The sequence below is a fragment of the Platalea leucorodia genome (assembly GCF_965183815.1).
Source record: "Platalea leucorodia genome assembly, chromosome: W".
Taxonomy (NCBI): Eukaryota; Metazoa; Chordata; class Aves; order Pelecaniformes; family Threskiornithidae; genus Platalea; species Platalea leucorodia.
The window spans coordinates 24,038,024-24,110,112 of NC_138859.1; the positions used below are offsets into that span (position 1 = coordinate 24,038,024).

At 43.8% G+C, this 72,089-nt stretch overlaps 1 protein-coding gene across 2 annotated transcripts; it reads right to left on the reverse strand.

The window, feature by feature from the left end:
- Positions 1–24,967: 24,967 nt before the first annotated feature.
- On the reverse strand, positions 24,968–45,932 carry LOC309601997 (AN1-type zinc finger protein 5-like). Of its 2 annotated transcripts, none has more exons than XM_082335269.1 (6): positions 45,801–45,932; positions 39,863–40,020; positions 39,381–39,492; positions 38,478–38,575; positions 26,911–27,036; positions 24,968–26,629 (listed from the first exon to the last, which is right to left on the reverse strand). In XM_082335269.1, exons 2-6 carry the CDS (start codon positions 40,011–40,013, stop codon positions 26,481–26,483), a joined length of 636 nt encoding a protein of 211 aa, XP_082191395.1. In that variant the 5' UTR covers positions 40,014–40,020; positions 45,801–45,932; the 3' UTR covers positions 24,968–26,480. The 2 variants fall into 2 exon arrangements, with proteins under 2 accessions (XP_082191395.1, XP_082191394.1); XM_082335268.1 differs by having other exon boundaries at positions 39,857–40,020.
- Between the last annotated feature and the right edge of the window lie 26,157 nt (positions 45,933–72,089).

Genomic DNA, 72,089 nt, shown 5'->3' on the forward strand with positions numbered 1-72,089 from the left:
CTTCATTACTGATCTGGATGCTGGGGCAGAGTGTACCCTCAGCAAGTTTGCTGATGACCCAAAACTGGGAGGAGTGGCTGATACACCAGAGGGTCGTGCTGCCATCCAGAGGGACCTCGGCAGGCTGGAGAAATGGGCTGACAGGAACCTGATGAAGTTCAACAAGGGGAAATGCCAAGTCCTGCACCTGGGGAGGAAGAACCCCATGCACCAATATATGCTGGGGGCCGCATGGCTGGAAAGGAGCTTTGCAGAAAAGGACCTGGGGGTCCTGCTGGGCACCAGGTTGAACATGAGCCAGCAATGTGCCCTTGCTGCAAAGAAGGCTAATGGTATCCTGGGCTGCATTAGGAAGATTGTTGCAAGCAGTTTGAGGGAGGTGATTCTTCCCCTCTACTGAGCATTGGTGAGGCCACGCCTGGAGCCCTGTGTCCAGTTCTGGGCTCCTCAGTACAAGAGAGGCATGGACGTACTGGAGAGAGTCCAGTGAAGGGCCACTAAGATGATTAAGGGACAGGAGGAGCATCTGTTATACAAGGAAAGGCTGAGCGAGCTGGGACTGTTTAGCCTAGAGAAGAGAAGGCTCGGGGGGATGTCATCAACTTATAGAAATATCTGAAGGGAGGGTGCAAAGAAAAAAGAGCCAGGCTCTTTTCAGTGGTGCCCAGTGGCAGGACAAGAGGCAATGGGCACAAACGGAAGCACGGGAGGTTCCATCTGAACATCAGGAAACACTTTATTACTGTGAGGGTGACTGAGCAGTGGAACAGATTGCCCAGGGAGGTTGTGGAGTCTCCCGCCTTGGAGATATTCAAAAGTCATCTGGACATGGTCCTGGGCAACCGGCTCTAGGTGGCCCTGCTTGAGCAGGGGGATAATACAAGATGATCTCCAGAGATTCCTTCCAACCTCAACCATTCCGTGATTCTATGAGTTTACCACCTTGGTGATTAATTGCACATCCATTTTTTTATTTCAGAAGCTGGCTAACAACAAAGTAGCCATCGTAGCCTTTGGCATTATGTGCTAGGAAAGTGTAGCCCCGAAACTTTGTGTCCGTAAACAACTGAATAAAACTCATGAGACATGTGTCCCCTTTAAACTCCCATTCTGCTTCAAGTTTCCATTCTGCCCTTTCTTCTTCATCCCAAGGGGCATCCGGAGCTAACTCCATGGCAAAAATGTAGTTCTGGATATGTGTCCTGGTTTCCTGCATACATTCCATGTCATAGATAATATAGCCCTGCCCTGCTTCTGCATTTTTGATCATGGGCATGAAACACTGGTGCTGGCTTACATTATGGACCTTTTTATAGCACGTTCCACACTTCCAGCCTTTACATTCGTGATGGTTTTCTACATAGGCCTTACACTTCTCAGCCAAACAATCAATTTGGTTTTTAATAGCCTGGGCCTTGTGCCTCTGTAAACATTCTCCAGACCTGCACAACAGCCTTCAGATGGGACACATTATCCTTCTCCCCAAGGTAACAGCACAGTCACGAGACAAGCAGAGCCGGCAATAATATTTACAGATATGGCCATGGTTATACAATGTATGACAAAGCTCACAAAAGTTTCTTGCCCCAAATACCTTCCTCACATCCTTAACCCCATAATAATGTTCATCATGTAAATGGAGGAAACAGATCTTGGGATATCTAAGACTGTCATTTGACTTAAAGATCCCCCAAGCCTTTTTCCCCTCAGATAGGAGGAGGATGCATATATTAACATGCAGCAGTTCCTCAAACAAGGGGATGTCACTCAGCATGACTTTCCTGTGCACAGACCACCCCAGTTTGTCATGTAGCTCTTTTGCTCTGCTTAACAGTTTCGCATCTGTCAGATCCTTCACTGCTGTATGCGCTGCGAGACTCCCAGCAAAACAGAGATTATTGTTGCTGTTATTTAGATCAATTAAATAGCAATGCTTTTTGTCTATAGTTTTGGAACGGGGGATATAGGCTGCAGGGTTCTGCATAGCCCACTCCCAATGACTTTTACAATAATGATAGCCAGTCTGATCAAAACACAGCTCTCTCTTACTTTGCAAGAGAGTACTGTCCCAGTCTAAACATTTCACAGCATTCATACTGTTTAAATTAATGGCGGGAGAATATAGAGAGTCATGCGTGCTGGCAGCTTCAAGATGGAGCTGAGCCTAATCACCAGGTTCAAACAGCCGACGTAAATGGTCAGATATTTGCTCTACACCCCAAATAAATGTTTCATAAGCTTCATGTAGTGGTACCTGATCTAAATCAACAAATCTGTATTCTTCTACGTACCACCTAGCTCCGAACCTCTGGATCGGCCAGTCCCACTGCCGAACATGCTCCATGGAAGCCACAGGGCGGTCTGCTGCCTCCTCTACCACCTCTGCTACATTTGAGGGTGGGGGTAAAGCTGGTCTTTCCAATGCCCCCTCAGGCGTTGGGAGTGCAGCAGGTGGCCCCCCTGAGAAACATCCTCATTGTGTTCGACAGCCTCTTGCTCTGCAGGGGGATGCAGTAACCGGGAAGTCCCTTCCAGGGTGCCATCGTCTACCCTAGCGGGAGACATGTTCACTGGCCCGCCACATTCAGAAAAACAGTTTGCATTTACGGGCCCTTGTGGTCCCCGTAACCCCTTTGCCAACAAGACATTTGCAGCAATGCAAAACTCGTTTAGCTTTCCTAATTAGCAGTCTTTGTTTTAACAGCTTTTTCTGTTTTGCTAGCCTGTAAGCCAAGGCCTCAAAACCAACAGCCCCACCAGCCTTTTTATCACCACCATCCGGCCTGCTACTTCTTTGTGCCTGAAAATGATCATGGTCTTTCAGCTCTGCAACACCCCATTGCTCGTACTGATCTGCTTGTTCTTTCTGCAGTAGCTGTGATCTCTAAGAGCATAGGGCTGTGGCCTGTGTCCCAAAGCCTGGATCTTGCTGCTTTTGCAGTAATCGTTGTCTAACAGGACTGTCTTGATTGCATGCTCGGTCTCCTGCCTCTTCTTTTCAGCATTGCCCTAAGGATCAGGAAACACATATAGCACCAGCCTGCACCCCATAATGGTCTTATGGGCAGCTGTAAGATCCACCACAACCATGGGCAAAGGGAGCTCCCCACCACCACCTGCCCTCTCTGTGTGGCACGCACTTACCTCGAAATCCAGTCTGAGATTCACAGGCCCATTGGCCACTTTTTCTGGTTTGCATGGTCTTTTTTTGGGAACCCCTTATGGTCTTTTTCTTATTTTCCCCACACACATGTTCTTCCAAAGTCGGCATGTGGTTCTGGTTTTCCATTTTTGCAGACAGTGCTGCCTGTATCTTGCAGCACCGTGCAAAGCCCAAAGTCTGCCCCAGTAATCCTGCATGGCCATGCTGTTGGGCTGGGCCTGGATGCAGGGGCCTCTCAGTCCTGCTCACAGGACTGGTCCCTTCTTTGCCTGTGACAGCGTTTGAGCAGGGGGCCCTTGAAAGGGTTAAAAACACAAGAGCAAGAAAGATGTTGTAAATACCTTAGCCACCTAATTAGATCAGAAGACACCCTGGCGTGATTTAAGGGTGCCTTACAGTTTGATGTGATTCAAGGAGTAGCTAGAAGAATAGTTATAAGATAAGGGGGGCTCCAGGATAATCCCATCCCAGACAACTGGGCCTTGGGAGAACAAATGCATGGAAGATAGGAAGTCACAATAGGATGACGACAGCCTTGAAGGACACCGTTTACGTGATCCTAGGACTGAGTTTGCGCAGAAGTAGAGGTCAATCAGTGAACACAGTGAAGAAGACTACGAGCCTTCATCTGAAGGCCCCCAAAGACCACCTGAAGACCAGCACGGGAGACAACTGCGCATGCGGATCGGACATTTGCATATGTTAATGAGTTCCAGGAAATCTCATGTTTATGTAAATGATTTCTCGGAAATCCTGTGAATATGTAGGATTTTATAGTATATAATCTCTGAAAGTTTACCAAATCGGTGGAGCACTCATGGTGGAGAATCCCCAGTGCTGCCCAGCGCTGCAATAAAGAATACCTGCTTAATAGTAACTTCGTTGCTATTGAGTTTCATTTCAGGGACTCTCTGAATACTCCGTTTCTCCCTTGGGGAGATTCGGACTGTGAGGAGAAGCATCCGTGAATTTTTGTATCAGTTTTGGCACCCCAGATGGGACCCTCTCTGCTCAGCTGCAGGACCCGTTGAGAACTGGATTCCCTAGGGTACCCCCGGAAAATTTCCGGAGGGACTCCTTGCCTCAATCGGATCGCTGCGGGAGCAGACAAGAACTGTCTTTGGAAAAAGGTATTCTTTCTTAAATTTGGTTTGGGACTAGTCATTTGTCAGAAACCCCTGTAAGCCGTGAGTGGTTCACGCTTGGTGGAGTATACCGGGCTGCTAGCGCCTTAAAGGTATACATCTGGGAGCGCTTCGGTGCTCATCTGGGAGCGCTTCGGTGCTCATTTGGAACGCTTGCATTTGGGTATATTGGATCTTGGCTTTGGAACTCGGTTATTTGATTTTGGGATTGTGTTTGGCATGTTATAAGGACAAGTAGTTGCTCTGTGTTTGCTTTTAGGATTTTTGTTCATTGTATTGGTAGGTGAGCGTTTTGTTGTCAAAAGTGTCAATACTGTCCTGAGCGTGTGTGAATGAGACGTACTTTGTATTGACATTTGAGTGTTTTGTCGTCAAAAGTGTGTATGCTGTCCTGTGTGTGTGTGAATGAGACGTACTCTTAGTACGAAGTGAGTGCGGAGTCCTGATCCGCGGTTTCGTTGTCCCGCGAGGGAAACGGCCGGAGACGGACGAAGCGAAAGAAAGAGGTTGTACGGATGTAAAACAGTAATTCTGTAACCCTCTAAGTGGTAAAGTGTGAACCGTGGAATTAACTATTAAGATACTGTGGGAATACAGGAGAGAACTGGGACCAATAAAATGGGAGGGTCACAGCAAAGTAAAGAGATATCAAAGAAAACTCCATTAGGTTGGATTTTATATCACTGGAAGGACATAGGGGGTCCTCCTGGAGGAAATGTGAATAAGAAAACTTTAATCAAGTATTGTAATCAGTGGTGGCCATTGTATAAACTAGAAGATGAAGAGAAGTGGCCTTTGAATGGGACTCTGAAGTATAATGCCTTGTTGCAACTCCTGTTGTTCTTAAGGAGGGAGGGAAAATGGGACGAAGCTATGTATGCGGATATGTTTTTCACCCTCCGAAATCACCCTGAGTGGCAGAAAGATTGCGGTTTTAATTTAGCTCCCCAAGATCCCATGGCGTTGGCTTTGGAAAAGGAAAATCAGAAAGAGTTAGGGAAGTTGAAGCGGTGTTGTTCAGCATGTAGTATTGGACAGAGGTGTTTGAAGGTGAGAGAGAAACCTAGAAAGGCGGAGGAAAGGATAGAGGACTATGTGGCACCCCCGGGTCCGGGACCAGCTTCAACTTCAACCTCTCCAGCACCTGGTGGGCACCAGGTTGAACATGAGCCAGCAATGTGCCCTTGCTGCAAAGAAGGCTAATGGTATCCTGGGCTGCATTAGGAAGATTGTTGCAAGCAGTTTGAGGGAGGTGATTCTTCCCCTCTACTGAGCATTGGTGAGGCCACGCCTGGAGCCCTGTGTCCAGTTCTGGGCTCCTCAGTACAAGAGAGGCATGGACGTACTGGAGAGAGTCCAGTGAAGGGCCACTAAGATGATTAAGGGACAGGAGGAGCATCTGTTATACAAGGAAAGGCTGAGCGAGCTGGGACTGTTTAGCCTAGAGAAGAGAAGGCTCGGGGGGATGTCATCAACTTATAGAAATATCTGAAGGGAGGGTGCAAAGAAAAAAGAGCCAGGCTCTTTTCAGTGGTGCCCAGTGGCAGGACAAGAGGCAATGGGCACAAACGGAAGCACGGGAGGTTCCATCTGAACATCAGGAAACACTTTATTACTGTGAGGGTGACTGAGCAGTGGAGCAGGTTTCCCAGGGAGGTTGTGGAGTCTCCTTCCCTGGAGATATTCAAAAGCCATCTGTACGTGGTCCTGGGTAACTGTGCAGGTCCCTTGACCTTACTTTGTTTTATGGCAAAAACAGCTTTCAGAAGAATCCGTATTTTTCTTTTCCCTTTGTCAAACACTTCCTCTGCTGCATTGGCCCACACAATGATGTCATCAATATATTGCAGGTGTTCAGGGGCTTCACCCTGTTCCAGTGCAGTCTATATCAGTCCATGGCAAATGGTAGGGCTGTGCTTCCACCCCTGGGGCAGTCAGTTCCACGTGTATTGGACACCCCTCCACGTGAAAACAAACTGTGGCCTGCACTCTGCTGTCAAAGGGATCAAGCAAAAATGCATTGGCAATATCATTTGTGGCATACCACTTGGCTGCCTATGACTCCAGTTCATACTAGAGTTCTAGCATGTCCAGTACGGCAGCAGTCAGTGGCAGCGTGACTTTGTTCAGGCCACGATATTCCACTGTTAGCCTCCACCCTCCGTCAGACTTTTGCACTGGCCATATGGAACTATTAAAGGGTGAGTGAGTCTTGCTGATCACTCCTTGGCTCTCCAGTCGTCAAATCAGCTCATGCATGGGAACCAGGGAGTCTGGGTTGGTGCAATATTTTTGCCGCTGCAATGTCATGGTAGCAATTGGCACCTGCTGTTCTTCAACCTGCAGCAATCCCACAACAGAAGGATCCTCTGAGAGATCAGGCAAGCTAGACAGCTGTTTAATCTTCTCTGTACTCAATGCAGCTATATCAAAAGCCCACCGGTACCCTTTTGGGTCCTTGAAATACCCTCTCCTGAGGTAGTCTATGCCAAGGATACAAGGGGCCTCTGGGCCAGTCAAATAGGTCATTTGCCACTCATTCCCAGTTAGGCTTACCTCGGCCTCCAACACAGACAACTGTTGGAATCCCCCTGTCACTCCAGAAATACAGATGGGTTCTGCCCCTTTGTAATCTGATGATAGGTATTAGAGTACACTGTGCATGGGTGTCCACTAAAGCCTTATACTCCTGTGGGTCTGATGTGCCAGTCCATCGAACCCACTCAGTCCAGTAAACCCATTTGTCCCTTTCCTCCCCCTGGCTGGAGGCAGGGCCCCTTTATTCCTGGTCAGAGTATTCATTACTTGATTCTCACAGCTGCATAACAGAAGTCCCTTCATTAGGGTCAGAAGTAAGATCAGCCTTTCTACTGTGTCCCCTCCCAACTTCTTGTGCACCCCCAGCCTACTCGCTGGTGGTGTGGTGTGAGAAGCAGAAAAAGCCCAGACTCTGTGTAAGCACTGCTCGGCAATAACTAAAACATCCTTGTGTAATCAACACTGTTTTGATCACAAATCCAAAACATAGCACCATACAAGCTACTATGAAGAAAATTAACTCTTTCCCAGCCAAACCCGGTACAGGAAGGAAGGAAAGAAGGAAGGAAAGAAGGAAGGAAGGAAGGAAGGCAGGCAGGCAGGCAGGAAGGCAGGCAGGAAGGAAGGAAGGAACATAAATGGGAAGGGAGGGAAGGGAGGGAAGGGAGCAACTCCTGTGAACCTTGTGAGAAACTTGAGCGTGCTTGCTGCTGCCAAGTAAGGACAAGTAAAGGGGAATCACAATGGTATGGGCCTGAGGAAGCTCTAGCAGCTTCTGAAACACATTGTCTGCTGCCCTTGACCCAGGGTACCCATACAGTTCACTACAGCTGCCCCCTATTTAAGAAGCATCAAGCAACCTTTTAGCTTCTTCTATGGACATATGATGTCATTGATGTCATTGCAGGGCCACACTCTCTCATCTTCGAGAAGTCGTGGAGATTGGGGGATGTCCCAGAGGACTGGAGGAAGGCAAATGTTACCCCTATCTACAAGAAGGGCTCAAGAGAGGATCCGGGTAATTATAGGCCCATCAGTCTTACTTCAATCCCCAGGAAAGTTATGGAACGGATCCTCCTGGGGGCCATCACGAGTCAAATGAAGCACGTGATTGGGAAAAGCCAACACGGCTTCACCAAGGGCAGATCATGCCTGACAAATCTGGTGGCCTTCTATGATAAAGTGACCTGCTCGGTTGATATGGGGCGAGCAGTCGACGTTGTCTACTTGGACTTCTCCAAGGCTTTCGATACAGTTCCTCACGGCCTCCTCCTGGAGAAACTGATGCGTTATGGCCTAGACAAATGGTCTGTGCAGTGGGTGAGGAATTGGCTGACGGGCTGCGCCCAAAGGGTGGTGGTAAATAGCTCTTTTTCAAACTGGCAACCCGTCACAAGTGGGGTCCCCCAGGGATCGATATTGAGCCCAACACTATTCAATATCTTCATAAGCGGTCTGGATAACGGGATCAAGGTTAGCCTGATGAAGTTGGCAGATGACACCAAACTGAGTGGGGAAGTAGACACTCTGGAAGGCAGAGCCACCCTGCAGGAAGACCTGGATAGGCTGGAAGAGTGGGCTAACAAGAACCTTATGAAGTTTAACAAGGACAAGTGTAAGGTCTTGCACCTGGGAAAACATAATCCAGGAGTGCAGCTCAGACTGGGATCCACCTGGCTGGAGAGCACCTCCGTGGAAAGGGACCTGGGGGTCCTGGTGGACAGGAAGCTCAATATGAGTGAACAGTGTGCTGCTGCGGCCAAGAAGGCCAATAGGATGCTGGGTTGCATCAACAAGGGCATCACCAGCAGAGATAAAGAAGTCATTATCCCTCTCTACTCAGCGCTTGTCAGGCCACACCTGGAATACCGTGTACAGTTCTGGTCCCTGTTATACAAAAAAGATGTGGACAGGCTGGAGGGGGTCCAGAGAAGGGCCACCAAGATGATCAAGGGTCTGGGAAGCCTGCCATATGAGGATAGGCTGAGAGAGCTGGGTTTGTTCAGCCTTGAGAAAAGAAGGCTTAGAGGTGATCTCATCACCATGTACAAGTACTTAAAGGGGAGCTACAAAGATGGAGACTCCCTTTTTACAAGGAGTCACATGGTGAGGACAAGGGGCAACAGGTACAAGTTACTCCCAGGGAGATTCCGATTGGACAAGAGAGGAAAATTTTTCACAATGAGAACAGTCAATCATTGGAATAATCTCCCCAGGGAAGTGGTTGACTCCGCTATGCTGAACATGTTTAAGACTCAGCTGGACGTGGTGCTGGGCCATCTCGTCTAGATTGTGCTCTTGCCTAGAAAGGTTGGACCAGATGATCCTTGAGGTCCCTTCCAACTTGGTATTCTATGATTCTATGATTCTATGATTCTATGACATGCCTATATAAAAGTCAGGCGTAGAGCACCACTCTCAGAGTGCTGCTCCCAGACGCAGAAGTTTGCAACAGAGGCAACCAACAGATGCAGCAGTTTGTGCAGAAGGGCACAAAACAAGGGGCATCAGCTGAATTCAAACCAGTGTAAACAGTCTCAGGTATGGTGGTGGCATGCCACAGGGCAGTTTCTCCAGCAGGTGTTGGAGCAGCTGCCCCTGCCAGGGCAGAGGCTTCAACTCAGACAGAGCTTCAGATGGTGGATGCAGCCCTCCAAGTCCCAGGCTACAGGGAGTGGGCCTCTCAATGATGCTGGGAGAGATGGCCTTCTTTCCCGTAGGAGGTACGCTGTCTTGGAGGAGCTATGTTGCCAAGTAGAGGAGTTATAGGAGGAAGTGAGTAGGCTGCGCAGCCTCAGAGAAGATGAAAGGGAGACACAATAGCTCTCTTCTTCAGAGACACAACAGCTTGAAAAGCCCCAGACCCCAACTGCAGTAGAGATGCAGGCAGTGTCTACCCCTAGTATAACAGTAAGTACAACATTAGGAGAAAAAGAAGATTGGAAGCTGGTGACTTTTGACACCAAGAGGAAAGTTCCTGCCCCACCTAAGAGCTTACAACAACAGAAGAGGTTAATCCCCTTCAAAGTTGAAGAGGAGTCAGATGTGTCTTCAAGCAAAGGGTCTGGGCCACCTGACCCTAAACCATGCAAGGCCACCAGGAAGAAGCAGCGAGTGATAGTAACGGGTGACTCCCTGCTGCAGGGGTGGATACTGTCCTGGTTTCAGCCAGGATAGAGTTAATTTTCTTCCTAGTAGCTGGCATAGTGACGTGTTTTGGCTTTAGGATGAGAATAATGTTGATAACACGCTGATGTTTTAGTTGTTGCTGAGTAGTGTTTATACTAGTCAAGGACTTTTCAGCTTCCCATGCTCTGCCAGGTGCACAAGAAGCTGGGAGGGGGCACAGCCAGGACAGCTGACCCAGACTGGCCAAAGGGCTATTCCATACCATATGACATCATGCACAGTATATAAACTGGGGGGGAGTTGGCCAGGGGGCAGGGATTGCTGCTCGGAAACATGCTGGGCATCAGTCAGCGAGTGGTGAGCAACTGTATAGTGTATCACTTGCTTTGTATATTATTATTGTATTATTATATTATTATTACTACTACTACTATTACTACTGTTCTATTTCATTTTACTTCAATTATTAAACTGTTCTTATCTCAACCCATGAGTTTTCTCACTTTCACCCTTGCAATTCTCTCCCCCATCCCACCGAGTGTGGGGGAGTGAGCGAGTGGCTTTGTGATGCTTAGTTGCTGGCTGGGGTTAAACCACGACAGGAGGACAGAGGCACCCATCTGCTGACCTGACCTAACCTCTAGAGAGGTTTGCTGCCTGCCAGGTGCCTGGATCCAGGATGTTGCAGAGAGACTGCTGAGGTTTGTCTGACCCTCTGACTAGTACCCTGTGCTGTTCTTCCACGTGGACACCAATGATGTTTCTGGGGGACGCTCAAAAGTGACTACAGAGCTCTGAGGGGTGGTAGTCAGGGTCATGGGGGCACAGGTGGTGTTCTCCTCAATTGTGCCAGTAAGGGAAAAGGGTGTGAGGAGGAGGGCACTGATAATACAGGTCAATAATTGGCTGCAGAACTGGTGATGGTGACAGGGTTTTGGTCATAGGACCCTAGGACCCTCTTTGCAGATCAGCATCTGCTTGGGAGAGATGGGATCCACCTCACTAACAAGGGCAAAGGTATTTTTGCCAGCAGGATGGCTGACCTGGTTAGGAGGGCTTTAAACTAGGAACGATGGGGCAAGGAGAGAGTTACCAGCAACCCTGTGAGGGAGTGATGGACAGGGCTGATGAGCAAAGGGCCTGGAGTGATATGAAAGGAAGGGATCACAAAATCAACAAAACACGGCTTAAGCAGGGTCACCTGTAGCAATTGCATGTAAACAAGGAAGTGCTTTTTCAGGGATCTGCTTGGTAGAGTCCCAAGGGATAAGGCCCTGGAGGGAAGAGGGGCCCAAGAAAGCTGGTTAATATTCAAGCATCACCTCCTCCAAGCTCAAGAGCGATCCATCCCAACGAGCAGGAAGTCAGGCAAAAATGCCAGGAGGCCTGCGTGGATGGACAAGGAGCTCCTGGCCAAACTCAAACACAAAAAGGAAGCATACAGAGGGTGGAAGCAAGGATGGGTAACCTGGAAGGAATACAGAGGCACTGTCTGAGCATGCAGGGATGGGGTTAGGAAAGCCAAAGCCCCAATGGAATTGAATCTGGCCAGGGATGTCAAAGGCAACAAGAAGGGCTTCTCTGAGTACACAGGTGAGAAAAGGAAGGCTAGGGAAAATGTGGGCCTGCTGCTGAGTGAGACATGGTGACATGGGACGTGGAAAAGGCTGAGGTACCGAATGCCGCCTTTGCCTCAGTCTTTACTAGGAATCCCAGGTCCCAGAGACCAGGGGGAAAGCCTGGAGCAAGGAAGACGTACCCTTGGTGGAAGAGGATCAGGTCAGGAAATACTTAAGCAAACTGGACATACATAAGTCCATGGGCCCTGATGGGATGCACCCAGGAGGGCTGAGGGAGCTGGCAGATGTCATTGCAAGGCCACTCTCAATAATGGCACAATCATGGCAACTGGGAGATGTGCCTGGGGAATGGAGAAAAGCAAATGTTGCTCCTACCTCCAAGAAGGAGGACCCAGGGAGCTACAGGCCGGTCAGCCTCACCTCAATCACTGGGAAGGTGATGGACAAGGTGACTGGGAGTAGTCAGCATGTCTTCACTAAGAGGAAGGCACAGTTAGCAGAAAAAAGTGGAAGCTACCCTGACTGCTTAGGATTTACAGTCAATAATGATATACTTGTGTCAGCTTTTTTAAAAAATAGCCCTCTATTTCTAGCCCAAAACAGCATACTAATACTTAAAAGCAGGCTGTACATATATTAACTTTCTTTCTCTAGTATTAATAAGCTCTGCAAAGATACATTCTTGGCATTAACTACTTCAGTTAGTTAAAAAATAACCCTCGCAGTAGCTTTTTAAACCATGTGAACTGCTTTAAGTAAATCAGAGATGGGTTTGCTTCAGATGGTGGTAAACTACTACCAGGAGGAGAGGAGGTATGAATGAAGAAAGTAAAAGCCAGATGAAGCAGCTACAGGAGTAACACATTATGGAATAAGGGTGTTTCTGGGTTTGTGTTGGATATTTGGGAATGGAAATGTTACAGTTCCAAGAGTAAGTAAATTCTTGCCTATTGTTGTTTTTATTGTTTGGCATGGGTGTGACAGAGTTGTTTCCTGTACTAAAGTGACAGCAATTAAAGATTTTTTAATAGACCGGCTGAGGACAAAGCACGATGGTGGGGGGATTTTAGCCTGCATAGAAACACTGGAATACATAGATATTTTGGGGTAGAGTTTGCTGCAAGCTAAAAATAGGAGTAGTTGCTTCTAGGCAACTGTATTCACCCACTAGCACGACATGATGGAAGTGCAGCTTGTTTAGCACCTGCTCAGTGACCAAGAAACGGGGTGTTGAACCTCACCCTTACCTTCCCTTACCTTGGGTGGAGAGAGACGCTGTCGTCACCCTGGAGCTTGGGGGAAAGCAGGGATGTGGTAGAGGCATCCTTGAAGGATCAGTGATATCTGGGCAATTCTGGAAGATGAGCCTTTTGAGGCTATCAGCTAGAGGTGACTGACATCTGAGAGCTATACTGAACTAAACACAGCTCAGCACTGCCTTTACCAGTGTAGGAGCCAGGAGGGCTGGGTCTGGGGCCTGGCGCTATCATTGCTGTGTCTTGTGATCAGAGGCAATTTAGGACAAAGCTGATGTGCTGCACTTGATGTTGTGCCTCTGTCCCTGGAAGCATAACTGCACAGTGAGTGGCTGCTCCTTCACCCATGCTCTATATGGTCTGCTGTACCGCTCTTTAAAATGCAGCTTTTTAACTTGGATCATTTGGACAAAACCAAATAAGGGAGCAATTGCATATGTTAGGATGGAGGAGGTGGAAAAATTAGGGCTGGAGAAGTAACAAGTACCTGGGGGTAGTAACCTAATAATACAGCTCAGCTAGAGTCAGGACAGCACAGCTGTGTCCTCACCCTTTCTGTGCTTCGGCTTTGTCTCTGTTCAACAGGGACAGCAACACATTCATAAAGGGCTCTAGGAAATAAAAAGGAAGAGGGATGTAAAAGTTCTAATGTTATTATTCACTGGTATAACCTTTGGCCTCCAGCAATAATTTGTGTATGAAAGTTAAATACCTCTATTTACTGAAGGTTGGTCCACACTGAGAGATGACTCTGTGCCGACATATGATTCACTCCCACCAAATGACAAACTGTTAAACACAACAACCTTTGCTTATGTTAAGTGCCTAATGCTGAGTTAATTAACATGTACCTCGAGGCCATTTCCTAACATAATATAATTTCCAAACTCTAGCTTAGAAAATCTTGCTGAGGAATCGGTGAACTATTCCCACTGTTGATTATTATTGTAAGAGACCGAGTTACTAATGTCAGCTAAAACCCTATCTTAAATCAAACATAAACCCATTACTGCTATTCTCACCAGCCTGCAGGTTGGGGGCTCAGACCTAGCTAGCAAACCTTGAAGCCATGATGGCAAATGTCAACCTTTGCATCACTGCTGGATGCTTGAAGTTACCAGCCAATTCATCTCAGCACCAAGACTGAAGCTGCGATTCCACAGCAGCCCATGCTAATATGTGTGTGATGGTCTCATCTCTTCTTCCTGTCCCTGCCTCTTCCTTGCACTAAATCCAGTACTCACTGAAATCTCCATGAGCTGTTGCAGTGACTAAACTGGCAGAAAAACATCCAAGTTTTTGTTCTTATGTGGTCAGAAAGTGAACTGCTAGCAGAAGTACATGAATCAATATGGATATTGTCCATCAGATGAGTCCATTACAGCAATCAAGGGAATCAATTCAGTCTCCCTCTAAAGCTGACTGAAAGGGATCAAGTTTTTTCCAGGGTCATAAATCTACTTTCCCCTCATAAATCCCATGGTACTTCAAATACAACTAAGGAGAATCTACTTTAATCTAATCCTGTTTAAACCTAGTTTGACCTGGTCTCCCAGAGGCATTATCAAAGTCAAATGGATCAGTGCACAAACCATTTCACAGTGTAACAATGTAAATATAAAGCTAACCAGAGTACACTATTGTAAAGAGTAGATAAATGGGAATGAGATACAATGAATGAAATTGCTTTTCATCTCCTCAGATCTGTGTTCTGTTCTCAGTGATATTACAACTGAAGATTCACAATAGGACATCATCCTGTCTCACTATACTGCAAATTCACTAGTCAGGCAAAAATATTAGAGAGGCATTGCAGTTCTCTGAAGATGAGTGCTCTGAGCTGCAGGGAGTGTCTCTCCACCTACGTTTGCCATGCAGTAGCTTTGTTTGTACTTCTCTCACAAAAGAGTACACCAACAAACTGAAAACCATCCCCACCAAAATGCTTTGAGGAAACAAAATATATTAACTAAATGTACAGACTGTGTGAATAAAATCTAAAAGTAAAAATCAACCAATAAGAGGAGTCCAAATATGCATAGTTAAATATACCTCTAGCATTTTTATAACACCTTTCAGGCACTGGCTGTATTTTAGATAAAGGGCCTGAGAATCATTACCTCTGTTGTTACAGTGGAAAAATGAAGCTGAAAAAAGAGAAAAGATTTGCTGTGATAAGAGTCCCTTTCTGGTCCTTAGCCTCATTTTATCCTCTAGGTCACGTTGCCTCCATTTATATTGCTGTGCTGGTTTTGGCTGGGATAGAGTTAATTTTCTTCATAGAAGCTAGTATGGGGCTATGTTTTGGATTTGTGATGAAAACAGTGTTGATAACACAGGGATGTTTTAGTTATTGCTGAGCAGTGCTTACACAGAGTCAAGGCTTTTTCTGCTTCTCACACCACCCCACCAGCGAGTAGGCTGGGGGTGCATAAGAAGTTGGGAGGGGACACGGCTGGGATAGCTGACCCCAACTGACCAAAGGGATATTCCAGACCATATGACGTCATGCTCAGCATATAAAGCTGGGGGAAGAGGAAGGAAGGGGGAACATTCGGAGTTATGGCATTTGTCTTCCCAAGTAACTGTTATGCATGATGGAGCCCTGCTTTCCTGGGGATGGCTGAACACCTGCCTGCCGATGGGAATCATAGAATCATAGAATGGTTTGGGTTGGAAGGGACCTTAAAGATCATGTAGTTCCAAACCCCCTGCCATGGGCAGAGACACCTTTCACTAGACCAGGTTACTCAAAGCCCCATCCAACCTGGCCTTGAACATTTCCAGGGAGGGGGCATCCACAACTTCTCTGGGCAACCTGTTCCAGTGCCTCACCACCCTCACAGTAAAGAACAACTTCCTTATATCTAATCTAAATCTACCCTCTTTCAGTTTAAAACCATTACCCCTTGTCCTATCACTATGCTCCCTTATAAAAAGTCCATCTCCAGCTTTCTTGTAGGCCCCCTTCAGGTACTGGAAGGCTGCTATAAGGTCTCCCCAGAGCCTTCTCTTCTCCAGGCTGAACAACCCCAACTCTCTCAGCCTGTCCTCATAGGAGAGGTGCTCCAGCCCCCAATCACCTTCGTGGCCCTCCTCTGGACTCGCTCCAACAGGTCCACGTCCTTCTTATGTTGGGGGCCCCAGAGCTGAACGCAGTACTCCAGGTGGGGCCTCACGAGAGTGGAGCAGAGGGGGATAATCACCTCCCTGGACCTGCTGGCCACACTTCTGATGCAGCCCAGGATACGGTTGGCTTTCTGGGCTGCTAGTGCACATTGCCGGGTCACGTTGAGTTTCTCATCAACCAACACCCCCAAGTCCTTCTCCTCAGAGCTGCTCTCTATCCATTCTCCACCCAGCCTGTATTTGTGCTTGGGATTACCCTGACCCAGGTGCACCCTGACCTTGCACCTGGCCTTGTTGAAATTCAGGAGGTTCCCATGGGCCCACCTCTCCAACCTGTCAAGATCCCTCTGGATGGCATCCCTACCCTCCAGTGTGTCAACCACACCACACAGCTTGGTGTCATCGGCAAACTTGCTGAGGGTGCACTCAATCCCACTGTCCATGTCACCGACAAAGATGTTAAACAGTGCCGGTCCCAATACCGCCCCTGAGGAATGCCACTTGTCACCGAGTAGTGAAGTGAATGTAGTATTATAGAATGTAGTATAGAATGTAGTAGTAGCAGTGAAGTAGTGAATTAATTCTTTGGTTTGCTTTGCTTGCATGCGCGGCTTTTGCTTTACCTATTAAACTGTCTTTATCTCAACCCACGAGTTTTCTCACTTTTACTCTTCCAATTCTCTCCCCCATCCCACCAGGGGGCGAGCGGCTGTGTGGTGCTTAGTTGCCAGCTGGGGTTAAACCATGACAATTGCTTTTATTATTAAACCATTAGAAAGAGCTATAGGAAGAGCCTGAAAACACATGAACCAGGAAGAGCAAGTTAAAAGTAATTTACCATTAAGCATTCTCATAGTCCTGTCAAAACAACAGCAACAACCCCCAAAAACCTAACAAAACCTCCAAACAAAATATTTTCAAATTGTAATATTTCCCTAATAACAAACTAAATCATGGCGAGTCTGGCTGGCTGTGGGACTGAAGCAAAAAAAAAAAAGCAAAATGAATTAAGATGCAGCCACATTTTCAAGTAGCTCTTGCTGGAGGAATAGCAAGTGGAGTGCCAGGCAGCTAAGGCACCTTGAGTCTAATTAGGTAAATGCATTTGGCTATTACACAGTCAGTGACTAACTCTTTCCTTGGATTTAAACATTTTTCACGAGCAACCCAGCTTTGGTGGTTCATTTAGCAAACATGGTCCTGGTTCATCACAAGGGAAGGTAATCTTACACTGATGTTTGAGTTGGTCTTATACAAAGATGACCACTTTCTAACTACAGTATATGACATTGTAAGCATCAGGCTTGTGTTCAGTTGAATCCTTTCAGATACGGCATATTAACTGGAAGAAAAATGAAAAAAAATCAAGGAACTCCATATTTTATAGATGAAATATATAAAATTCCTTGACATACATACACATATATATATTTTTTAAAATACATGCATACCAGTTACAAAAGCAAACAGAAAACAAACAAAATAAGAACTTGCTCCAGGGTAATGTAACCGAGAAATATTGTCACCTATGTATGGATTAAAAATAGCATTACACTGAAATGCTACTCATTTAGCATTAGAATCATCCAGATTGGAATCCAGGAATTCTGCAGGATTTGTACTAAAGAGAGACTGTGGAAGTGCTTTTTTTTTTGGCACAGGTTGTGAGCAGCCTCACAGTGAGAAGCCTGCAGAGAGGGAGGTACTTGACTCTATAGAACTCTTTCAGGTGCCTATAAGGTTAGTAAGTACAAGACTTGCCTTGGGTAAGGACTAATTACACATTATTCTACCCTGCGTGGTTGTACTGAGAAGACAGATATAATTGTACTACTTAGTTTTTATTTTCTCTCTGTAAATTAAGCCTCAGTTTGTGATAACCAGGCTTACTGCTATTTGGGAATAAATGCTGCATTCTGATCTTAGATACAAGGAGATTTAATAAAGATATCCTACTCAGGGAGCTTGAGCCAAAGTAACATTGGCATGAGAAACCCAACTACAAGTGTTACTACAATACCAGCCACCAACCCATAGGGAATAGAGAAATATGCACTGAAAAGAATTTGGCATTAAAAAAAATTCTTTGTCATCTGTATCTTATTATATAGGACAAAAGGCAACAGTGAGACAGCTTCTTAAAGAAGCTGTGACTCTAGTCATTTTAATAATCAACACTTTTTTAAAACTAGTACAGATTTGTATCTACACAAATAAGCACTCAAAGCACAGTGTTTTGGGTTGCCATTGTAGGTGTTGATTCTTGCTTTTATTTCAATAGTGCCATCTTATCAGTTTTACACCTCTATTTTCATTTCATTTAAAGTACAGGCTGCTGATGTTCTGCTGCTTTACATCCCACATGCCAACACTTGCTTCTTCTACTGCATTCAGTTCTTTATGAGAGTCAGAAACCTGGTCCTCAGTTCTGTTTCCTCATGCTGATGTGCCCCTTTGATACATTTGCTCTCAACATAAAGCAGAAATGGTCTCAGTATTTTCTTCACTCGGACATAGCAAATAAACACAAAAACCTGTTTCTTCTTTAGCTACCAGTAATGACTTTCTCAAATTTATGGCATATCATATCAGCACATAATGCACAATTACACATCAAAAACTGAGTCCATTTGTAGTACTTTGTACCACCAAGCAACAAGAATGTAGACTTTGGAGCAAGGATCCTATAATATTAATAAAGGTATCTTAAAGGGGCAAATTTCATCTCAAACAGGATCCAAAGACAAAGCTAAAGCCTGATCAAGTTTGGATCATTATATTGTACTGAGCTGCTAAGTCCCACTATAGGTACTTACGCTCAGAATTCGGAAGTGCTCAGTCTGGATGGTCTGCTTTGAGTCAACTTTCCAAATAGAGAAATGAATGTCCCTTGATCTTGGATTTTAAATTCTCCAATATGATCACTTGCCCCAGTAAACAGTCATAAACATTAAGTCCAGCATGGGCAAACATAACGCACATTGTGTTACCCACATTATGTGGCATTAAAAATGAAAACTTGTAGCTAAAAAGATGAAAATGTTGACACTGCACTGAAAGGTTGGCATACCTCCTCATACCAGACAAAACTGCGCAGCTCATTTCAGTAAAACTCCATTGGTATGTTTGGGAATTTTCCTGTAGAGATTAATTTGCATCACTGGTGATCTAATCACACCAGTAAACACTGGAAATGCAACTGTTATCTCATAAAAATTAAAATATCCTACTTCTTGGGAGAGGAGAAGAAAAACAGGCATTTCAGTTTTGATGTGGCATTCAACTTGAAATAAGACCTAACTACTTTGACAACAAACCTATTTCAGCAATCCCCTGCACAAATACCATAGAATTCAGTCAGACAAGCACTACTAAAAATTGGTTTTAAAGGACTGTGGTAGGTTGACCTTGGCTAGCTGCCAGACCCCCCACCCAGTCCCTGTCTCACTCTCCCTCCTCAACCTGACAGGGGGAGAAAATGAGATGGATAAGCTCGTAGGCTGAGATAAAGGCAGTTTAATGAGAAAAGCAAAGCAAAAAGGGTATTTATTCTCTACTTCTCATGAGCTGGCAACGTCCGGCCACTTCCTGGGAAGCAGGGCCTCAGTAAGCATAGCAGTTGTTTTGGAAGACAAATGCCTAACTGTCGGTTTGGCACCTGACATAGGGCTCTTGAAGAATTTGAGATAAGGACAGTAACTGGGACAGGTAACAGGCAAAACTTGGACCAGATATTGCCAGAAAGCGGAATAACTGTGGGGAATTTTTGTTGCTGTAATGTTATAAAATGACAATGGGTGGAGCGCGTGTAAATTGTTGACCTTTGTCAGTGTTGCGATGATGGTATTTTGACTTTGGAATGGGGAATTATTTTTTAAGGATAGAATAGTTCAGATGGAAGGGACCTACAATGATCATCTAGTCCAACTGACTGACCACTTCAGGGCTGACCAAAAGATAAGCATATTAAGGGCATTGTCCAAATGCCTCTTAAACACTGACATGCTTGGGGCATCGACCACCTCTCTAGGAAGCCTGCTCCAGTGTTTGACCACCCCCTCAGAAAAATAAATGTTTCCTAATGTCAAGTCTGAACCTCCCCTGACACAGCTTTGAACCATTCCCACGTGTCCTGTCACTGGATACCAGGGAGAAGAGATCAGCACCTCTCTCTCCAGTTCCCCTCCTCAGGAAGCTGTAGAGAGCAAGGAGGCTGAGGGGTGACTTCATTTTCTCCAACCCGTGTCCATGGACATCATCAAAACTCGCTGAAGATTGCGTGATAAGCATGTATTTTAATGATAATTCTTAAATATGTGATTCATATCGGTGAAGGGTAGAATGTATTGAGTTTACATGGCAAGGTTTTGGTAGTGGGGGGGCTACAAGGAGAAGATGCCAGAAGCTGCCCCCATGTCAGACAGAGCCAGTTCCAGCCAGCTCCAAAGTAGACCCACCACAGGCCAAAGCCGAGCCAATCAGTGACATTGGTAGTGCTTCTGTAATAACATATTTAAGAAAGGGTAAAAACCATGATGCAGCAGCTGTGAGGGAGAAGTGAGAAAAATGTGAGAGAAGCAACTATATAGACACCAAGGTCAGTGAAGAAGGGGAGAAGATGCGCCAGGTGCCAGAACAGAGATTCCCCTGCAGCCTGTGGAAGACCATAGTGACACAGGCTGTCCCCCCACAGCCCATGGAGATCCACAGTGAACCAGATATCCACCCTGCAGCCCATAGAGCAGGCTCCTAGCGGGAACTGCAGCCCATGGAAAGGGCCCACATCATTAGATAATTTTGTGAAGGACTGTCTCCCATGGGAGGAACCCCACATTAGAGCAGGGGAAAAGCATGAGGAGGGAGCAGCAGCAGCGAGAATGTGTTATGAACTGAGCACAAGCCCCCATTTCCCATCCCCTCTGTGCCACTCAGGGTGGGGGGATGAGACAGAAGAGTTAGGAGTGAAGTTGAGTCTGGGAAGAAGGGGGGGGAAGGCATTTTTAGTTTTGTTTTTGTTTCTCAGTATCCCTCTCTATTTTTATTTGGCAATAAATTTAATTCATCTTCCCCTAGTCTGTCTTGCCCATGATGGTTATTGATGAGTGATGTCCCTGTCCTTATCTCAACCCACAAGATTTTTCATCATTTTTTCTACCCCTGTCTTGCTGAGGAGGGGGAGTGAGATAGCAGCTTGGTGGTACCTGGCACCCAGCCAGGGTCAACCCACCACAGTCCTTTTTTCTAAAGGACTAAACAAAAAAAAAAACCAAAAAAACCAAAAAAAAAACCACAAAAAAACCCCCCACCAAACACTAAACCAACTTCACAGTGCTTTAAGGGAGAAAGCTCTACCCTACACAGTTCTACTGTTTGCGTTTCATGTAGAGGTACTACTGTAAATTGGTACCTTCTCTGAAGATGTTTATGCTGTTAGGGGAGATCCCGTTCCATATATGAAATGCATTGGAAAAAGGCACTTCATATCTGTAACCACATCAAAAGTAACCCTTTTATTAAGGCATCTATGGGGAGAGAGAGACACCTTGCCGAAATACTTATCCTGTTATAGTTATTCCTTCATGGAGCAGACTTCCACCTTCCCAATATCCTTACAGGGCCTTCTTCAATAATGCAAGATCCCACACCTGCCCTTTCTCTGGCTGTAAGAAGTAACAGCATGCCACGGAAAATTTTCCATCTACTTTGTTGGGGTTTTTTCCATTACAGAAAAAAGAAAAACAAAAAGCAGATGTAGCTTTTAGGTCTGAATTCAAACAAGAAAAGCTAAAGATAATGCCCAAAATTTAAATCTGTTCCTTAGCATTTCCTGTAAAGCATATAAAAAAGTTAAATTATCTTAATGCAAAAGGAAATCATGAAACTGAAGAGAAATATTTACAAGCATAAGCTTGCCATGTATTTGCCATCGCATACTTTATACTGAAACTCTATTCTCATTCTCTTTTGCCTAATTTATGAATATAAGTACATTAAATATACCTGTCCTGGTTTCAGCTGGGATAGAGTTAATTTTCTTCCTAGTAGCTGGTATAGTGCTGTGTTTTGGATTTAGGATGAGAATAATGTTGATAACACACTGATGTTTTAGTTGTTGCTAAGTAGAGTTTACACTAGTCAAGGACTTTTCAGCTTCCCCTGCTCTGCCAGGTGCACAAGAAGCTGGGAGGGAGCATAGCCAGGACAGCTGACCCAGACTGGCCAAAGGGCTATTCCATACCATATGACATCATGCTCAGTATGTAAACTGGGGGAATTGGCCAGGGATCGCTGCTCAGGGACATGCTGGGCATCAGTCAGCGGGGTAACGAGCAACTGTATAGTGTACCACTTGCTTTGTATATTATTATTGTATTTTTATATTATTACTACTACTACTACTACTATTACTACTGTTCTATTTCATTTTACTTCAATTATTAAACTGTTCTTATCTCAACCCATGAGTTTTCTCACTTTCACCCTTCTGATTATCTCCCCCATCTCACCAGGTGCAGGGGAGCAAGCAGCTGTGTGGTGCTTAGTTGCTGGCTGGGGTTAAACCACAACAATACCACACACAGAAAGCCTCATGGCATTTAAGTGAGCCAATTATTTATATAATCAAGAAGGGGATAATCAATGACAATCAACTTGTTAACCCTGAGTCATGTTAAGAATTTTATGTGGTCAAATACACTTAAAGTAAAAATAGTCAATAGCAACATCTAGAAGCTAAAATTACAAAATATCTTAATTTGATTTTTATTTTAAGAAATGCATGTAAAAAAGCATAACAATTTATATAAATGTGTTATCATGCAATTCTGTAAGTGTGTCATGCAGTTGCATAAACAAAAAGTAAAGTTTTAAATCAGTCACATGGTTTAACATTGCATCTTCCATTCTCAGTTGATGGGAGATACCTAAAATACTGGAAGAAATCTCATCAATTATCCTATAGACACAGAGTAAAATATGCTTCATATATCAGTCTGAAGTGCCAAACCTGCTTCCAAATCATTTAGAATAAAAAAGAATTATAGCCAAAATAGAATGCCTGTGAAGCTGTAATATTTAAGTTTAGAATATACTGTTATCAAAAACACATTTTCAAAGGGTCAAATACCAGCAAGGCCTCAGGATGTACTCAGGGCTTCTTAACTTCATTACATCCTTATATACCACAACCAACCTAATCATCTGACAGTTCATCAACCTTAGAGCAACTGGTTGAAAACACCACAGGAAGCCTGTTGTTCTTCCTCCAAGTTTCAGGTTTAAGTTTGCACAGAATCCTATTGAACCCGCTATTGTGTGGCCATAATCCTAGCTAGACATTTAAGAGCTAAGAGTAAGTAGTTCTAAGTCACCTAGCTACTTTTGTTTACTCATTTGTTTATATGCTCACTCTTATGCCCTAACTAAAAAGTCCCCATCATTTGGTAAACTTGTCAGGGGCACAGGAAGATTCTTCCTATAACATCATATTTATGTACAAGTTAAACACATATCAGTTTAACAGCCAAACGTTAAATAAGGACTAGCATCATGTTAAGTAATCACATTGCCTTCTTGGAAGATGGGTATGTTGTTTGTAAGCATTTGTCACTTTAAGTTTAAAGATCAAATGACCAAAAATCCTAAGTGTTCTGCACCTACATTCATATTTTTTTGCCAAGGGATATGTACCACACTGTTTGCTCCAAAACTTAAATATCCATTTATCACACTTCGTCAGTACCCACTTTTACTAAACAGCCTTCCCCCTATTTGACTGTTTAATAAGCCTCAACAAAATTAGTGCTCCTGAATGATTATAGACCCTATATGAATTATTAACAGAATCAAGCTTAGTTTTGAATTCAGGCTCATATCCCACCTGTGGACAATTTACATATGATACAGTTCATGATTTTATAGAACAATGAGGGATTTCTCATTCCATACTTTCCTCCTCAGATCTACTGAGATAAATTAAACAAGCCTTTGTCCAGATTAAAAAAAGCAAATGAATGAGACAATCAGAATCACTAAGTACTAGTATCAGCATGGTTATCCTTCCTAAAATACTCTCATCCTGACAGTATCACAAATCTGGACACATTCTCCTCAAATATCCAGTTCCAAGGTGCACTCACAAAACAAACAAACAAACAAAACCAAAAAACCCCCCCCAAAAAACTCCCCCCCCCCCCCCCCAAAAACTAAGCCAAACAAACTTTTTATGATGCAGTTGAGTCAATTTTTAACACAAAAAGGTGGAAAAATTATAATTTTGACACTTTAAAACAGTTCCATGATTAAAAAAAATAAAATTCATCCTGGCACATGAAGGCCTAGAACATACCCTTGTTCCCTCATCAGAAATATATATAGTGACAACAGTAATAACTTATCCCTTGAGTGTTAGTACTAGCTGACTGATGGAATACATTTCTGATATAAACAATTGTTATGTATTATTCAGCAGTGAAGATAGCTTCTTCCAAGTCAACATGTGCTGTGTGCTCTGTACTTTTGTTTCTCCTTGGAAAGGGTAAGTCTGGCATATGTGACATCCATATTTGGATACAGACCCTGACAACTCTGCCCAGGCCTGCTGGCGAAGATTTGAACAAAACAATGTAGTCAGTATACTGGTTGTATTAAACCAGATCCACTGGAAATAACTTTTGTAGGCAAAAGGAAAAAAAATAACCACAACAAGCCACAAACATTTCAAGTTCACTGCTAGTATTTCCTTCATTCCCTTTAAGCATGTTGTTTGCCGACATCTTTGTCTGGTCATCAAGTAGTTACCTGTATTCCAGCTGTTAATGCTTCTCTGACCTCAATAAGCCATCTTAAACAAGTCTATATGTCAAAATAAAAAATAAGGAGGTTAGACAGACAGGTTTAACAAAAAGATATCTATACAAATCTAGTACTAGCTTTGTACCCCAACCTCCACAAGGCTACTTTCAAGTTACAGCAGTAACTAAAACCAATGAACTACCACAATAAGTATTTCCTTCTGTACATGATTTTTATTATTTACATAATACAACAGAGCATAGATGCTGGATAGTGTGATTATGTGCAATACCCAAGTATGAACTATCTGTACACATTTGCATATCTGATAACTGAATTGAAAGAACAAAGTTAAAGCAAAAGCCTGATGCTTTTAATAGTGAACTAAAAAACTAAGACTGAACACTGCAATAAGTCAAAAGTAGCATCTTGTGTACATACATAACTATTTACAGATGAGAAGAGGCATTACTACAACACTAGTCTATACTATACTTGATTACATAAAAAACCCACAAGTTCCATACATCACAAAAAACCCTTCCATTATAACACAGAAGTGATATTGCCAGACAAGCATCAGTGAACTATACTGCCCTTTCTAGTTATTATACAAAGCTGTAGATAATGGAGCCCATGCAATACACCCAAGAACACTACAGTCCTACACCCAAGTACAATTAAAAATGATAAAGCAGCCCTCCAAGAGTGGTTCCAGCTCCCACTTAAATCTACAGCAGTCATGTTGGGTATGGAAAACCACATGCAACAATTGTTGCATGTGCAACTGTTATATTTAAAACTTTTTTTTAATTTAAAAAAATTTAATTTAAAAAAGCTCCTAATATTCTTTTGAACCCAGAACACACTGAATTTAAGTAGTACATGAATAATAAACTGCTCAAATACTTCTGCAACTTAGATGCATGCGTCACTTGATAGAGCCGCTGTGGTATGTCTAAAAAAAACCCACACGTACATAGCTTTTGTTTTGTAAGCCAATCTTAGCACAATATTGTGCTACACAACATTTTTAGCTATGCAAGGAAAAGCAGACAACTGTTGCAGGCCAGTTCTTAAGTTTCTAGCAGGACATTTCCTTTGGGAAACTATTTTCATGATTCTGAAGTTAATGTAATCTGTTCCAAAATAGTTTTCTTCTCATACATATCTGATTTTTTTCCATTTTTCCCATTGCAGTTGTTAAATGACTTTATTAATTACGGCACCATCACTCATTTTACTGGAAGGCAGAGCCCTCTACATGGCTTACATTCTGCTGGAAAACAATGGAGCGTGGAAATTAAAAGTAGAACAAGATTTTAAGTGACAGAAGTAGACCACCAACCTTTCTGACATATCCTTCTCCCAAACAGGCACATAGTCTTCGGCTAGTGTTATACACCTTGAACATCTCAAAAGGCAGATCTGCTGCAAACATGCAGATAGTATATACGTGTTTGGCACATATGAACTAGAGCCTGTCCTCTGTGCATGTGTATTCCTGTGCAGGTTCTGATCATCCAATCATATTTTGAGGAGAGCATATACATTTTCAAGGGCTGTATCTATCCAATTCTGCCTGTAACAAACACCCAAACATTCTGAAATATCATTAAGACAGACAAGGCTAAAATTAGAACTTTGGAGAACAAAGGAAAATGGCCATGCATCTGCTCTTTAATGCTTTCCTAGGGTATATTAAAATAAAACAAATAAGAGTCAGTCTTTTCACAAGTAGGCTAGTTTATATTCTCTGGATTTTTTCAGCCACCACAACTGGATTCTCTTTCCTGATTTTTGCTGCAGCTTCTGCTTTGTAATCATATGGGCAATTATGCTTGTCAGAATAACGGTGAAGTCCACAAAATAAGTTTCCACATCGGCAATCAAATCCTGTACAAAGAAAAGGAAAAGCAACATCACTAGGAAGCTTCAGACTTAAGCAAGCTATAAATTAAGGGCTTAGTCAGTACAAAGGGGGTATGTGCATCTACTTCAACAAACAGAATAAATGAAATTAATATTTCCAAATGTCAGCTCTATTAAGTGATCTAACGTTACGGATTTTGAAACAGCAAGCAAGTTTAATGGCTACAGATATTTCAACAAATTTAATCTAGTAAGAGACAACGAATCATATAGATCTGTTTGATATTGACAAAGTGCTTTCATACCCGTAAGGCCAACCTTCTTTCTGCACATGAAACATCTGTTCTTCTTTGGTTTAGGCAGTTCAGACGCTTTCTCTTCACTCTGTGAAGTACTAGGTTGTGAAACTGATGGGCTTGGTTGAGTAACAACTGTTAAAGCAAGCAAAAGAAACAAAGGTTAATTTTTTCCTTTTCTTGACTTCACTAGCTACTCCGTAGCATGCTTGTATTTATTAACAGTTAATTCCCCCCTCTACTAAGACCCTGAAGTTTATCTGAAGTACTAAGTAGAATAGGTATTCCTTTAACTTCCCTTTTATCTCTACAGAAAGCCATCAAGTTTTCCCCACTGTTCCATCATCTAGAAAATACAGGATACCTAGTGTTATCACCTGTATACACCCATATAGATATAAAGGCTTGGAAAGCATTCTAGAAGTTCCACATATACACAACATTAAAAGTCATATGATCTAGTTTAAATTAATCCAAAACAATAACAATATTGTTAAAGTTGTTGAACAGAGGGGATACTTGTGGAAAATAGTCAATAGGAACATATTTTAGAAACAAATGACATTTACAGTAATGCTTTTTTGTCATAGTACCAAGTCACTCTGCCACTATACTTGCCAAGTCAGATGAGCTAAAACCTCAGAGTCAACCAGAACAACAGCTAACATTCTTGAGATTCAAACCACCGATTCTGAGATACATCAAGTATACGACTACAAACCACACATCTCAAAAGAGCCCTTGTTTCAGACACTTTTTTCAGTAATTTAAAGAAAGAAAAGTACATATTTACATTGATATCTGTATCCTTGTACTATATTCAACCTTAATGATCAAGCAGGTAGAGTCAAAATTACTTATTTTTCAATTGCCTTTGTCATGAACACTTTTGGTCAAATTTTAGTCACATTTTACTCAAGTTCTCTGCAGGATAAGAATGGGTCTTTCTGTGAACTTCTGTGGATCTGCTAGTTTTCTGTGAAAAATTAATTTTTATCAGTTGTTTTTTAAATCCTTTTTATACTCAAATTAGTGCAGAGGAAAGTCAAGGGAGGTGTGTTTGTATACAAAACTTTAACACATACAATCCAAGGAGTCTGTTCCCATTCAGTTTTCCTGAACACTCAGTTGTATGATTTCATCTGTTGTTTTAAAAGATAATGAGCAAACTATAAAATACACTCCAGAATTAATGACTGAGAAGACAGGCTTAAAGGACTCATTTGTAAACCAACTGTATACATGCAAATAGAATTTCTTAGTTGAGATCCTTTTGGATCAGTAAGCATGACATTCTGTAAAAAGTGGATTTTACTAGACATCATGAACCCCTTATAGTTAACTTATTATCTTTACTATTAATAGCTGTTCTTTTAAAATTTTATTTGTATTATGTTCATATGCCTATTACTACTAACACAAAACCTCACAGATCCAAGCCCCATTTCACAATTCACTGTAGAAGTTAACAAAGAGAGCCTCCAGTCAGTAGTTCATATTCCAGATTGTAAACAAGATTCAGAAGTAACAAACTTCCAGAGGTAACAAGGAACTTTCAGTGCTCATACCCCAAAAGTTTTATACAGTAAACCAGCATTTTCTTATACAATATTGTAACTGTAACAGTCCTAAGGAACAACTCAAACTCTTTACTAACTTTATTTCTGACATATTCTATAGATTTTTCTAGAAAGTGTGAAGAGTTCAGTGTCAACACAATTTTGCTAAGTCTGAGGATAACAATACCATCCAGTCTTGGATATATAATACTTTTTCCATATTTAAGCATGCTATTGGTAAAAAGCAAAAGGTACAGCACTACAATCATTACTGCTATTAATACTTTTCACAGTAGTTTCCACAGCTGCTTTTTTAAAAAAAATTTGTCTTGACAATTAATATTTTCTAGATTAATAAATATAATCCTTTAAACCCCAAAGAAAGTTGTGTTCAGTACCAAATAATCTAGTTGAGAGCCTGTGACCAAAAAAAAATCAGGTTAAAAACACTGACACCACAACGTAAGCCTGTTGGATACCACACACCTTAGCTGACAGGCATTAGTTGTGGCATTAAATTGACTAAACATCTCCCAAACCAAGAAGCAGGGTCAAGAATTTGTTATATTGCCATTCCATTTAAAATGAAATGCTAGTTGTAAGCCATAGCAGATGGAAAAAGGGAACCTTCCTATTCTCTCCCCCATCCCCTTGTGGGGGAGTGAGCGAGCAGCTGTATGGTGCTTAGCTGCCTACCAGGGTTAAACCACAACAATCCTTTTTGGTGCCCAACGTGGGGCTTGAAGGGTTTGAGATAATGACAGGTTTGATTGGAATGTGCTAGATTGAATTTATAGCCATTATTGCTGTTTAGCTATTAATCAGCAGGCTCCTGTGCTTGCTTGCCTTACTGTATATTAGAGTCTAGTGCTCATTTGTGGCTGTTTTTTGCTTTTGCTGCTTGCTGTACTACTTACCATCATACTTTGCCATGCCTGGAAACATTTTGATAACAGCAATGGCCATGCGCCTGGGCTGGCAGATGGCCAGGGCACTGCTGCTTTTTCTGTGCTGCTGTACTGGACAGGCTGGAACTCCAGTGTCAACTCGAGTCAAAGGGACTGTGACCTGTGGATGAGTCTGCATGGGAGAGGGACACCCTGAAGCATCTGTGGCCATGGATAAGTCTGTGCCGCAGCAGGTATACCTCTGAAGGGATTGTGGCCCAAGGATAAGTCCACGCTGGAGAAGGTACACCTCGAAGCATCTGTGGCTGTGGATAAGTCCATGCTGTAGCAGGTTGTCGAGGACTGTTATGGAACCAGAATTGTCTCGACATTGCCATTCTACCGCCATCTTCTGGTTTCGACATCCAGCCCCTGACAAAACCACCACAGGATGCCCATGCAGAGACCAGGACACGAAAGGCGGGACCATGAACCGCACCCACGCCTGCGCAGAGACCAGGGTGAGAAAGGCAGAGGCTGGGACGCGAAAGGCGGGGCCATGGACCACACCTATGCCTGTGCAGACACCAGGGCGCGAAAAGCGGAGGCCAGGACGCGAAAAGCGGGGCCATGAACTGCACGCACGCCTGCGCAGACACCAGGGCGCAAAAAGCAGAAGCGCAAACTGCATGTACGCAGACCTGCTCTGCGCATGTGCATGGCCCTATAAAAGGGCCACGTGTGCCTTTTGAGGTCCTCTTTCTCTTCTCGTCCTACCCCGCGCACCTCCTTGGAAGCTGCTCCTGCGGACACAGAGACTGGACCGACTGGACCTTTGATCAACGGGACAATGCTGGACTCGGAGTGGCAGTAGCTAGTTCCCCTACGTGGCTCTTTCTATTTTTCTCTTTTTCTCTCTCTCTTTCTTTCTTCCCCCCCCCCCCCCCCCCCCCCCCGTCTCCCTACCCAGTCCTCATCCCTTCATTCGCCAAAATAAAGTCAAAAGGTTGTACGGCATTTGACCTCGTTTGCGTCTTAATCTCATCCTTGGGATCGTATCGAAACCTCTCCCGACATTGGATCGGGACACAGGTACACCTTGAAGCATCAGTGGCTGCGCATGAAGTCATGCTGGAGCACCTCAAAGCCTGTGGCTATGGGTAAGCCCATGACAGAGCAAGTACACTCCTGAAGGGACTGTGGCTGTGGGCAAGGCCACACTGGAGCAAGTATATCTCTGAAGGCATTGTGGCCCACGGAGAAGGCCACGCTGGAACGGGTGCACCTCAAAGCAACTGTGGCCATGGATAAGTCTATGCCGCAGCAGGTATACCCCTGGAGAGACTGTGGCTTATAGACAAGGCTCCACTTGGAGCAGGTAAACCCCTAAGGGACTGCAGTCTGTGGATAAATTCAAGTCAGAGCAGGGGCAAGGGGAGGAGTCCATTGCAATATTAAACTCTATGGCCTGGCCCAAAGGGACCAGGGGTGGAGATTGTAATGGAAATACCTTTAAATTGTTGTAACCCATGATCTGAGTTGCATGTTATAGGAAGTACTATAGCAGGAACCACCCGAACCAATGGAGGATGAACATCACAAGAAGCAGTGCAAGTGCAGCAGTGACCCAACCTGTGTTCACTGAACCATCAAGGCAAAGAGATAGTCTAGTAGATCATTCTGTGTCACAGAAATATATTAAAAACAAATCCATCTAAGGAAAAGTGTTACCAACTGCTACAAATGTACTTCCTCCTCCATATAAATAAACTGACTAGTGTTCACTACCACAACCAACAATATGGGAACTAGAAAGGAATAATAATCCTAAGTGCAAAGGCCCATTTCCCAAGAGAGCTGCCAAACAGGATCCTTCCCCCACAACTAAAATACATTCCAAAAAGGAAAAGCAGATAACATGCAGAACTGGGCAACTAAAAGGTCCCAAGACAAGGAAGTAGGGCAGGGCCCCCTAAATCAGAATTCAAGTGTTCAATTTATTACTCTTCTGCAAGTGTTATCTGTGCAAGGAGGTATCCTCACACATTTATGCCAGCAGAGTTAGATCTAATAATGAGTTTTAATAATGAAGTCCTCAAAGTAGCTTCTGATCAACAGCTAGAACAGGGACAACACCCTTTAACTAAAGCTCACACATGAGAACAAAAACCCCTTTTTCATCAAACTGTGGCTCAAATGAAATTTTATAAAAGTTTTAGTTGTTCTGACATGACATTAGGAACCAAATTCATCAGATACTATCCTGAAAAATGCTTGTCACAAAAGGCTCCCTCTAGCATACAAGCCAAATCTAACTGGGCAACTACAATGCCATTCCTCAATATATTAAATTCATTTTATGCCAGAAATGATACTGTTAATCATCAGGAAAAGTACTCGAAGTGATTGCCATGGAATAAACCACTAGACAAAAGCTGAAACAATGGCAGGAAAATGGTTGTTACTGTTACCTGCAGACCTGCTTCCTCAGTACCAATAACCCTATTCATATGAAGCAAAGCCTTTTACCACCAGAACATGTTTTATCGCCTTAACAGAGTTCCTGTTGGCATGTAGCCTTCTCCATCACCATGGTTATTTCTCTTGCCAACCATCGACTCATGTTACCAGATGAGGTTTGTTTAATTTTATGAGACCAGCTCTCCTGCTACAAGGTTGAAGAACTCAGGAGCAAAATAAGTTTTCAGAACTGGGCATGACTTCTTAATTTTTATTAATAAAGTAAGACAACAACAAGCTAGCCACAGGCATTGTAAAAAGCAGTACCATAAGGAACAACAAAACAGGCACAGGGGTTGCCATCCAGAGGGACCTGGACAAGCTCAAGAAGTGGGCCCATGTGAACCTCATGAGGTTCAACAAGGACAAGTGCAAGGTCCTGCACCTGGGATGGGGCAACCCCCAGTATCAATATAGCCTGGGGGATGAAGGGGTTGAGAGCAGCCCTGAGGAGAAGGACTTGGGGATACTGATAGACGAAAAGCTGGACATGAGCCATGTATCCTGGGCTGCAAAAGCAGCATGTCCAGCAAGCTGAAGGAAGTAATTCTGCCCCGCTACTTTGCTCTGGTGAGACCCCACCTGGAGTACTGCGTCCAGCTCTGGGGTCCTCAGCACAGGAAGGACATGGACCTGTTGGAGCGGGTCCAGAGGAGGGCCACAAAAATGATCAGAGGGATGGAACACCTCTCCTGTGAGGAAAGGCTGAGAGAGCTGGGGTTGTTCAGCCTGGAGAAGAGAAGGCTGCGGGGAGACCTTATTGTGGCCTTTCAATACTTAAAGGGGGCTTATAAGAAAGATGGGGATAGTCTTTTTAGCAGGGCCTGTAGTGATAGGACAAGGAGTAATGGTTTTAAACTAAAAGAGGGTAGATTCAGACTGGATATAAGGAAGAAGATTTTTCATGATGAGGGTGGTGAAACACTGAAACGGGTTGCCCAGAGGCGGTAGATGCCCCATCCCTAGAAACATTCAAGGACAGGCTGGATGGGGCTCTGAGCAACCTGATCTAGTTGTAGATGTCCCTGCTCATTGCAGGGGGGTTGGACTAGATGACCTTTAAAGGTCCCTTCCATCCCAAACCATTCAATGATTCTATAATTCTTCTAAGGACCAACATAATCCTAGTATGAGAAGTGCCTGAAAAAAAGCACAAATATAAGTGTTGCATTGTAAATTTGGGAAGATTTACTTCACTCAGTCTGAAGATAAGATGCATCTTTAAAGCAGACAGAAGGGGAACAGCAAGGTCACTGATGATTTGAAGTAAGCCACAAGCCACAGCATAACAGCTGTTCAACCTATACGCAAAAAGGTCCTACAAACAGGAAGAACAATGCTACCCTGACCCCAAAGTAGTAAAGCCACAGTGACCCTGTGAGACTTCTGAAAAAGTAATAACCACTGTAATAACTAGACTGTCAGATAACTGACAGTGGTTTTCCTTACATAAGCCAATACAGCTGGAGCAGTTCATGAAGGACTGTATCCTGTGGGAGGGACCCATGCTGGAGCAGGGAAAATGTGCAAGGAGGAAGGAACAGCAAAGAGGAACTGTTATGAACGGACTGTAACCTTCTATTCCCCTGCATCACTCAGAATAGAGGGAGGAGGTAGAAGAGTCTGAAATAAAGGAGTAAAGTTGAGCCTGGGAAGAAGGGGGTGGGGGGAAGGCATTTTTAGTTTTGTCTTTGTTTCTTACCATCCCACTCCATTTTTTTAATTGGCAATAAATTAAATTCATTTTCCCCCAGTTGAGTGTTTTGCCTGTGACTGTAATTGGTAGCCCTGTCCTTATCTCAACCCACAAGCTTTTCCATCTTATTTTCCTCTGCTGAGGAGCAAGAGAACAGCTGGGTGTGCATCTGGCAGTCAGCCAAGGTCAACCCACTACACCTCCCCATATTTAAAGCAACCAGAAAGGGCTACCAAAGTAATACCAATAAGGTTTTTAGAAGCTTCCTCTATACCCAAACAAATTACCCAAAATAGAACCCTAGCAGTTTAACAAACTGCATTGACTTCCACAATACTAGGAAGCAGTAAGCATGTCAGTGAAGAGCAAAATGCTTGAGAGCATAAAAAAAAAAAAAGGTTTTAAGTATTCTAACTACTTTTACATGAAGGTAATCCCCAACTCCCACCACGGAAGAACTGGGAAAATTAAAACAGAAAAAGGAATAAAGGTAATAGACAAAGAGCACCCAAAAGTCATCAGAAAGACATACTGCACTTCTGCAATACCAGAACTGAAAATTATACTACAGATTACGTAATCCTTATGCTGCACATTAACACAACTGACTTGTATATAAAGTTTGAGTCATTGAAAATAAGATGGACAGTATTTATTATGCTTTATCAAGCTTGAGAATGAATATTTTATTCTTCAGAAACTGCAATTGCTATGCTGATCTAGGTACCCATGATAAAAGGCTAAAGAATAAACTGCATTTTTAATTTGATGCCAAAGAACTGGGATAAAACTATTCTGCAGCATATAACTAATCTCCTATGTGCCCAACTAACAGGCACACTGAATATTTTTACTCTTACATCAATATAACAGATACCCCTGTTTAAGTATCACACCAAAGTATGGTTTAATTTGGTTACCATCGAGACTTGATGCCTGTTGCACATCTCTCAAAAAGATACAATAGCATCCTATCAGCAACGAGCACAGGACCAGCAGTTGGGTCCTCAGTCTTATTTTTCAAGGTAGACAGCTTCAAAACTTAGAAGAAATTATTCAGTTCCAATCAGGGACATCTACACAAGCTACAGCAGACATGGGAAATGGGAAGATAATTTTTAACACAAGACAAAGTTGATATATCTGATGATTTTATCAACAGCCACAAAGGAACTGTCTACAGATAGCATCCACAGTTAAATACTATAGCCATGTTTGAAAACAAATCAGAATCAGTTATTAAAACAAGAACCAAGCAATATAATCTATTTATCATCTTGAACCTTCAATATCTCATAAGACAGCTGTCTACTCAGCATCTTACTCAGAATATTATCTGCAACACACTGTATATATCATAGCTACTGGTTTTATCTATAACATAAGTGAGGGCAACCCATAACAGGGTCTCAACCTGCATGTAGGACAGCTGTGGCATTTAACATTAAAATAACTCATCATATTGGCTTGGTACAGAGCCAAAAGACAAGTGAGCTAACCATCATCTCATGAATTCCATTAAATGTCAGCTTCCAGGAATGGAAAGGGTAACCTACAACGTGGATAGAATAGGACTAAGTTAATAATATTTGGGGAAGATTTTTTAACACTTATTTTACACAAGACCATATGCATTTCAAGTTCCAGTTCACTTCCTTTACAGGCAGCACTATTCCACAACTGTGGCTTCAGAGCGATAACTCACCACACTGCTCCCTAAAGCAAAGCTATTACTGGGTTAAGAAAAATAAAGTTTTTTATATGCATGCTGATACTAATTAAGTCTGGAAACACTGACAGACCTGACGGGAGACTCATTCAGAAAGGTAGTGACCCACAAAAGCAAAAAAAAAAAATGCTAAAAATATGCTATGACTTGATACAATATGATTATTTAAACATACTTGTTTTCAGAACAGTTTGAGTTTAGTGCTCAATATGTAAGTCATCTCTCTTGTATGGATGTTTTATTGCCACTTAAAAACCTGCTAAAACAAAACAGGTTTCTTAAAAGCCTCCACTATGCCTCACCAACTTGGTAATGGTATTGCTCTGATGTAATAATCAGCATAAGGAAAGTAAAGGAGTTAGATAAGGGTTTTTTGCATTTAATTCCTGTAAATTAGCATGGAAAAACCCACAAATATGAACAATATCTCTACAATGCTTCAGGTATATTCTGACTTTGGTCAAGACTGGACTAGAATTCAATCCTTAATTAAAAAGTGTAGAAGCATATCAAAAGCTTATAAAATGCATGATATAACTAATGCCCAATTATGAATTGGAGTTTTGATATAAAGGTCTTTATATTTCACTGACTTGTGAACAGTTCATTAGATAAGCAACTGGACTGAACATATGCCACAATTCAATTACAAAACTACAACAAGCAAGAAAGTTGAACTAAGAAATTACAAGTTACAACAAAATATAGCATGTTAGACATCTAAATTACAACCAACTAGGCCAGTTACATGTCATGCCTTTCTTCCTTCAAATGCTAAGATACAATTAATTGCCTTCAGACCTGATTTGTTCTGAATGAGAATCCAGGTTACAACCTCAATCTGGGAAAAACAAAAGAAAAAACAAGCCTGTTAAGCTTAATTTTTGTCAACTTCAGAACCTTTTAGAATCAGATGCTTAAATACCAACAGCAAGAAAGTATACTTTTAGTCCACAGACTTGAAGACAATTGTCCAGACCTAACTATTTATAACTTTCTGGCTTGCAGAAAAGAACAAACCTTCATAGTGCTGAAGACAAAAAAAAGACCTACTTTGCTTGAAGGCTACATTGTTTGTTCCTGACCTACCATCTGATAGACGGTTATGAAATTCAATTGCCAGGGTGAGACTACACATAAAATTAAAGTCTTTTCATTAGCAACATCATAACAGGCATTATCTTAGAGAATTACATCTCATAGAAACTATTAGCTTTGTTGTTATGAGGTGACATGAATTATCTACTCTACTATTGTTTCAGCTCCTCCTCAAGAGAGACCAACACATATTGGATACTGCTGGAAAACAGGAAGAAAAAACATGGAACTAGCCCAAACACAATAGGGATTTATAAAAAGCTGAGGCCAGCTTTTCTTGACTGCAATACACTTACAGGATCAACGTACTAGTGAATACAGCAAACACTTGGTATATCTTAAGTGTCCAATAAACCCTTTGTGATTTAAGAATAGAATATAAGGACATGTATAAGGACACTATTCTGTGCTGTCTAAAATCTGCCCCCAACTTGATGAACTTCTACTTTTAGAGCAGCTGAAGACTGTTTCAAGAATTTATGGATATGTACTAAGGAGGACAGTTTTGTTATAGAAGTTTTTTTTCCAAACATTTAAATTCTATGGTAGTTTTCCCAATGATCTCTACACAAGCTTTAACAGAGCTTTAACTGGTTTCAATCTGCAAGATTATTAACTTGAGTTTCTTTTATGTATTTTTCCTCCCCATTCTAATCAATAGAGTGCTGTGTGACACTACCATTTAGTTGCCTCATTATAAGAAAATGGATATTGAGTCAACAGAAACAGAAGATTGCCCTTTACAGTTGGCAAAATGACAAATCCCTATTGGCAGTTTTAATAAGACAAAATTCAGCTACTATTTGACTACTGCGACCATTTTATGTATTTCTTTCCTGCCTGTCACTTTTTCAATTAGTAATTCATAACAAGACAATATGGGTTTATAAATATTGTGACAAAGTATAAATTTCTAAGTTACATACAGTAAGTCTCTTCAAATAACATAAGTTACAAGAAGCTGAAACATGTAAAAAAATCTCAGTCTGTACATAACCAAAAAAGAATATAGTAAAAGCAACTATAATTTAGTTCACGTCACAATTTTAACTTAACGTGACTTAATTAAAATAGTAAAAACTTGTGTACAAACACCAAGCAATTAACTATCAGCTGTAACAGCAGTCTTACTGACAAAGACGCATCTATATAGTGCTGAGTGATACCTTCTGGAATTTTCAACTCAGATTTTCAAAACAAAAAAAAAAAAACAAACCACATTTTATCTTCAGTTGTAGTGAATAGATTTTCCTATTAAACATTGGCTTTTAATGTTTTAAGACTGTTTCAGAACTGTTAAAATTAACAAGTGTCAATATCTATAGATATCAAACAAGTACATTAAGATACAAGTACATTAAGATTTGAATAAACTGCTATATAATAAAACATGAATTCAATCACTCACTAGTAGGTAGGGAAGCAGTCCCTCCCCACCTCCCACCAAGAAATACTTTACACTTCAAAGTTTAAATACTACAGCTACAACCTTCCTGAACAGGAGTAAAACTTTTAAAGTGAACATTCTCACTAAGCAATTAATGCCATAAGTATTCTATATCAACAGAACAATGTTCTGGTTATATCTACTGATTACTCAGTCCAAGAACCTTTAGCAGTCTTTGTTAGTATTTTAAATCAATTATTCCCTTCTCCCCTACCCTCATCCTTCTATAGAACGGAATTTATTAAGAACTCTGTTCTTCAAACGCAACAAACCATTTTGATTGCCATGAGCCATCAGGAACTGTACTGCTAGATTTTATACAAAAATCAACACTGACTTCAAAATTGAACATCTTGCACCCAGATACAATTTAAGTGTCTTACTTTTAAAAATTAAGGTTTGATAGCCAAAATGCTCCTCAAGTGTCACATTATCTACTAAAATTGAATGTGTGTCTGAAAACTATATTCTGGCACTAATCATTTTTCTTGATTCTGAAGGTACTAATACTCAAGAAGCATCCATAATTAACAGTTCCTCAAGACAATCACCACAAAGGGATACACCTACTTAAGAGAAAGTAAATAAATTGTCAGCTTCTGTTAAGTCAGTTGTACCCAGTGTTACTCTGCAGACATACCTGGCTCGGTCTCTGTTTTCGGTGATACTTTTTCCTCTCTTGAAATGCTCATTTCTGTCATTTGCTGCATTACAGGCAAAGCGGCAACAGGCACATTTCTGTTTACGTACAGTGAAATGGGTAATTACATTAGTTTTGAGTTCATAAAAGGAGCTTAAACCTTCAAAATCCATCAATAGACTACCTGATTAGTTATTATTGATATACATTCCTGACCTGTACTTCTACTATCTCTCTTCCCTAGAAGAAACTAGGCAATCTGTAGCAAATATTTCCCCAGACAAACCAGAAATATCCTTGTAAATGCAGTAGTCCAACACCAAACACTAATTAGTTCTCCGTTATAAAGATTCATAAAGCACTGTCGGGCACACTGTCCTTTTTTCCTCTGCAGAAACTCACTGTAATAGGGCAAGGTTACTGCAATGTTACTTTAACTTACTATACACTCACAGTTCATTCAAACCTCAAAATACCTTCATCTGGTGAAGGGTCTAGAGAATAAGTCTTATGAGGAGCAGCTGAGGGAACTGGGGTTGTTTAGTCTGGAGAAGAGGAGGCTTATTGCTCTCTACAACTACCTGAAAGGAGGTTGTAGCGAGGTGGGGGTCCGTCTCTTCTCCCTAGTAACAAGTGATAGGACGAGAGGAAATGGCCTCAAGTTGCACCAGGGGAAGTTTAGGTTAGATATTAGGAAAAATTTATTCACTGAAAGGGTTGTCAAGCATTGGAACAGGCTGCCCAGGGAAGCGGTTGAGTCCCCATCCCTGGAAGTATTTAAAAGACTGTGTAGATGTGGTGCTTCGGGACATGGTTTAGTGGCAGACTTGGCAGTGTTAGGTTTACAGTTGGACTCGATGATCTTAAAGGTCTTTTCCAACCTAAATGATTCTATGATCTTACCTTGATTTTTCAGATGTGCTACTAGCAGTACCTTCACAGTTGTTTAAGCTAGTATCTGCTCTCTGTACAGATGCAGAGTCTGAGGTAGGACTGTTTGAACCACTAGTTGTCCCTATATAACAGAAATTTGAGAAGTTAATTATAAGCAAAGTATAGATTACAAGTTAGTCAAGTAGTTTTGCATACAGTTATGAACTGTTTCCAATCATTCCTCATTCTACTGCATCTTCTTAATTAAAAGATAGACTATATTGTTAATGACCAACATACAGGGATTGTGGGCCACAATATATTACACAAAAATGCATTTTTATTTTTACTGCAATTTAAAGTATTATTCCCTTTGATATTCATAGTTTTAGTATGCAGCTATAGGAAGATCTCCTCAAATAAATTCTGCGATTCTTGTCATCATCTATATATTATATTATATATTATTTCAAGACACACAAAAAAAAAAAAAAAAAGACTCAAACCTTTACCCATTGGGCTGATTCTACCACTATTCTGCTGTCGCTGAAGATGCTCTTTGTAGCAAACAGAACACATCCCATTTGTCCTAGGATTTCCATAAAATCCACATCCTGTACTACACAGCATGGGCCCTGGGGTCTGGTTTGTCTCCTGAGCCATTTCAATGCTGTAAATAAAACCAAGAACTGCATTAGGAACTGGCATTTCACCAAAACCAATTACAGGGTTACAGAATTAAAGTAGGTCTGCTTACCTTGCCCACAAAAAGGGATATCAGCATTTTTAAAGATGGCTATATGGATATTAATATATAATTCAATACTTCAATTGTATTGATAAGTAACATCATTACGAATCTCTAAGAAAGGTAAAAAGCATTATCACAGTGTAGTGGGTTGACCTTGGCTAGATACCAGGTGCCCACCAAACCACTCTATCACTCCCCCTCCTCAGCTGTACAGGTGGAGAAAAATACAATGAAAGGCTCATGGGTTGAGATAAGGACAGGGAGAGATCATGCACCAACTACCATCGTGGGCAAAACTGACTCTACTCAGGGAAATTAGCTTAATTTATTACCAATCAAATCAGAGAAGGGTAATGAGAAAGAAAACCAAATCTTAAAAACACCTTCCCCCCACCCCTCCCTTCTTCCTGGGCTTAACTTCACTCCCAATTTCTCTACCCCCCCACCCCCAGCAGGGCAGGGGTCCTCCATGGGCTGCAGGGGGACAGCCTGCCTCAACCATGGTTTCACAATGGGCTACAGGGGAATCTCTGCTCCAGCACCTGGAGCACCTCCTCCCCCCTCCTTCTTCCCTGACCTTGGTGGTCTGCAGAGTTTTCTCTCACATATTCTCACTCCTCTCTTCTGGCTACTGTTGCACAGCAGGTTTTCCCCCTTCTTAAATATGTTATGCCAGAGGTGCTACCACCATCACTGATTGGCTCAGCTTTGGTCAGCAGCAGATCCTTCTTGGAGCCAGCTAGCATTGGCTCTATCAGACACAGGGCAAGCTTCTATCAGATTCTCACAGAAGCCACCCTTGCGCCCTGCCCTGCCCGCCCCCCCCCCCTTTGCCATACAAACCCAATACACATAGCAATACTGAGAAGTAATATACTTGTCAGACACTGAGCTGTGTGTGCAGGTTACAACCAAATTTAATTCAATGCCCAACAAAAACTTTATTACCAACCTCTGAGCACTTACAAGGTAGGAAAAAACCCACAGCTAGATGGGTAGAATAAGCAAGACCAAGTTTGGGTCTACTAAACAATTCTGGTAATTAGCATAGCTTATCTTTGCAGACTCCAAAAGAAGAACTCCACTTTTTCAGTAATGTTGATCTTAGAATCACAGAATCATAGAATGCTTTGGGATGGAAGGGACCTTTAAAAGGTCATCTAGTCCACCACCCCCCCTGCAATTGGCAGGGACATCTACAACTAGATCAGGTTACTCAGAGCCCCATCCAGCCTGTCCTTGAATGTTTACAAGGATGGGGCATCTACCACCTCTCTGGGCAACCTGTTCCAGTGTTTCACCACCCTCATCATGAAAAATTTTTTCCTTGTGTTCAGTCTAAATCTACCCTCCTTTACTTTAAAACCATTATCCCTTGTCCTATCACTACAGGCCCTACTAAAAAGTCTGTCCCCATCTTTCTTATAAGCCCCCTTTAAGTACTGAAAGGACACAATAAGGTCTCCCCACAGCCTTCTCTTCTCCAGGCTGAACAACCCCAACTCTCTCAGCCTTTCCTCATAGCAGAGGTGTTCCATCCCTCTGATCATTTTTGTGGCCCTCCTCTGGACCCGCTCCAACAGGTCCATGTCCTTCCTGTGCTGAGGACCCCAGAGCTGGACACAGTACTCCAGGTGGGGTCTCACCAGAGCAGAGCAGAGGGGCAGAATCACCTCCCTCGACCTGCTGGCCATGCTTCTTTTGATGCAGCCCAGGATACGGTTGGCTTTCTGGGCTGCAAGAGCACATTGCTGGCTCATGTCCAGCTTTTCGTCTATCAGTACCCCCAAGTCCTTCTCGGCAGGGCTGCACTCAACCCCTTCATCCCCCAGCCTGTATTGATACCGGGGATTGCCCTGACCCAGGTGCAGGACCCTGCACTTGGCCTTGTTGAACCTCATGAGGTTCACACAGGCCCACTTCTTGAGCTTGTCCAGGTCCCTCTTGGATGGCATCCTGTCCCTCAGGCGTGTCAACTGCACCACTCAGCTTGGTGTCATCTGCAAACTTGCTGAGGGTGCACTCGATCCCACTATGTCACTGATGAAGATATTAAACAGCACTGGCCCCAGTACAGACCCCGGAGGGACACCACTTGTCACTGGTCTCCATCTGGACATCGAGCTATTGACCACTACCCTCTGGATGCAACCATCCAGCCAATGCCTTATCCACCAAACAGTCCTCCCATCAAATCCATATCCTTCCAATTTAGAGAGGAGGATATTGTGGGGGACCGTGTCAAAGGCCTTACAGAAGTCCAGATAGATGACATGCGTAGCTCTTCCCTTGTCCACTGATGCAGTCCCTCCATCATAGAAGGCCACTAGGTTGGTCAGGCAGGACTTGCCCTTGGTGAAGCCATGCTGGCTGTCCCGAATCACCTCCCTGTCCTCCATGTGCCTTAGCATAGCTTCTAGGAGGATCTGTTCCATGATCTTCCCAGGCACAGAGATGCATCATTTTGATGCTAATCCCATTATTAACAGGTCATACTTTCACAACACATTTGTTAAACAGAACAAAATCACTCAAGTATGGGCAACAGTCATTTTAAAACTGTATTTTATATCTTTAGGAGAAGTTTCCATAACGAGATCTTTAACGCTGCTTAAATTGCATATTAAGCCCAATACTGAATATTAACTAGCAACAACATGTGTACAACGGGCCCTCAAAACAGATGATCAAAAAGCATTTGTGAAATAAGCTTAGACCAGTTTTTACTCTTCCAAGAAAAATAAAACAATTTTAGACTGTTGATTACATTCATTTACATAGTCCATGCATTTCCAAAAAGCCAGTTAAGTCTTTTGTCTTAAAGATATAGGCAGACTTCTGCACCTCCCAAAGGTAGATAATGCTAACCCTACCTCTGCCATCAACTGCAAAAGTTAGGAATAAAAATACTTCACACTGGTAGTTAACCTCTGCAAAACAAGGCTAGTACAAAAACTGATATAGTAACCAAATCCTTAGCTCCCAACGGCAATAAAACTGGAATATAGTAATCAAGCGATCTACTACAAATTGAGGACACAAGAATATTGTGCTTGTCCTCCAAAAATTTAGATTTAGTGGAAGGAGCCTACGGCAGTTGGAGACATTTTAGTGAAAACTCTAGATTACTGCCTTCCTCTTTAAGGGCAGCCACAATAAGGGACATTTGTCTGCTGATGCTCACAAGAACTCAAACATACCAAATGCTAATATCTCAACAATATGACAACTGTAATTGACAGCAGCATTCATCTAGTTAATCTAAACTTCTGGGATCAAAGTAAATCAATAGCAGGAAAAGAGTAAAATTAATCTGCTTGCCTGCTGGTGGTCACAGGACTTAAATGATTTATACCTTTGTTTCAGTACTACAAAGCAAACTCACACTTATTCCGATATACCTCTCAACAAATTGCAGTTTTACAGCCATACATCAGTCAATGGACGCAACAGAAAACCTAAGACCTAAACCCAATATTCTCATCTTTATTGTAGCTCTATGTTATTATAATACAAATAAAGACTGTACTTCTTCCCTTATTATGCAGATAAGCTCGAAGTGCTATAACATACACTACCACCACCAATCTCAGTTGACTTGCTCCACTTTCAAATTATCACTTACTAAATTTAGCTTTAGGTATTAATGCTGGTAGTAACATATTACAAACAATAATCTTCATGGTAAGTAACATATTACAAACAATAAGTCTTCGTGGCTCCTTTGTCAGCACAGTCTTTCACTACTTGAAATGCATGCCCCTAATTGAAAGATCAAGTTGTTATCCAATGCTTAAGAAATTGTGCTTTTTCACACTCTAAGGTCCAGGTATCACCTGACTAGGTTATAATATGCTTTCCAGAATTTAATCTACTAACCAGGACACTAAAATATGCCATTTAATCTTTTGAACCAATAGTGAAAGTGAAGTTTTCAGAAGAGACAGATTACAGACTTCTCCAATTCTTTCCCTACGAGCTTTTCTACTAAGATCAGTAACTAGCTAAGGCCTTACAAATTCAGTTCTATTTCCTGGAAAACTAGCTAACACCATCACATATCTGCTTTCCTCAACTTTTCTCAGAAACTTAGGTCACATGGGTGAGCACATTAGCTTCTGCCTATCACAAGGCTGCAGCATGACAGGCTAAGTTAAAGGCTCAGACACAAAACCTTGTCAACAGGGGCCTCTGAAATCAGCTTCTATTTATATCTCTGAAGACTGCCAACTCCAACAACCCACAGAACTGAAGCAGCCGAGCATACACCCACTGTAAGAGAAAAATATGAAATTCAATTAACATGACTACAGCTTCTTTTCTAGGGGAAAAGGGAGTGCAGATACTTAAATTCAATCAAGAAAATGCAGCATCATGAGGTAGTCATCTCAAACAGACATTTTCACCTCTATTTCACAGCAAAAACAGAAAACAACTGGCTATGATCAGAGACCTAAGAGGTGATTACTCTCTCATGGCCTTATAAATACATCCCCCAACCTTTTGGGTGGGTGGTTATAACCAAACCTTTGCAAAAAATATAAAGATCTCCTTTTGGGGGTAGAAGAGAAAGTCTTAACCCTCAGAGATGTCCCCGTTTTAACCCTGACCTCCCAATATAAAAAGGAGCTATTTTATTCAGCATGTTGACTCAAACAGTAATTTACATCACTGACCTTCACAGTTACTGGCAAGTTTACCCAGCTAAACTAAAAAGGGAACATAAATACTTTATTTATTATTATTATTAAAGTTAACAAAGTTTCGTAACTAAGACATCTTTTTAGTTCCAAATTACAACTACAATACAACTACAAACTAGTTTTAAATCAATAATAAAACCTTGGAATTGAGTCAGCGATAGGGCTAAACTGGCTGGTTAAATAAATACTTATTTATCTGAATATCCTCTGCTAGAAAACGGACCACAAAAAAAAAACAAAAACAAAAAAAACCCTAAAAAAACTAACCAAACAGCAAGGATGTTTCAGATATACGTCTCTCTAACAGTGTTCTAGGTGAAGCAAAAAGACGAAGTAAATGCGAAGAACACAGATCAAAACCGGCTATTTCCCAATAACAATTAAATCCAGCTCAATGAGTCAGACAAAAGGGAAGGCGCCGCCAAGTGCTCAAAGCGTGGTACGTTTCAGTCGCCTTCCCCTCCCCTCTTCCCCCACCGAGGACACCGGAACACAAAAGACTCAGAGGCTGCTGGGCTAAGGAGCAAAAAAAATAGGAGGGGGTGCCAAGCCGGAAATGTGGAGCCCAGGGCACTCCCCGCCGCGTCGGGGCCTCTCACAAACCCCTGAATCATGTTCGGCACCGGCTGCCGCGCGGCTTCCCTCACCGCCCCTCTCCCAGCGAGGGCTGAGGAAGCCTCATTGTCTCGCTCCCTTTGTCTGCCCCACGAAGGGGGGAATGGGGTATGTGCCAGCCCGGCCCGCGGCCTCCCTCCGCAGCACCCGCCGCGTCAGAGAACAAGAGGAAGGAGACCGCCGGAGGAGACGAGAGACGCCCCACCACCCCTCGCATCGCGGAAAGTGGCGGAAACGCCGCGGGGAGGCCCAAGCACCACCACCACCACCACCACCACCACCCCCCCCCCGCGCCGCTCCTCTACGCGCACCACCACCGCGCTAACAGCTCTCAGAAACAGAGCCCGCATCCCCCCCAGCCGCCCCTCAGCGCCCACGTACCTGCTCCTGGGAGTGGAAGGGGGGCGGAGCGAGAAATCCCACGGACGAAGTCGGAGGCGCTGCAGGTGGCTCCGGACTGTTTCTGGGAGAGTGAAGGGCAAGAGGGTGTGGGGCACGAAGCTGGCGGCACCACCGCCTTCTGCGGCAGCAGAGCGGAACGAGACGCGCGACGCACAGGAGAAGGACGAAAGGAAAGCGCAAGAAAGAGAAAGAATTGAGGAAGAAGGGTGGAGGAAGGAGGGACCCAAACCCGCCGGTCGGCTCGCGTCAGCTCCGCCTCCTGGCTGCTGCTGAGGCCTGCACGCCCGCGCGCTCCTACGCGGAGGCGGCTAGGGAGAGGGAAGAGAGAACGAGGCACATGCGAGGTGGCTCACGGTAACGCCGTCATCGCCTGCAGAATCACCAACCTCCCCCTCCCCGAGACTGGAAACTATACAGGAATGGACTCCGCGCGTAGTCAGAGAACGTCGTCTGCCCTCCAGGGGGGCGGGGAAGCGGAAGGAGCCGTGTCCAGAGCAGTGACAACTGTCTCACGCGGCTTCACCCCGCCCACAGGAATGGGACGGGGCTACGCACAAGGAGATAGGGGAAACAAAGCCTTCCCCCATCCACTTGCCCTAATAACAGATACCTCCGTCCCTAATTAACGGTTCCGTTTAAACTTACACGTGCGGCAGTGTCACAGATGAATTATTAAGAGAAGTCATCGTTGTGGGGTTAACTAAGAGGGTTTTATTAATTATTAAACCATGATCAAATGATCGTTAATCGATGATTAAATGAAAATTAAATGGTAATCAAATTGTGATTAAGCAATAATTGAATGGTAATTAAACAGTGATTTGACAATGATTTAAATGATTATTTAAACGATAATTTAGACAGTGGTTAGATGATGATTTAGACAGCAGTCAAACATTACTACTTACTACACATAAAATTAAGCTATAGCTGGATATATAAATGTTGCTAGCATACAATATACTTTTAGGCCTAATGTAAAATGTTGTTTACCTCGTTATAGATATCAGATGCCATGTAAGGGGTCTCTCGACCTTGAGGAGTAACCTTAAGAGGCATCCCTGCTTAAGGGGGAGATCACTGCTGTGCAGCCTGCTGCTGTACAGGAGAGTTCAATGGGCTCGGGGGGGCTACAGATATTTATAGCATAAAGTGATTGACTTGTAGTCAACCCCCCCCTTTGGTGTATGTGCAGGAGTGCAGCTGTAGCAGTTTTAGTTTTGTCTAGTTCCAGCTCAGTCTGGTACTGTTAGCTCCTGATAAGACATGGCCTAGATTCCTTAGTTCCTGAGAAGATATGGCCTAGCACAATTCTCAAGGTTTGCACATCAAGGATGATTTCAGTCAGGCCTACTTGTCAGTGATGCCTGAACCAAAGTACTGTTCACTCAGTCAGAGTGGGTGCATCCATCACAAGCAGCCATTCATTTTTTTAACCTCACACTCCCTTTTTAGCTATCTTCTGGATTCATTGGCTATTGTCTACTTACACTTTTATACCTAAACAACTATTAAGGCACTAGTTGGCGACTTCCTTTTTTATTTTTTAAATAGGTTATCTGACTTAATGATTTGTCTGCAGTGATAAGTCAGTTTTAAAAGAAAAGGGATAATTCTGGGCTTGATGGTGGATTTTTTTTCTGTGATAGTATAAAGAAATTCTATTTCTTGTGAGTTTTATTGATTTAAAATTCTTAAATTTTGAGTGTTTGTTTATAAACTATATTTACTAAAAGTAAAGGAATCTCTACAGTATACAAAGATATCAGATTGAAACATATGTTTTCCAGACAATTGAGACAGAAGGTTGTATATGGGATAAAGTCTCTTTGTTCTATGGTCTGCCTGAAGGTTTGCTGTCTTTCTCACAGACTTTATTGGTTGTGACCACTGATAAACGTAGGGTGAGCTTGAAATCCAAACCTTGACTTGCATTCAGATTTCCAAATTTGTGGGTCACTGAACCTCAAGATTAAATATTTATATATTTTTGCATGTCCAAACTTTAGATCAGACTTTGTGTCTATTGGATGTTGATAAAACTGTGTGTTCAGAGGATGCAACACTGACCTAGATAGGTAAGAGAGAGAGAAAGGTTACATCACTGTGGAGAGAGGGAGTTAGAAGGGCGTGCAAGCCTAGAGAGCATGGGAAGAGGAAAAAGAAATCAAAGGAAAGAATAAAGCTTGTTATTTCAGACTTCTTGCTCACTGTGGGAGCAGCACAGGGTAGCTTATAGTTTCAAAACACTGTTAGTAGGTATAGGAGAATGATTACTTCATCACAGTAAGTTAAAGGGAATTAAAATATTTGTAAGGTAGTATTTCTAGGAAATGGAAAATAAACATACCATGCTTACATGAATACATGTATTTTAGGAATAGATCATCTGTAAAATTCAAAGCTGCTTTAAATAAATGGTCTAGATAATTCAACTTTGCTTAAATGCAGTTTCTACCATATTCTGTTGAATTTCTGAGGCTACAGTATATCAGGGCATATATTTATGGGCCTCTTTAAACCATTTAATCTGAAGAAAACAGCTAGAATTGGAAGGTATGGCTTTATGGGAAGTACACCGCTGAAATCATTAGAAAAAGCTCTTTTTGCCTGACATGCCTTCTAGAGCTGATCTCTTTCCTTGTTTGTCAGAGGGATGTCTCCTGAGACCCAAAAGTTTCTATCAATCAGAGATAGATAAAATTTTCAGGTAAATGGAATTATACTGTGCTGAAGGACAGCATGCTCTGCAGAAGTATAGGGCACTAATAATGGAACTCCAACACGTAAAGGCAGCATGCAGAGGATGAAAGCAGAGACAGGCTATGGAGGAGGAATTGAGAAACATTGCCCAGGCATATAGGGATGGTATCAGGAAAGTTAAAGCTCAGTTGGAGTTGAGACTTGCAAGGAATGTCAAGAACAGCAGGAAGAGCTTTGTTAGGAAAATCGCATTCCCTAACGATTGTACCAATTAGTCTTTATAGTATGAAATTGTATTAGCTTTTTAAGAGATATATGTTTTATGTTGTATATTGCATAAACATGGTTAAGTCAGCATAACTAAAGGGCCCCAGCTCACTGCAAGGAGAAGGACAGCCCCCACCTTGAAGATAAGGACCTTTTGTTTCTTGGAATCTTAAAGCCGTCCACAAAGGATAAAGGATACCCCTGGACTACTACTGAGATAATGCCAGCATCCTAGCCCCTCCAAACACCTCTGTGAAACCCTCCCATTATCTGGAATCATAGATAAGTAACTGTAGCAAGACCGACTCCAGGGATACCTAGATCAAGAAAGAGGCAGATGGATGATGACGCCATAGAATTATAGTTGCTTTTCAAAATAGTAGTATGTGTGTGTTAAGTAGTGATTGGCCAAATCATGTTGTACCTGAACACTTGAAAGGTATAAGAACCATGTGTAAAATGGCATTCAGGGTGCCCCAATTTGAATAGGACACCTCATGCGCGTGAATAAAGAATTACTCTTGCAATTCTATACTTTGTGTCCTAGCCTCTCTCCTCAGTTGGCAAGGGACAGTTGTGAAATTTTCGTGACAGTTTGGCAACCCAGGTGGGATTTAGCTGACTCACCTGATTCAACATCTCACTACCACCCGGACCCCGACGATCTGCACTGCTGGCCTGTGGGTGAGTTCACCTCGAGATACTTGGGCATGGGGGTAGTGGAACGTGGATCTTGTTTGGTGGTAAGGAGGTGACGTTTTGTAATAATGGGAGGAGGACAAAGTATAGTGAAGACGTTATTGGTAGATGAATTGTTGCAACAGTGGAAATCTATTGATGGGACAGCTGGGTTGTCAAAAGCCCAAGCTATAGAACTATGTCAGGAAAATTGGCCAGAAATTATTACCTTTGGTGACGTGGACCAAACGTGGCCACAGTCTGATTCTTTTGATAATATTAAGCTGAGGTATTTACGCCAGCAATTAGAAGAGCGGTTCCCATCACAAATGGATTATTGGTATGCCTGGGATAATTACAGGTATCAAAGAAAATTTTGCCCTCTGGAGCAGAAGATAAATAAAAATCTCTGAACGAATGGGGAAAAAGAAGAACTCTCTGCATTCCGGAATTTATCCTCAGCTAGCAGCTCCACCTGCTTATCCTACTACCCTTTCTCCTGCCTCGGCTTTGGCTTCTGCACCAGCTATTGCTAATGCTCCCAGCTTTCAAGCACCTCTCCGACAAAAAATTATAGGGCTGGGATTGGAACCTGGTCAGCTTGCTGCAGGAACAATCCATGTGCCATTTGCACCTGCTGATTTGGTCTTGTGGCAACAACAGATGCCCAGATTGCAGGATGATCCGGAGAAGGTGGTACAAACTATATGCAGCATTTTCTGCATTTATTACCCTACATGGGCTGACGTGCAGCAACTATTTGAGGCAGTCTTTACTCCGGATGAGAAAATTAAAATTTGGGAAACAAATCGTAGATGGGCTAGGGAAGCACCAGGCAGAACCTCATGGCCAGCTAATGACCCAGGATGGGACCCCAATTTACCAGCCGATAGAGATATGCTGCAAAGAGTGAGAGGGGGACTGTTAGAATCCTTAGAACTGTCAGGAAGAAAGATTGTAAATTGGGCTAAGGTCCAAGAATGCCAGCAAGATAATACTGAACACCCCTATGAATATTATGCCTGATTGGTTAAACAAGTGAGAATGTTTGGAGGGGTTAAGCCTGAAAATGAGGAAAATCGGACTCTAATGGTATCTTTCTTTGTAGATCAGTCAGCCCCAGATATTAGGAAATATTTTTCTAAACATGTGCCAGGATGGCAGGGCAAAGGATTGAATGAAATAGTCAGCATCGCTACATTTGTATTTAATGGAAGAGATGAAAGACAGCTAAAGCAAAAAAAGAAAGAACAGGAACAAAAAGCTAGTCTATTAGCAGCAGCACTGAATAGCAATCCTAGGCTAAGAGGGCAGGGATACAGAGGTTTCCAAGGCAGAAGCAGAGGGAGAAATTTTAGGAACTATGGGCCTTGAGGAATAGGAGACTGTTGTAATTATTGTGGACAACAGGGTCATTGGAAACAGGGAATGCCCAGTACATCCAAAGGGCTTCCCAAAAAGACCGCTCAATCCTAAGGTGAAATCTTTCCCCGCTATGCAACAGGGGCAATTTGATTTTGCCCAGGACTGACGGTTAGCAGGGACCTATTATGCAGCTACTACAGAAGCCTCTGAATATGAAATATTTTCCCCCTCTTCTTATGAGGATCTGGTCTTAAACCTTTCAGTTGATGGACATAATTATCCTTGTCTGATAGATACAGGGGCAATCTTTTCTACTTTAAATATAAAACTTAAACAAGCAAAAACAATTGGTGATGAAAGGACAGTAGGAATAGAAGGATCTGTGCACACTGTACCACTCCTGGATAACTTGAAAGTACAAGTGGGACCTCTCACCACCTCCCACTCTTTCATAGCTGTACAGGATGCTCCTGTCAACTTGCTGGGGAGGGATCTTCTTTGTAAGCTGAATGCGAAGTTACATTGTACTCCAGATGGAGTTAAACTCAAATTACCTAACTCAAGTTTACCAAAATTGATCACTGCCTTGGCAAACCCCAGTGAATTAGGAACTTTGCCTAAGGAACTAAATGATATACCAATTTCATTGTGGGGATGGGACCCCATGGATGTGGGCTTATTCAAATCGGCCACACCAGTATTTATTCAAACTAAAGGCGGTAACCTGCCCTCGATCCGACAATATCCATTATCTACTGAAGCTATAGCAGGTGTTGCACCACTGATAGAGGAGTATATCAAAAAGGGAATATTAGCAGAATGTCAGTCCCCTTGCAGTACTCCTATCCTAACGATCCGAAAACCTAAACTGGGATCAGATGGCGAACCAGTTTACCAGTTTGTGCAAGATCTTAGGGCGATAAATGAGTGGGTCATAGTTCCCCACCTGGTGGTACGAGATCCTTCTACAATTATTACATTAATTCCAGTAAATGCTAAATGATACTGTTATGGATTTACGCACGCCAGCCACCATAAGAAGGTCCGACCCTAGGATCCCGCTGATTAATGTAAGGTCCGAGTGAAGGTTTCCAGTTACTCTTTTATTAGTTCTCAGGTTACAGCTCGAGCTGGGTGCCTCCGGAGAGGGACCCCTACCCCAGATCGTGCCCCTCAATTATACCCGTACCACCCAGCACCTGATCCCCAAGTCCAATCACTTAATTCTGGTCGGTGGTCTCTTGATTTCTTATTGGTTTTCACTGTTGCTGGGCTGGCCTTCTACTGAAGTTACCTCATTCTCTTGGAATTGTTTCCTTGGTCCTTATCTTCTTCATTCTGCTCACATCTGCTGGATTCAGCTAGTTCTGTGTTAGCAGCATTAGTTTTATCAGAAAGTTTATTCTTGGTCAGCTCTTGCAGCCTAAGGCTTCAACTACTTTAGCTACTAGTGCTAAGCTACTAATGCTAAACGAGACTATTCAGAGAGAAGAATACAGTTAATCAAACTCCTTCTCTAACAGTACTCTGTAATCAACTTATGTGCCACATTTTTTAGTATACCTATCCATCCGGACTCTCAATACCTTTTTGCATTTACTTGGGGAAAAATACAGCTGACATGGACAAGGATTCCCCAGGGCTTCACTGGGTCCCCCACTATTTTTTCTAGAATTTTAGTAAAAGATTTGCAGGATGGTGTGTTTAAAAATTGACCTGTTCTGATGCAATATGTTGATGATTTCTAATAACTAGTACCTCTAAGGAATCTTGTACAGAATCATAGAATCATTAAGGTTGGAAAAGACCTCTGAGATCATCGAGGTCCACCTCTAAACCATGTCCCTAAGCACCACATCCACATGTTTTTTGAACACTTCCAGGGACTGTGATTGCACCACTTCCCTGGACAGTCTGTTCCAATGCCGAACCACTCTCTCCATGAAGAAATTTTTCCTAATATCTAATCTAAATCTCCCCTGGCACAACTTCAGGTCATTTCCTCTTGTCCTGTTGCTTGCTACCTGGGAGAAGAGACCAACCCCCACCTCGCTACAACCTCCTTTCAGGTAGTTGTAGAGAGCAATAAGGTCTCCCCTCAGCCTCCTCTTCTCCAAACTAAACAACCCCAGCTCCCTCAGCCAATCCTCATAAGACTTGTTCTCTAGACCCTTCACCAGCTTCGTTGCCCTTCTTTGGACACACTCCAGCACCTCAATGTCCTTCTTGTAGTGAGGGGCCCAAAACTGAACACAGTACTCGAGGTGCGGCCTCACCAGTGCCGAGTACAGGGGCACTATCACCTCCCTGGTCCTGCTGGCCACACTATTCTTGATGCAAGCCAGGATGCCATTGGCCCTCTTGGCCACCTGAGCACACTGCTGGCTCATGTTCAGGCAGCTGTCGACCAACACCCCCAGGTCCTTTTCCGCCAGGCAGCTCTCCAGCCACTCCTCCCCTAGCCTGTAGCGTTGCATGGGGTTGCTGTGACTCAAGTGCAGGACCCGACACTTAGCCTTGTTGAATCTCATACAGTTGGCCCCGGCCCATCGATGCAGCCTGTCCAGGTCCCTCTGTAGGGTCTTCCTACCCTCTAGCAGACCAACACTTCCACCCAACTTGGTGTCATCTGCAAACTTACTGAGGGTGCACTCAATCCCCTCATCCAGATCATGGATAAAGATATTAAACAGAACTGTCCCCAACACTGAGCCCTGGGTAACACCACTCATGACTGGTCGTTAACTGGATTTGTCTCCATTCACCACCACTCTCTGGGCTCGGTTGTTCAGCCATTTTTTAACCCAGCGGAGAGTGCACTTATCCAAGCCATGAGCAGCCAGCTTCTCCAGGAGAATGCTGTATAGCTGACACCTGGACATTATTATTTGCCTTAGCTGAAAAGTGCCATCGGGTTTCTCTGCATAAGCTACAATTTTGTGGAAGAAAAAAAAAAAAAAAAAGGTGGAATATCTGGGTTATGTTCTCCAACAAGGAGAATGACGACTGTCTAATAACCGCATTGAGGCTATTCAAAATCTTCCTCAACCTATTACTAAGAAACAACTTCAAGCTTTTTTAGGAGCAGTAGGATTCTGCCGACCCTGGATAGCTGCTTTTGATGAAATGGCTAAACCTTTGGTACAAGCTCAAGATGCCAAGGAACCTATCCACTGGACAGCTGACAAGGTAAAGGCATTCAAACGTCTAAAACAAGCATTAATGACTGCACCTGCTCTGGGATTACCAGACTACAGTAAGCCATTTACCTTGTTCATACATGAAAGGAAAGGAATAGCCTCAGGGGTTAACTCAAAGCCTAGGAGGATGACAACGTCCAATTGCATATTATTCAGCTCAGCTAGATCCGGTAGCTCAAGGATCCGTTGCCTGCATCCATGCGATACCTGCCACAGCACTCCTAGTTGAACGGAGTAAGAATCTAGTGCTTGGACACCCTCTGACAGTACAAGTACCTCATGAAGTTGAAATGCTGCTATCACAGCATGTTATGCAGGCAACGTCACCATAGCGAATACATCACTATGAGCTGATTCTCTTAACAGCGGAAAACATAACAATTAAGCAATATGTAATACGCTGAACCCTGCTACTCTACTCCCTTTACCTGGGGAAGGAACTTCACATCATGATTGTGTAGTAACAACCTGTGAAGCTGAAAAAACTCGGGAAGATTTAACAGATGTGCCGTTTCTAGACCCCTATCTGGAACTATTTGTTGACGAGTCCTCGTATTATTTGAACAGCAACTGGGTTACAGGTTATTCAGTAACTACTATGAATGAAGTAGTGGAGGCTTTACCATTCAGTCCAAAGCTGAGTGCACAAGCACAGCAGAATTAATTGCATTGACAAAGGCCTGTCAGCTGGCCAAAGAAAAGACTATAAATATTTATACTGATTCTCGATATGCATTTGGAGTATGCCATGCTACTGGGCAGTTATGGAAGCTGCATGGGTTTATGATTTCTAGTTGAAGTAAAATATCAAATGCTCTGCAAATTACTGAACTGTTAAAAGTTATACAATTGCCAGAGAAACTTGCTGTCATTCATCAGCCAGCCCATACCCGAGGAAGGACAAAAGAAGAGATAGTAAATAATCTAGCAGATATTGCCACAGAAGCCGCAGCACGACAGCCGTACAAACCACCAAGCTTGCAAGCAGTCCAATGATCCGACTTAGTGTTACCTGCTCCTGAAAAAATACACTTGACTGTCCCTACTGAGGAAATTGACTCTTGGAAAAGGTAGGAAGCAACCAAAGACTCCCAGGGAATATGGAGAGCAGGTACAGAAAACCTTCCTATTTTACCTAAGCAATACTTGATTCCTATAGCAAAAATACATCACAACCTAGGGCACTTTGGGGTTACTGCAATAGCCCAGACAATATTGAAGGATCGGTTTGTGCCAGGAATCTACACCGCAGCCAAACAAGTAACCGTGGCTTGTACAACCTGTCAGTCATATAACCCTCAAAATACTAAACATTCGGACTCTCTGGGGGGTAGACCCTGAGCAATTGTACCTTTCCAACACATTCAGATTGATTTTGCTGAAATGTCAAAAGCTGGCAACTATCACTATTTGATGGTAATAGTTGATCAACTTTCAGGATGGCCCGAGGCTACACCAACAACTAAAGCTGATTCTGCAGCTGTAATTAAATTCTTATTAAAGGAAGTCATTCCTCATTATGGAGTTCCTGAAAGGATTGATTCAGATAAAGGAAGTAATTTCACTTCACAAGTAATTTGCCAACTTTACAAAACTTTAGGAATTCAGCAAGATTTGTATACTCCATATCATCCCCAGTCAGCAGGGAAAGTAGAAAGAATGAACTTAAGTCTGAAAACTCTAACTGCAAAAATATGCTCCCATTATCTGGCATCATAGATAAGTAACTGTAGCAAGACCGACTCCAGGGATACCTAGATCAAGAAAGAAGCAGATGGATGATGATGCCATAGAATTATAGTTGCTTTTCAAAATAGTAGTATGTGTGTGTTAAGTAGTGATTGGCCAAATCATGTTGTACCTGAACACTTGAAAGGTATAAGAACCATGTGTAAAATGGCATTCGGGGTGCCCCAATTTGAATAGGACACCTCATGCGCATGAATAAAGAATTACTCTTGCAATTCTATACTTTGTGTCCTAGCCTCTCTCCTTGGTCGGCACAGGACAGTTGTGAAATTTTCGTGACAGCTTCCACCATTACATTAATAGTAAAAGGCTGAACAGGGAAAATGTGGGACTGCTGCTGAATGGGGTGGATGATTTGGTGACAGCAGACACAGATAAGGCTGAGGTACTCGATGCATAAATTTCAAGAACTATGCTCATAAAAACAGTAAAGCCATATAAAGTACAACTGAAGTTGAACTTTTCCCAAATTGAATGAGGGAAGTTTATTAAAACTGGTATTCATAAATGTATCCTTGAAAACACATTCTATAAAGATATGCCAGCAAGCCCTTCTATTCTGTAATCATGCAAATAAAGATTCACTGTCTTACAAACCCTCCATTGTAATAATTATTACCATTATTATCTAGTTATACCTAGGAATAGCAGCTGTATCTATGATCACATTATGTGAAGTAGTATACAATACAGAAAAAGAGTCATTGCCTAAAGAGCTCTTAATCTAGTCACTCTCTACATCTCTTTTACTGCCTACAATGAAGATGCCACTATTTATCAAAGTATACATCATTACTGGAATGTTAGCATTACAGAAAAAGGGGAGGGAGAAATTATTGGCAGCCTTTTGGTATCATTCTTAGGTAAAAGCTTACAACTATGTACCGAGAGGTAGACTAATACATTTTAGAGAAGAGTCTGTGGGGGAAGATGACCATCCATCCCACTCTGTCAGATTGCTCACCATCTGTCTCTAAAAACACCTCCACCAAAACATTTTGGGGATGCTGCACTTTATCCCAAGCCTCTTCAAAGGGCAGCTGCCCTTCAGGAGGTAAGCTTGCTCTTTTTGCTCTGCCAAAGGACAGATGGGAACATGCCTACACCCTTGAACAAGGCACAAAATACAACCAGGTATGGAAGCTGTAAAACAATGGAAGGCATATGTGTCTTCTCTAGCTACTAATTTACAATGAGGATGTTCACCTGAGAAGGAAAAGACTTGTTTGAAATCCTCTCTCCCTGATCAAAGTCCCCTATTTACTCAGAAGCACAGCTTACGTATAACAAGGTGAGATACAAAACCATTCCCTTCTTTTGAAGCTGTGGTTTCCAAGGGTAGAAGTACCCTTTTGCTCTCCTCATTGCTCCTTGGGTTACATGTTGAGGTTACCCAGGAAGTGATCTCCTTTTTATAGTTCCCTGATGTTCTATTCAATGCGTTAAAAAAGTAGCTGGTATGAACCTCATAGTATTCTTGAAGGTCCCTGGCTCTTATGAGATTAAATACTCTCTAAAATAGGATCTAGAATCAGCTCTTTAGGATTGAGTTAAGTAAAATGTGTGGCTACTTCCTTATTCTGGCATTTTTTTCTTTAGTTATGTTGGGGCTTGCTCTTGAAGGAGAGTATGGCCAGCCACTTTGCAGTGAATTAATAAGCAACAATGCTGCTGCATTTCTGCATTTATGATTTCATGGAACATGTAGATATTATACATAGATTTATGTTAAATAAAAAGGAAAAACCCTAAGAAATTATATTTTAAGGGCTACCTGTTGTCTCTAAGACCCTATGTAGTGGGGGTGTGCCCCAATGACTCTAAGGCAAACATGGTGCCAGAATTCTAAGCCCAGAAGGAAGAAATCTCTGGTAAATATGGTTAGGATCACAGAGGCAATCCTCCTGCAGCTTGGAAGAATGGAGGGCCTCCTAGCTCTGCAACTTTGGCAGAACCCCATAATGGATGTGACACTCCTACATACCCTTGCAATCTCCTGGCTTCTAGGCCAGGAGAACAGACCTTCTAAAGGCCTGAGACTTGCACGGGAATACTGCCTTTCTCGGGCAGCCTATATGTAAAAATTAATGAGTATGAGAAGAGCACATAGGAGAATGACCATAATAGGGAATTCTGCCATTTCCCATTCCTCTCAGACTCCTGATCTTGGGGGAGGGAGGGGAGTAACATTTGTCTGTTGACATACCTATTGAAAATCACTGTTCTTTGAGATTTAGCTTGGTAAGGGGAAAAGCCAGAGAAGTTAATGTTTTTCAGTTAAAACTGTTCTGAATCTGTCCTCTACCCTGCCATAGTAAGAGAGGTGGAAATTATTGTCCAGGGCTACTAGTAGATTAAATTTAACTTTTGCAATTAGACTTTGTGGTGGGTTAACCATGGCTGGCTGCCAGGTGTCCACCAAGCTGCTCTCTCACTCCCCTGCCTCAGCAGGACAAGGGGAGAAAATAAGATGAAAAAGCTCGTGGGTCGAGATAAGGACAGGGACATCACTTACTAATTACCGTTATGGGCAAAAGCGACTCAACTTGGGGAAGATCCATGACAACATCCTTGTCTGTAAAATGGAGGGACATGGATTTGACGGGTGGACCACTCGGTGGATAAGGAATTGGCTGGATGGTCGCACTCAAAGAGTTGAGGTCAATGGTTCGATTGCTGGTGGAGACCAGTGATGAGTGTTGTCCCTCAGGGGTCCGTATTGGGTTGTGGTGGGTTGACCCTGGCTGGATGCCAGGTGCCCACCAAAGCCGCTCTATCACACCCCCTCCTCAGCTGGACAGGGGAGACAAAATATAATGAAAGGCTCGTGGGTCGAGATAAGGACAGGGAGAGATCATTAATCAATTACCATCACGGGCAAAACAGATTTGGCTTGGGGAAATTAGCTTAATTTATTGCCAATCAAAACAGAGAAGGGTAATGCGAAATAAAACCAAATCTTAAAAACACCTTCCCCCCCACCCCTCCCTTCTTCCTGGGCTTAACTTCACTCCCAATTTCTCTACCTCCTCCCCCTGAACAGCAGTTCATCACACGTTGTTTCTGCCGCTCCTTCCTCCTCAGGGGGAGGACTCCTCACACTCTTCCCCTGCTCCAGCATGGGGTCCCTCCCACGGGAGACAGTCCTCCACAAACTTCTCCAACATGAGTCCTTCCAGCAGGAGACAGTTCTCCAAGAACTGCTCCAGCGTGGGTCCTTTCCATGGGGTGCAGTCCTTCAGGAACAGACTGCTCCAGCATGGGTCCCCCATGGGTCCACAGGCCCTGCCAGGAGCCTGCTCCAGTGTGGGTCCTTTCCATGGGGTCACAGCCTCCTTTGGGCATCCACCTGCTCCAGCGTGGGGTCCTCCACGGGCTGCAGGTGGATATCTGCTCCACTGTTAACCTCCATAGGCTGCAGGGGAACAGCCTGCCTCACCATGGTCTTCACCATGGGCTGCAGGGGAATCTCTGCTCTGGTGCCTGGAGCACCTCCTCCCCCTCCTTCTTCACTGACCTTGGTGTCTGCAGAGTAGTTTCTCTCACATATTCTCACTCCTTTCTCTGGCTGCAGTTGCTGTTGTGCAGGGTTTTTTTTCCCTTCTTAAATATGTTATCACAGAGGCGCTACCACCATTGCTGATTGGCTCGACCTTGGCCAGCGGTGGGTCTGTCTTGGAGCTGGCTGGCATTGGCTCTATTGGACATAGGGGAAGCTTCTAGGAGCTTCTCACAGAAGCCACCCCTGTAGCCCCCCTGCTACCAAAACCTTGTCATGCAAATCCAATACATGGGTCCAGTATTATTTAACATCTTTGTCGGGGACATGGACAGTGGGATTGAGTGCACCCTCAGCAAGTTTGCGGATGACACCAAGGTGAGTGGTCTGGTTGATACTCCAGAGGGAAGGGATGCCATCCAGAGGGACCTTGACAGGCTAGAGAGGTGGGCCCATGGGAACCTCCTGAAGTTCAACAAGGCAAAGTGTAAGGTCCTGCACCTGGGTCGGGGCGATCCCAAACATGGACACAGGCTGCGTGATGAGTGGATTGAGAGCAGCCCTGCGGAGAGGGACTTGGGGGTATTGGTGCATGAAAAACTGAATATGAGCTGGCAACGTGCGCTAGCAGCCCAGAAAGCCAACCGTATCCTGGGCTGCATCAAAAGAAGTGTGGCCAGCAGGTCGAGGGAGGTGATTCTGCCCCTCTACTCCGCTCTTGTGAGACCCCACCTGGAGTACTGTGTTCAGCTCTGGGGCCCCCAGCATAAGAAAGACATGGACCTGCTCGAGCGGGTCCAGAGGAGGGCCATGAAGATGATCAGGGGGCTGGAGCACCTTCCCTATGAGGACAGGCTGAGAGAGTTGGGGCTGTTCAGCCTAGAGCAGAGAAGGCTCTGGGGAGACCTTATAACAGCCTTCCAGGGGGACTTAAAGGGGGAATACAGAAGGATGGGGAGGGACTCTTTATCAGGGAATGTAGTAATAGGATGAGGGGTAATGGTTTTGTATTGGGTCTGGCTGAAATGGAGTTAATTTTCCCCATAGCAGCCCTCATAGTGCTGTGCTTTGTATTGGTAGCTAGAAAGGTGTTGATATAACACATCAGTGTTTTGGCTACTGCTGAGCAGTGCTCCCACAGCATCAAGGCTGCCTCTCCAACATTTCCCCCCCTCACCAGTAGGCTGGGGGTGGGCAAGATCCTGAGAGGGGACATAGACAGGACATCTGACACAAACTGACCAAAGGGATATTCCATACCATATGACATCCGCTCAGCAATAAAAGCTAAGAGAAAGGAGGGGGAAGAGGGGGCATTCATTATTTATGATGTTTGTCTTCCTAAGCAACCGCTACGCATACTGAAGCGCTGCTTCCCGGTGTCCTGGTTTCAGCTGGGATAGAGTTAATTTTCTTCCTAGTAGCTGGTAGAGTGCTGTGCTTTGGATTTAGGATGAGAATAATGTTGATAACACACTGATGTTTTGGTTCTTGCTGAGTAGAGTTTACACTAGTCAAGGACTTTCCAGCTTCCCGTGCTCTGCCAGGTGCATAAGAAGCTGGGAGGGAGCATAGCCAGGACAGCTGACCCAAACTGGCCAAAGGGGCTATTCCATACCATATGACATCATGATCAGTATATAAGTTGGGGGAAGAAGAAGGAAGGGGGGGGACGTTCAGAGTGATGGCGTTTGTCTTCCCAAGTAACCGTTGCGCGTCATGGAGCCCTGCTTTCCTGGGGATGGCTGAACACCTGCCTGCCGATGGGAAGTAGTGAATGAATTCCTTGCTTTGCTTTGCTTTTTCTTTACCTCTTAAACTGTCTTTATCTCAGCCCACGAGTTTTCTCACTTTTACTCTTCCGATTCTCTCCCCCATCCCACCGGGGGGGAGCGAGCGAGTGGCTGTCTGGTGCTTAGTTGCTGGCTGGGGTTAAACCACGACACCCGGGAAGTGGCTGGACATGGCCTGCTGATGAGAAGCAGAGAATAAAATCTTTGTTTTCCTTTTACTTCCGTGCCTGGCCTTTGCTTTTGCTTTTATTAAACTGCCTTTATCTTGACCCATGCGGGGTTTTTTTTTCCATCTCATTTTCTCCCTGTCCTGTCCTGCTGAGGAGGCAGAGCAGCTTGGTGGCACCTGGCGTCCAGCCAAGGTCAACCCACCACAGTCCTTTTTGGCACCCAACGTGGTGCATGAGACAATGGCAGCTTTGTATTAAGCGTGCTATAGCTATAGTAGTTATTTAGTGGCAAGCTCCTGTGCGGGTCACAGAGTTTGTTGGCTGCACTGCTTATCTCTTTATTTTGCTGAGCTTGGGAACATGCTAATACAAATAATGGCTATGTGCTTTGCCCTGGCATTGATGGCCTTGCTGTGCTTGGGGAGCTCTCTTGTGGAGAAGATGAGGGAATACATCTCCCTCTCCCTACCCGGGACTGATGTGGATGGCTTTCTTATGCAGGCTCCCGAGGTCCTTGTTCACCTTTATGTGAGCTGTTTAATGCTACTAATTAATACTGTTGGCATATTATGGGTTTTGTGGAATCTGGTCTCGTCCTGCTGTAAGAGAAGACATCTTTTGGGTGAGGTGATACTGAAATGTGCCTTGAAGTGGCCGGTCCCTGGGTGGCAGGGTGTGTGGAAGGATTTGGGCAGATTCCTAGGACGGTTATCACCTCCCATAACCTGGGACTTTACACCTGAAAAGGCAAGCAACCCTGGCAAACTGACGCACCACCTGATAGAAGGGTGCCTTGCCTACCCCAGTGAAAACCAACAGCTTCTAGCACTGTACTGGAGCCTGACCTGTGCCTATCAAGCCACAGTTCAGTACTCTCAGAGGACTGTGGTTGAGGCAGGGACCCAAACTGCATCTGAGGACACCATGGTTGAGGCAGGGACCCAAACAACAACTACAGTAATTGCCCCAGTAGTGGAAAAGAAACAATGGACAAGGAGATCAACGGGTCCATATCATCGATTAGTAAGGGAGGAGGAAGAAGAGGAAAGGTTTGATCAAGAAGCCGGTCCTTCGGCAAAGAAATTGGAGGAAGGAGTGAGAGAATTCAGACAGGAAGCGGAAACTACCCGGTCCCTGACCTCATCAGAACTTCGAGACATGTGGAAAGATTACAGCCACCAGCCAGGTGAGTGGATTGCTGCCTGGCTGCTCCGATGCTGGGATAATGGGGCTGGCAGTCAGCAATTGGAAGGTAATGAAACCCAACAGCTGGGATCCCTTGCTAGAAAATGGGGAATTGACAGAGGAATTGGAAAAGAGGCAGCAATTTGCAGCCTCTGGAGATGGCTCCTCTCAAGTGTGAGGGCAAGATATCCATTCAAGGAAGATCTTGTGAACTCCCCAGGAAAGTGGACTACTGCAGACGAAGGCATCCAGTACCTGAGAGAATTAGCGGTGCTGGAAGTCATCTACAGTGATGTAGACAATGATGAGGTCTCCAAAGATCCAGAGGATGTCCTGTGCACACAGGCCATGTGGAGGAAGGTGGTTCAAAGTGCCCCAGCGTCATATTCTAACAGCTTGGCAACAATGTATTGCCCGGATATGGATACACCAACTGTGGAGAGAGTGTCTTCTTGACTCCAAAACTTTGAAGAAAATCTCTGTACCTCCTCATCCCTACAGGCCCGCACCTTGGCTGTCAGGGGCGCCCCAAGAAGTCAGTCCTCTCCTGCCCCGGTCAGAGGGAAAGGGAACCCCAGGCGCATGCCATGTGGTGCACTCTGGTTCTTCCTGCGTGAACCAGGGGGAGGACATGAGGAAGTGGGATGGTGAACCCACCTTTAAGCTGGAAGCCTGTGTACGCAAACAGCTGTTAAGAAGGGGCCACACAAGAAGGCTGTCAACTTAGTTGCTGTAGAGACACAAGAAGGCAATTGGCGATCTCCCAGATGTAGAAGGACTGAAATCACCTCCCTTGATCCTGGTGAGGGGACTTCTGGTCTGGAACTGCAAGGGTCAGAAATTGAATACTCTGACAAGGAACAGGACTAGAGGGTCTCTGCCTTTGGACAGGAGGAGGAAAGGGATGACCGGGTATACTGGACTGTGTGGATTCAATGGCCTGGCACATGAGACCCACAGAAGCATAAGGCTTTGGTAGACACCGGTGCACAGTGTACGCTGGTGCCATCAGGGTACAGGGGCACAGAACCCATCTGGATCTCTGGAGTGACAGGGGGATGCCAAGGATGTCTGTATTGGAGGCTGAGGTGAGCTTAACAGGGAAGAAGTGGGAAAAGCACCTCATTATGACTGGCCCAGAGGCCCCTTGTATCCTTGGCATAGACTACCTCAAGAGAGGGTACTTCAAGGACCCAAAGAAGTACTGATGGGCTTTTGGTGTTACCACTGTGAACACGGAGAAGATCAAACAGTTATCATCTACCCTGCCTGGCCTCTCGGAAGATCCCTTTGTTGTGGGATTGCTGTGAGTCAAAGAACAGCAGGTGCCAATTGCTACCAGGACGGTGCACTAGCAGCAATATCGCACAAACCGAGACTCCCTGACTCCCATGCATGAGCTGATTCATCAATTGGAGAGCCAAGGAGTCATCAGCAAGACTCACTCACCTTTGAATAGTCCCATATGGCCAGTGCAAAAGTCTGACGGAGGGTGGAGGTTAACAGTAGACTATTGTGGCCCGAATGAAGTCACGCCACCACTAAGTGCTGCTGTACCAGACATGTTAGAGGTCCAATATGAACTGGAATCGAAGGCAGCCAAGTGGCATGCTACAACTGACATTGCCAATGCGTTTTTCTCAATTCCTTTGTGTTGTGGTTTAACCCCAGTCGGCAACTAAGCACCACACAGCCGCTCGCTCACCCTCCCCCCCCCCCGCCCAGTGGGCTGGGGGAGAGAATCGAAAAAAAAAAAAACAAACCAAAACAAAACCCGTGGGTTGAGATAAAGACAGTTTTAACAGGACAGCAGAGGAAGAGGAAATAATAATAATAGCAATAATAATGATAAAAATATACAAAACAAGTGATGCACAATGCAATTGCTCACCACCCGCCGACCGATGCCCAGCCCATCCCCGAGCAGCAATCGCTGCCCCCTGGCCAACTCCCCCCAGTTTACATACTGAGCATGATGTCATATGGTATGGAATAGCCCTTTGGCCAGTTTGGGTCAGCTGTCCTGGCTATGCTCCCTCCCAGCTTCTTGAGCACCTGGCAGAGCATGGGAAGCTGAAAAGTCCTTGACCAGTGTAAACTCTACTCAGCAACAACTAAAACATCAGTGTGTTATCAAAGTTATTCTCATCCTAAATCCAAAACACAGCACTATACCAGCTACTAGGAAGAAAATTAACTCTATCCCAGTTGAAACCAGGACAGTATCCACCCCTTATTCCATACCATCTGCGTCATGCTCAGGTCCCACACTTTCCAATACATTCCAATTAATCACCACCACTTTTCCTGTCTTTTGATATATACACACAGATATCATTCCCTTAGTCTACGGGCCATCCCTCTAAAATGTTAGTTGAATTCTTTTAGTCTATGACTTTGGGCTTCATCTGTCATAACAGTCTTTCAGGGCAGGAGAGATGGTGTGTGGTGTTGGATTGTTGCATGCTGAAGCCAGTTTTGGTTCCATCACCGCTGCACTTTGCTTGGTTTCCTCAGAGTTCATTCATTCTTCATTAATCTGGGTGATTCTTATTGTAATGCTGTTGATATGGCATATAGCCACCATAGAAGCAATGATATACAGTATTATATAGCAATTGACATCATACAATTCACTTCATTGGCTATTTTCACCCAAAATCAAATCCCCTTGAGGTACACATCGGACTTCCCCATCCTCCCGCATCACCCACCAAGTGCATCCAGGTCCTTGAGCAAAAGCAATCCCACGAATGGGTTTGCCTTTGCCCGAGGCAGGAGTAACCCAGACTGTCTTCCCCATCATATTTTTTATGTGCACTACAGAGACTTTATCTCCCTCTAGAGTGCGTAAAAGTTTTGATTGGGCAGGGCCAGCTCGATTGGCAGATCCCCTGGTGTTGACTAATCAGGTGGCCTTTGCTAAATGTGTATCCCAATGTTTGAATGTCCCACCACCCGTTGCTCTCAGTGTAGTCTTAACATTGTATCGTTCCATTTTCCCCGAGGCTGGTGCATGATAGGGGATGTGATATACCCACTCAATGCCATGCTCTTTGGCCCAGGTGTCTATGAGGTTGTTTTGGAAATGAGTCCCGTTGTCTGACTCAATTCTTTCTGGGGTGCCATGTCGCCACAGGACTTGCTTTTCAAGACCCGGGATAGTGTTCCGGGCGGTGGCATGGGGCACGGGATATGTTTCCAGCCATCCGGTGGTTGCTTCCACCATTGTAAGCACATGGCGCTTGCCTTGGCGGGTTTGTGGGAGTGTGATCTAATCAATCTGCCGGGCCTCCCCGTATTTATATTTCAGCCATCGTCCTCCATACCAGAGAGGCTTGAACCACTTGGCTTGCTTGATTGCAGCGCATGTTTCGCATTCGTGGATAACCTGTGCAATAGTGTCCATGGTCAAGTCCACCCCTCGATCGCGAGCCCATCTATATGTTGCATCTCTTCCTTGATGGCCTGAGGTGTCATGGGCCCACCGAGCTAGAAATAATTCACCCTTATGTTGCCATGAGTGACAGAGCAGCTTGGTGGCACCTGGCATCCAGCCAAGGTCAATCCACCACGGGTTTTAAACTGAAAGAGGGTAGATTTAAATTAGATATAAGGAAGAAATTCTTTACTGTGAGGGTGGTGAGACACTGGAACAGGTTGCCCAGAGAAGTTGTGGATGCCCCATCCCTGGAAGTGTTCAAGGCCAGGTTGGATGGGGCTTTGAGCAACCTAATCTAGTGGAAGGTACCCCTGCCCATGGCAGGGGATTTGGAACTAGATGATCTTTAAGGTCCCTTCCAACCCAAACTATTCTATGATTCTACGATTCTATGATTCTATGATAAGATTAATTAAACAAAAACAAAACTAAAACCACCTTTTGCCCCCGCCCCTCTCTTCTTCCCAGGCTGAACTTCACTCCCAACTCTTTTGCCTCCTCCCCCCACTCTGAGCAGCACAGGGGGGATGGGGAATGGGTGTTGCAGTTAGTTCATAATGCTTCGTCTCTGCTGCTCCTTCCTCCTCGTGCTCCTCCCCTGCTCCAGTGTGGGGTTCCTCCCATGGGATACAGTCCTTCATGAACTTCTCCAATGTAGGTCCTTCTCATGGGATGCAGTCCTTCAAGAACTGCTGCAGCATAGGTCCTCTCCATGGGGTACTGTCCTTCAGGAACAGACGGCTCCTGCATGGGTCCCCCACGGGGCCACAGGTCCTGTCAGAAAACCTGTTCCAGCGTGGGCTCCTCTCCACAGGCTGCAGCTTCCTTCAAGGCACATCCACCTGCTGCGGCGTGGAGTCCTCCATGGGCTGCAGGGTAGATATCTGCTCCACCGTGGTCCTCCATGGGCTGCAGGGGGACAACCTGCGTCACCATGGTCTTCTCCGCAGGCTGCAGGGGAATCTCTGCTCCGGTGCCTGGAGCACCTCCTCCCCCTCCTTCTTCACTGACCTTGGCATCTACATAGTTGCTTCTCGCACATTTTTCTCACTCTTTTCCCTCACAGCTGCTGCGCCATGATTTTTACCCTTTCTTAAATACGTTATCACAGAGGCGCTACCAACGTCGCTGATTGGCTCAGCTTTGGCCAGCAGCAGATCCGCTTTGGAGCTGGCTGAAACTGACTCTGTCCGACACGGGGGCAGCCCCTGTGTCACCGAAATCGGGAATAAACCTCCTAACACCAACATAGCATTAAGAAGCAGGCATTCTCTTTATTGAAGCGCTGGATGCACGGGGGATAGTTCCACCTGACGTGCATGCCGTATGTTGCATCAGTCAAAGCTTATATCCCCCTGTTACATACATATGCATTGGATTTCCCGGAATTACTATACATATTCATTCTATTTCCTGGAACTAATTATCATACTTGCATAGTCTTTACACATGCGGCCTGAGTCTCTGAGGGCTTCCATGGGGGGGTCTTCGATGGTCCCTGGTGGTTCCTAGTGGTTACTGAAGAGGTGTCTCTTAGTGTTCTTTTCATGAACTCTGAGTCTTTTCTTCCAGATGTGGTCTTGTCTTCTCAGGTTCTTTGTCTTGGTTTCAATGGGTTTATGTGCACTCCCCCAGGATATGCCAGTCACAGTTGGAAAGTCATGTCCTTGGGTGCATTCTTGTCTGAGGCCCCTGATAACAATCTGCATTCTTGTCTGAGGCTCCAGATAACACCTGGTCTCTTCTCACAGAGGCCACCCCTGCAGCCCCAACTGCTACCAAAACCTTGCTACATAAACCCAATACAGACTGATACTCAGTTTTGGTTTTGGTCACAAAATCTCTGCAAAGGGAAAATAATACACATCTCAACTTCTTTTTCCAGTTTTTTTCCCTTCAAACTGATAAAGTTATCCAAATCTAAATGTTTTGAGAGCTCTGCTCTCAAGAGTTCTGTTCTATATCATAAATCATGAAGCTCCGTTTGAATATTTTATTGTAATAGTTGAAACCATTGTGTACTACCAAGTCTGAAGCTAGCCCAAACATTTAAGATGATACGGGGGTTATTCCAAAACCTTGTTACAGAGTGGTTGCTATTCCATAGCACGTAAGACAGCAGCAGCCTTTTGCAGTAAGCAGAGTGCCAGTAGTATAGGTTCAACTGATACGCAAGATAAGAACTGAATGGTGCCCGGCCCCTCTCCCAGCAGCCTCATGTGCCATTTGCCCTGGAAGTCCCTCCCCTCTTCCAGTCATGTGGTCTGTTCTGATTGGCTGGCCGGACTAGCCACCCCCCACCCCCCCATTTTACCCAGAAGTACATCAGACCCAGAAAACCCTTCCCCTACATACACAGGGCGCCGCCATTTTATGGAAGGGAGCTGCCATTTTGTTAAACGTCATAACCCACATGTTTTCATACTGCTCTGTGATTGGCTGACGGCCATTTCTTGACACCGTCATACCCACGTGTTCTCAGGGAGCCCTGTGATTTACTGGCAGGACCAGCCACCCCTTTCTGTTTACCCCAGAATGATGTCAGAGCAGAAAAAACCCTCCCACTAATTACGCAGGGCCCGCCAAGTTGTTTCAGCCAACATTTTGTGGCTGGTAGCCACCATTTTCGATAATGTCATGCTCCATGTGTTTTCATGCTGCCCTGTAATTGGCTGGCAGGACTGGCCTCCCCGACCAGTGTACCCGGAAGCACGTCAGAAAAGGAAGCCCCTTGTCATTACACACAGGGAGGCTCCCACTTTTGACAGCGTTATTTCCCACGTGTTTTCATACTGCATTGTGACTGACTGACAGCTATTTCTTGATACCGTCATACCCATGTGTTCTCAGGCTGCCCTGTGATTGGCTGCCCGCTTGCTTTGGATCAGGAAGTGCTCAGATATAAAAATATACATATTTATATACAGGGACTTTATCTCCCTCTAGAGTGCGTAAAAGTCTTGACTGGGCAGGGCCAGCTCGATTGGCAGATCCCCTAGTGTTGACTAATCAGGTGGCCTTTGCTAAATGTGTATCCCAGTGTCTAAATGTCTCACCTCCCCCACCTGGGTAAGATCTTGCCCCTGATATCTCGTTTGAAATGGTCTCCCATATAGGATTTCAAAAGGGCTCAATTTTTCCTTAGTCCTTGGTTTGGTTCTGAGTCTTAGCAAAGCAACAGGGAGGGCTTGATCCCATCTTAAATTGGTTTCCTGACAAATTTTACTTAGTTGTGTTTTTATTAAATGGTTCCTTTTCTCCACTTGCCTGCTAGCTTGTGGGCAACAAGCTGTATGTAATTTCCAATTGATTCCTAAAAACTTACTAACTTGCTGGACCCCTTGTGATATGAAATGTGTTCCCCTGTCAGAGGACATCGCCTCTGGTACTCCAAATCTAGGAGTAACTTCCTTTAATAGAATTTTTGTTACCTCTTGGGCTTTATTTGTTCTGCAAGGGAAGGCTTCAGGCCATCCAGAAAAGGTGTCAGTTAACACTAGCAAATGCCTATATCCCCCTTTTCTGGGGAGTTCCGAGAAATCTATCTGCCAGTTTTGACCTGGAACATTTCCTTTGCTGATATTTCCAAATTTCACACGGTTTTCTACTTTTGGGTTGTTCTTTAAGCATACTTCACATCTATTAACTACAGTCTTTAGAGTTTGATATAAATTTCTCGCTACATTTTGCTTAATAAGACAGTTGTATAAGGCTTCAGTTCCCCAATGAGTTTTGTCGTGCTCTGGTTTTATAAGTTTCCATAATATGCTGAAGGGAACTATTATTCTGTTATCTTTAAACAGTGCCCATCCTGATGGGTTGATTTCAGCTCCTAAGTTAGTGATCAGCTTTTGATCCTTTTCATCATATTCAATTGTTTCAGGTAGTGGCAAAGATTTTTCAGGAATTATACTTAATACCTCACCTTGTTCCACAGCTCGCCTTGCCTCGTAATCAGCCAATTTATTTCCCACTTCCCTTGTCAGTGTTACCTTTCTGATGTCCTTTGCAGTGCATAATTGCCACTGCTGACGGAAGCTGTACAGCATCTAAAAGTCGCAAAATTATATCAGCATGTTTTATACCTTTTCCTTGAGCAGTCAAGAGTCCTCGTTCCTTCCAAATTGCTCCATGGGCGTGGACTACACCAAAGGCATATTTTGAATCCGTCCAAATATTTACTCGCAGCCCTTCGGCCAGCTCCAACGCTCTCACTAGGGCAATTATTTCAGCTCGTTGTGCAGATGTGCCCTTAGGGAGTGACTTTGCTTCTACCAGTCGGTCTGCGGTGGTTACGGCACATCCTGCCATTCGAACTCCATTCTTTACGAAACTGCTCCCATCAGTATACCACCTTCGGTCGGCTTCCTCCAGTGGCTCCTCCTTCAAGTCTGGTCTGCTTGCATATACAGTTTCTATAGTTTCTATACAATCATGCACGACAGTCTCCATTTCCTGTTTATCGCTTAAAAAGGAAGCAGGGTTGATAATTGTAGATGTGACGATCTCTATATCATCCTGTTCCATCAAAACTGCTTGATATTTCAAGAATCTTGATGGTGAAAGCCAGTGTCCCCCTTTTTGTTCTAAAACGGAGGTTACAGTGTGGGAAGTGTGCACAATCATCTTTTGTCCCAAAGTAAATTTTCAAGCTTCTTGGATAATCAAAACAACGGCGGCCACTGCCCGGAGGCATCCCGGCCATCCTTTGCTTACTTCATCCAATTGTTTAGAGAAGTATGCTACAGCTCGTTTATAAGGACCCAGCTTCTGGGCCAGAATTCCCAGAACCGCTCCTTGCCTTTCATACGAGAACAGCCAGAAAGGTTTCGTTACATCTGGTAGGCCCAAAGCTGGAGCCTTCATTAGCTCCAGTTTCACTTCCTTGAATGCCCTCTTAGCTTCCTCAGTCCATATTAATTGTGTCTGGCTATTTTTCAACAGTTCATATAGAGGTTTAACCAAAAGTCCATAATTATAGCTCCATAATCAGCACCAACCTGTCATTCCCAAAAAGGTTCGAAGCTCTTTTACCGTGGTCGGTTCTGGAGTTCTGCAGATAGCTTCCTTTCGGTCATTCCTGAGCTGTCTTTGTCCCTTGGAAATCACGAATCCCAGGTATATTACTTCCTTCTTCGGGATTTGGGCTTTCTGTAATGAGACTCTGTAACCACTTAATCCCAGAAAATTCAACAAGCTCACAGTCCATTCCTTGCACTCTTCATCCTTTTCTGTGGCTATTAAGATATCATCCATATATTGCAAAAGAATCCCGTTTCCTGGGGGCCTCTCCCAGGTCTCTAATTCCTTAGCTAATTGATTTCCAAAAATGGTAGGGCTGTTTTTAAATCCTTGGGGTAACACTGTCCAGGTCAGTTGGGTTTTTCGTCCTGTATTGGGGTTTTCCCATTCAAAGGCAAATAAATTGCAGCTTTCTGGAGCCAAGGTAAGGCAAAAGAATGCATCCTTTAAATCTAATACAGTGAACCATTCATAGGGTTCCTTTAAACCAGTCAGCAGAGTATATGGGTTTGCCACTACCGGATACAAATCTTCAACTATTTGATTTATTGCCCGCAAATCTTGCACCAATCGATAAGTTTTGCCATCAGGCTTTTTGACAGGCAGAATGGGAGTGTTGTATTCGGAAGAGCATTCAATTAATAGTCCAAATTTTATAAACTCTTCTATAATACCTTTTACCCCTCGCCTATCTTCCAATTTCAAGGAGTATTGCTTTATCTTAACAGGTCGTGCCCCTTCTTTGAGTTTAACAACAACCAATTCAGCATTTTTAGCCTTTCCAGGTATTCCTGAGGCCCATACTCCTGGGTATACCTGGTCTTTTATTTCTTGTATAATTTCTTCTTCTTTAATTTGGGGTTCAGTAAGAACCAAACTTAAAATTTCAGTGTGATTCTCATCTGGTATTTTAAATTCAATTTCCCCACTTCTAAATTTTATTTCGGGATTTAGTTGTTCTAATAGGTCCCTTCCCAGTAAGGGTCTGGGAGCCTCAGGCAGGTAGAGAAATTTGTGAATCCCCACACTCTTCCCAATTCTAAATTTCAATGGTCTCAAGAAAAAAGCCTTTTCAACCTGCCCAGTTGCTCCCACAACATTAACATTTTGTTTACTTATAGGTAACAAGGTTTGATTCAATACAGAGAATGTGGCACCTGTGTCTATCAAAAATTCTACAGGTTTCTCTTCTTTC

Excerpts from the sequence above, each read along its gene's own strand:
- LOC309601997 (XM_082335268.1), bottom strand. The coding sequence starts at position 40,013 with ATGGCTCAGGAGACAAACCAGACCCCAGGGCCCATGCTGTGTAGTACA. Across the intron at positions 39,493-39,856 it reads AATCAGCCCAATGGGTAAAG|GGACAACTAGTGGTTCAAAC; the intron begins GTTTGAGTCTTT and ends TCTGTTATATAG. Across the intron at positions 26,630-26,910 it reads AAAGAAGGTTGGCCTTACGG|GATTTGATTGCCGATGTGGA; the intron begins GTATGAAAGCAC and ends TTCTTTGTACAG.